The sequence below is a fragment of the Bombina bombina genome, unplaced genomic scaffold (genome assembly GCF_027579735.1).
Source record: "Bombina bombina isolate aBomBom1 unplaced genomic scaffold, aBomBom1.pri scaffold_434, whole genome shotgun sequence".
Taxonomy (NCBI): Eukaryota; Metazoa; Chordata; class Amphibia; order Anura; family Bombinatoridae; genus Bombina; species Bombina bombina.
The window spans coordinates 307860-379948 of record NW_026512761.1 but is presented as its reverse complement, the minus strand read 5'-3'; the positions used below and the strand labels follow the sequence as shown (position 1 = coordinate 379948).

General features: G+C 38.3%; 1 pseudogene; it reads right to left on the bottom strand.

Moving 5' to 3' along the window:
* Window positions 1–49331: 49331 nt before the first annotated feature.
* On the bottom strand, window positions 49332–51125 carry LOC128644529 (tigger transposable element-derived protein 1-like; annotated as a pseudogene).
* Window positions 51126–72089: the final 20964 nt, after the last annotated feature.

Genomic DNA, 72089 nt, shown 5'->3' with positions numbered 1-72089 from the left:
CGGCACCACCACTTGACATAGTGGAGGGAGCGGGAGCCTCAGCCTGGGAGCGCTGCGTCTGCGTGCTTCCCTTCGCGCCATCAGGAGTCAGGACTGTCAGCCAGCCAGGTCTGCACGTCGTGGGATCACGTGCGTGGTGCGGTGGTGGACAGTGACACTGGACAGAGGGAGAGCAGAGTCTGAAGGAAGGTGAAGAGAGAGAATAAGGTACCGTACTATACTAGTAAATTGTAATTTATTGGGGGCAGCAGGCAGGCAGAAGTGTGCAGCAGCAGGCCAGGCCACGTGGCACTGAGACGGCCATCACCAGCAATAAAGCAGAACAGCCAGCACTCACTGACTGCACTGTCTGTCTGAATGTCTGAGACAGGCATTAGGCAATAAGGTACTACTATGCATGTATGTGTATGTCGTGGTGTGCGTCTGTATGCAAGTGTATATAGTGTGTCTGCATATATGCATGTGTATGTTGTGGGTCTGCATGTATGTGTATGCTGTGTATGTAGTGTGTCTGCAAGTATGTGTAAGTATGTCTGCAAGTATTTCATTTGTGTATAAACTGCCTGCTTAACTCACAATATTTGTATTTTTTATTATATATATATATATATATATATATATATATAAATATATATATATATCTATATATATATATATATATATATATATATATATATATATATGTTGAAGGGAAAAAGTTGGCTGGCTTGGAGGGGGCGTGACTATGTTGGAGGGGGCATGGCTATGTTGGAGGGGGTGGGGTTGGGCCTGTCTATACAAATTTCCAGGGCTGGTCTGATTTCCCAGTCCGGCCCTGTCAGTATGGCCTCACAGACATGCTAACAAAATTACAGTATTTTATCCAATTAGATGTACAGTTAACATGTCCCATGGTGCATCTCATGTTTACTTCCCCATATAAAAGTCCATTACACGTAGCCATTTTTGTCAGTTCTCTGATACCTGTTGATAATATATATATATATATATATATATATATATATATATATATATATATATATACAGGGAGTGCAGAATTATTAGGCAAATGAGTATTTTGACCACATCATCCTCTTTATACATGTTGACTTCCTCCAAGCTGTATAGGCTCTAAAGCCTACTACCAATTAAGCATATTAGGTGATGTGCATCTCTGTAATGAGAAGGGGTGTGGTCTAATGACATCAACACACTATATCAGGTGTGCATAATTATTAGGCAACTTCCTTTCCTTTGGCAAAATGGGTCAAAAGAAGGACTTAAAAGGCTCAGAAAAGTCAAAAATAGTGAGATATCTTGCAGAGGGATGCAGCACTCTTAAAATTGCAAAGCTTCTGAAGCGTGATCATTGAACAATCAAGCGTTTCATTCAAAATAGTCAACAGGGTCGCAAGAAGCGTGTGGAAAAACCAAGGCGCAAAATAACTGCCCATGAACTAAGAATAGTCAAGCGTGCAGCTGCCAAGATGCCACTTGCCACCAGTTTGGCCATATTTCAGAGCTGCAACATCACTGGAGTGCCCAAAAGCACAAGGTGTGCAATACTCAGAGACATGGCCAAGGTAAGAAAGGCTGAAAGACGACCACCACTGAACAAGACACACAAGCTGAAACGTCAAGACTGGGCCAAGAAATATCTCAAGACTGATTTTTCTAAGGTTTTATGGACTGATGAAATGAGAGTGAGTCTTGATGGGCCAGATGGATGGGCTCGTGGCTGGATTGGTAAAGGGCAGAGAGCTCCAGTCCAACTCAGACGCCAGCAAGGTGGAGGTGGAGTACTGGTTTGGGCTGGTATCATCAAAGATGAGCTTGTGGGGCCTTTTCGGGTTGAGGATGGAGTCAAGCTCAACTCCCAGTCCTACTGCCAGTTTCTGGAAGACACTTTCTTCAAGCGGTGGTACAGGAAGAAGTCTGCATCCTTCAAGAAAAACATGATTTTCATGCAGGACAATGCTCCATCACACGCGTCCAAGTACTCCATAGCGTGGCTGGCAAGAAAGGGTATAAAAGAAGAAAATCTAATGACATGGCCTCCTTGTTCACCTGATCTGAATCCCATTGAGAACCTGTGGTCCATCATCAAATGTGAGATTTACAAGGAGGGAAAACAGTACACCTCTCTGAACAGTGTCTGGGAGGCTGTGGTTGCTGCTGCACGCAATGTTGATGGTGAACAGATCAAAACACTGACAGAATCCATGGATGGCAGGCTTTTGAGTGTCCTTGCAAAGAAAGGTGGCTATATTGGTCACTGATTTGTTTTTGTTTTGTTTTTGAATGTCAGAAATGTATATTTGTGAATGTTGAGATGTTATATTGGTTTCACTGGTAAAAATAAATAATTGAAATGGGTATATATTTGTTTTTTGTTAAGTTGCCTAATAATTATGCACAGTAATAGTCACCTTCACACACAGATATCCCCCTAAAATAGCTAAAACTAAAAACAAACTAAAAACTACTTCCAAAAATATTCAGCTTTGATATTAATGAGTTTTTTGGGTTCATTGAGAACATGGTTGTTGTTCAATAATAAAATTAATCCTCAAAAATACAACTTGCCTAATAATTCTGCACTCCCTGTATATATATATATATATATATATATATATATATATATATATATATATATACTGTATATATTGGTAACAAACCAACATGATGTCTCCCAGGTTCACACGGGTGGAAAGTAATGCACTGGTCAACGCAGTCGAGCAGTTTTTTCCACAGCTGTTTGGGACTCAGAAGGGGTCGACGAAGCCGGCGATTAAGAGGGCCCTCTGGGTGTCTATCACCGTTTCTGTGAATTCGGTGAAAGATGTCCACAGGACCACAGATCAAATTGTGTGGAGATTTGGGGATATGAGGTTGCGGCTTTGCAGTAAAGTCCATCTCATGAGGGATTGGGCAAAAGCCCATCGGATAGGTGGGAATCATGGTCCACCCCCACGGAAACTTTTCCTACAACCTTATGAGGAGACTTTATGCACCCTCCTCAATCTCCCTTTCCCCCGCAGATTTGCTTCCGCACACTCCTCGGCCCCTTCACAGTCCCTAGCTGCTGGCTCTGAATCTCCTAACCCGGAGGCCAGTGCAGCTCCAATCGGTGGCCTGGGAGAAGGCACTACAGAGGCTGATCCAGGTAAATATCAGACTTCATATAATATATTAATATTTGAGTATATATTTAAGCAATCTGTATATAGTCATATATTCAACCTATATAGATCTCCCAAGAGACGTTACATATGATGGTAGACATCTGAATTTAGATTTGTCACACATCAAATAGGAATAATGCTTTTTCTTGCTCTCTCCCGAATATGCGTCACAGAACTAAAATGGAATTGCGCATCAGTGAAATCCCTATCCTCCTCCATTTCATACCTTGAATATCAATTCATACAAAAGTTAGAAGTATTAATTTGTATTATTCAATCTTTACAATGATCTTATTGGAATATCACGATACACACAATTGTAAATGTATTCTAAAGCTTTACAAATTATTCTCATCACACTACTAGATCCAAATCAATTCATAATCACGGATGCACAATTACGCTTTTAATTATTGCGCGATGCTCATGGAAGTTATAATTGCACAGAGACGTGAACATGGGTTTGCTGTAACAGTGGCATTACTTTAGACATGTTTGTCAAATGTATACATTAATTAGTGTAAATGTGAAGAATACAGTATCCTGATTTTCAATCTTATAAATTACAAAAGCTATACTAGCAATATAAAAAGAAAAAATGACCACTCAATGTCTAACAATTGATGACAATGCAAGAAGACATAAAATGACTTAAAGGGACAGTCAACAACATAAAAACTTAAAAATAAATATACATGATCTCTTTATTTATAAATACATTTTTGAAAACCATGATCTCACGTGAAGAATTAAAATGTTTAAGTTTGTCAATTTGAAAAACAATGTATGATTGTTCGTGTCAAAGTTCTGATTTGTATTAAGATATCCAATCCTGATTGAATATTTTACAGAGATGGATGTTGGTGCTGGACCCTCTAGCTCCGGTTTGTCCCATTCTGGTATGTTTCATTATACAGTACTTTACTTTGGCTTACAAATTTGTACATGACATTGCCTAATCCATTCACATTGATGTATATTATCATGGGTCCTCTAATTCGATTTCAAGTGTATTTAAAAAGAAGAATCACGATTCAGAGATCAAATTCCATTGTAATCCAAATCTCAATTTATTAGTATTCGAAGATATTCCTCTGATTCTTGCTATCTTTATTTGAATGTAATATTAGGGTCTTGCCCATTTTGTATTCTGCACCTGGGTAGTGCTTGACAGTTGGTGGCTACATTTAGACAACACTAACACTTTTTTACTCATGTGCATAATATATAAATATACATCTCATATGCCTTGATATTTTTTTCTTATCATTAAGAGAGAAGGAGAATTAAAGTTTCATGATGATAGGAGGAAATTATATATTTGTTTGAAATTGCATGCTTTCTCCGATTCATTACATCAACATATAGAATAGACAATTCCTTTAGAGTGACATTCTCAAATATTGGTATTGAATTTATCTATAGATAAACAATATATTTATTAATCATTACACTGTTTTGATGGAACAATACTGTGATTTAAATCACATCTTTCACTCTCGGACTACCTTTATATATAAGCATATTCTAACAGCACCATGATGACATAGTTTAAAATATATATCTTATGTCTTGCATTGTGATCAATATGTGTTGTGTCAGAAACCATATTACTGTACATTGCACAAATGTATATATGTGCCACATGTATTATGCTCTAGTTGTCACCAGTTGTTATTCAAAGTGGTGTCTGTCTGGATTCTTTTACAAAGAGGGACCAATAGTTATTTATAGATATGCCATAGATTAATATGATAAGAATTGGCTGTCTAATATTTTAAGAAATTGGACATATGTGAAAGACATAATTTTCTTTCCACTCACCTTGATGAACTAATGCAATTATATATCATATTAGTGGTATAGTCTTCACATTTCAAAAGATATTATTTCAAATAGTTTAGAATAATGTTATTTTGGAATACCAAATTTGTATATTTAAAGTTGATGTACAAAATGTGTTACATAATATTTATTTATATCATTAATAGATCTAATTATTGTGACAGACTCAGAGGGATCCAGCACTGACACAGACCTGCCTTTGCAGGGTTCTGGTAAGTCCATTGACTCATTCATACGTCATTAAAGGTGTCTTTTTCAAAAAAATTCTGATCATGATTATGATGAAGCATTCTATTTAAATAAAACTTATAATGTACTTCTCTAATTATATATATATTTATTTTTTATTATTTTAATATTAAGATCTCAAAGCTTCTTAGTCTACACCTTTGTGCTTCAGAACATGGCTAGCACATGTTGATATTTTGTATAAATTTAGACAACAATCAAGTGATACACACATGATAACTATTAAATGTTCTATGTCCTATGCTTTTTCCAGATTTTAAAAATACAGGCAATCACATTTAATTATTAATCATAGATAATTATATATTTTATTTAATTTGCATGCTCCATCCAAATTATGAAATTCCTAACTTTGGTTCAGTATCTCTTTAATGCAACATTGATGTGTGTCCTTGAGCACCATTAACACGTTACTATTTTATTTTAATGTGTACACAACATATTATGTTTTACAGAGATTAATGTAACAACATGTGCAATGGAGGTGGAAGTGGCTCCCTCAGAGTTTGATAGTACGTCAAATATATATAACATGTATCTAACGTGTATTATTGTTTCCAAATCATACTACTGAAGAAAAATAAAGTCTACAGCTTTGTCCCTTATTATTCCATTATTTTTTCAATACACTACTGCCCCCCTTTCTATATCATGCAGCATGAACATATGTTTTTATTTCTTTTCCTATTTATGTATGAATTTTCATGATGGACATCATGATGTCACATGCATTTTACATTTAAACCCCCAATAATCATTTTATGATTGTACAGACAGTCATTGCTATTTATCTGAGTGCCTAGATGCAGACCATCTCATTATATCATCACTGTTCTGAACTTCTCAGCCACTTCTAAGTATACATAAAATATAATCATGTTGAAATTCATTGATTTAATTTCATGATGTATGATATGTAAAGGGATTTGCAAATGATTTATGTGTAGAGTGTCCATTTCACTCAAACAAAAAATGTAATTCTAAATGTGTCTATTAATATTGGGATGACATACATTTAATCCTGATGTAAAAGAGATATTCACAAAACATACTCTGTAAAAGTGATGTCAGATAGATACCATTCAATTCTTAATATTTAATATGAACGGTAGTATCTACCGTGTATAGATTCTGAATAGTAATTGATTGAATCATCAAGCTTAAAACAATTATATTTAAGATTACAAAGGCAATCATCTTAATCTATATGTTAATTAGTGATTACCTTGTTTCAAAGGCTATGTGGAGTGGTCATTTAGATTTGATCATATTACACACTCCCATATTATCCAATAGGAGGAGTCTCTAAAGTCAATCCATGGTCATGTGTCTAAAAGAACTCTATGGTGTTTCAATCTCAAATGCATACATGCGTACTGATATATTATCAAAAAGAGAAATATCATATTATAAAATCATAAAGATTAGCACATAATGTTGACTTTGAAAAATATACGCCTAGATTTGGAGTTTTGTCGGTAAAGACCCGCGGTGCTAACGAGCCTTTTTTTTTCCAGCGCACCCTTAAGACAACGCTGGTATTACGAGTTGTCTGAATGGCTGCGTTAGCCTCAGAAAAGGAAGCGTTGAGCCAAATTTAGCTTCACTTCAACCCTCAATACCAGCGCTGCTTACGGTAGCGGTAAGCTGGAAAAACGTGCTTGTGCACGATATCCCCATAGGAAACAATGAGGCTGAGCTGGCTGAAAAAAAAAACTAACACCTGCAAAAAAGCAGCGTTCAGCTCCTAACGCAGCCCCATTGTTTTCTATGGGGAAACACTCTCTAAGTCTACACCTAACACCCTAACATGCACCCCGAGTCTAAACACCCCTAACCTTACACTTATTAACCCCTAATCTGCCACACCCAACATCGCTGACACCTACATTATATTATTAACCCCTAATCTTCCGCTCCGGACACCGCCGCAACCTACATTATAGCTATGAACCCCTAATCTGCTGTTCCTAACATCGTCAACACCTACATTATATTTATTAACCCCTAATCTGCTCCCCCAATGTCGCCGCCACCTATCTACACTTATTAACCCCTAATCTGCCGACCGGACCTCGCCACCACTATAATAAATGTATTAACCCCTAAACCGCCGCACTCCCGCCTCGCAAACACTATAATAAATTTTATTAACCCCTAATCTGCCCTCCCTAACATCGCCGCCACTTACCTACAATTATTAACCCCTAATCTCCCGCCCCCAATGTCGCCGCTACTATAATAAAGTTATTAACCCCTAAACCTAAGTGTAACCCTAACCCCAACACCCCCTAACTTAAATATAATTTAAATTAAACTAAATAAATTTAGTTTCATTAAATAAATTATTCATATTTAAAACTAAATACTTACCTATAAAATAAACCCTAATATAGCTACAATATAACTAATAGTTACATTGTAGCTATTTTAGGATTTATATTTATTTTACAGTCAACTTTGTATTTATTTTAACTAGGTACAATAGCTATTAAATAGTTATTAACTATTTAATAGCTACCTAGTTAAAATAATTACAAAATTACCTGTAAAATAAATCCTAACCTAAGTTACAAATACACCTAACACTACACTATCATTAAACTAATTAAATAAATTACCTACAATTATCTAAACTAAAATACAATTAAATTAAATAAACTATAATACAAAAAACAAACAAACACTAAATTATAGAAAATAAAAAAATTACAAGAAGTTTAAACTAATTACACCTAATCTAATCCCCCTAATAAAATAAAAAAGCCCCCCAAAATAAAAAATGCCCTACCCTATCCTAAATTACAAAGTAATCAGCTCTTTTACCAGCCCTTAAAAGGGCTTTTTGCGGGGCATTGCCCCAAAGTAATCAGCTCTTTTACCTGTAAATAAAAATACAATACAACATTACAACCCACCACCCACATACCCCTACTCTAAAAACCCACCCAAACACCCCTTAAAAAAACCTAACACTAACCCCCTGAAGATCTCACTACCTTGAGTTGTCTTCACTCAGCCGAGCCAAATTCTTCATCCAAGCGGGGCAGAAGAGGTCCTCCATCCGATTGAAGTCTTCATCCAAGCGGGGGAAGAAGAGGTCTTCCATCCGATTGAAGTGTTCATCCAAGCTGCATTTTCTATCTTCATCCATCTGGAGTGGAGCGGCAGCATCCGTGAAGACCTCCGACGCGGAACATCCATCCTGGCCGACGACTTTCCGATGAATGACGGTTCCTTTAAATGATGTCATCCAAGATGGCGTCCCTCAAATTCCGATTGGCTGATAGGATTCTATCAGCCAATCGGAATTAAGGTAGGAAAATTCTGATTGGCTGATTCAATCAGCCAATCGGATTTACCTCGCATTCTATTGGCTGATCGGAACAGCTAATAGAATGCGAGGTCAATCCGATTGGCTGATTGGATCAGCCAATAATAACTATTTAATAGCTATTGTACCTAGTTAAAATAAATACAAAGTTGCCTGTAAAATAAATATAAATCCTAAAATAGCTACAATGTAACTATTAGTTATATTGTAGCTATATTAGGGTTTATTTTATAGGTAAGTATTTAGTTTTAAATAGGAATATTTTATTTAATGATAGTAAATTTATTTAGTTTAATTTAAATTATATTTAAGTTAGGGGGGTGTTAGGGTTAGACTTAGGTTTAGTGGTTAATAACTTTATTATAGTAGCGGCGACGTTGGGGGCGGGAGATTAGGGGTTAATAATTGTAGGTAGGTGGCGGCGATGTTAGGGAGGGCAGATTAGGGGATAATAAAATTTATTATAGTGTTTGCGAGGCGGGAGTGCAGCGGTTTAGGGGTTAATACATTTATTATAGTAGTGGCGAGGTCCGGTCGGCAGATTAGGGGTTAATAAGTGTAGGTAGGTGGCGGCGACGTGGGGGGGGGCAGATTAGGGGGTAATAAATATAATATAGGTGTCGGCGATGTTAGGGGCAGCAGATTAGGGGTTCATAGCTATAATGTAGGTGGCGGCGATGTCCGGTCGTGAGATTAGTGGTTAAAAAATTTGATTATATGGTTTGCGATGTGGGGGGACCTCGGTTTAGGGGTTCATAGGTAGTTTATGGGTGTTAGTGTACTTTATAGCACAATAGTTAAGAGCTTTATGTTCCCGCGTTAGCCCATAAAACTCTTAACTACTGACTTTTTTTTGCGGTTGGAGTCTTGTCGGTAGAGGGTCTACCGCTCACTTCTTTCAAGACTCGTAATACCAGCGTTAGGCAAATCCCATAGAAAAGATAGGATACGCAATTGACGTAAGGGGATTTGCGGTAACTCGAGTCGCGGAAAGAAAGTGAGCGGTAGACCCTTTCCTGCCTGACTCGTAATACCAGAGTGGGCGTTAAAAAGCAGCGTTAGGACCCCTTAACGCTGCTTTTTAACCCTAACGCAGAACTCCAAATGTAGGCGATAGTTTTTGATGTATTGATCAAATGTTCCATGAAAAATACCATTGAACAATCAGAGTTTCAAGGATCAATTAAATATTATTATTAATTAGACTTGATTCCAATCAATACCTTTAAACATAGTCATTATTGTGACATTTTATGAGAACAAGGATACAGATTTTAAATGATGGTGAATATTGAATTCTCTCAAGATAATAATATATTTTAATATAATATATGTATTTATAAAATTGTATTATATATTTCAGATGGAACTTCCACTTCTGAGCATCAGCATCCCGACCCTTCCCATCCTGACTCCTCTCCCGGCCCTTCCCCCAAAAAAATCCTTGCCCTCCCTCGCCGCTCTTCCTGTTTGGCCCATCCTGCTTCTACCCCACCTGCACAGCCACCAAATCTCCCAGCCTATCATTCCCCAGCTGTGCAGGCTCCACCGGAGCAGGAACCCAATCCCCCACATCGCCCCATCCCTCCCCCTCACCCCATTTCTCCGCCTCGACCCATCGCTACCCAACAACACCTTTACCCTAATCCCCACCTTCATTGTCCTGGGTGTTGGATTGTCCTTCCCAGCCACCGATGTAAGTATCATTACAAATCAACATTAGAACATACATTCTTAAAGGGACATTATACTGATCTAATTATACATAAATTGATTTTGAATAGAAAATGTTTTTTATAAACCTTTTCTTTATTTAATTAATGTAAATTTTCTAATATCTAAATGATATTGCCTAGATGTTGGATATATATTATGTATATATGCCAATATTTTGGATTTGTTATCACCGCCCTTTTCACAGTGTGTCATAAACCAAAGAAATATTTATTTCCAGATTGATAGGGTTTTGATTTTTCTTAATATCTTAATGGTTTATCTCTGAAGAACATATTTAATGTGTAATTCCTCTTTTCTATAGCATATTTTATTATAATAATGATTTGTATTTTAATTATTATTAATTTGTAATATTTTTTTTATTTAGGTTGTGACTCAGCATGGTTAACGCTAGAGGCTCTAGCAAGGATTGAGCAAACCATACTGAGTTCCAATCAGTTGCTGGGAAGGATGCATGACACGATGTGTATCCAGCTGCTGCTTCATCCCTTGACTCTAGCCCGAATAATGCGGTTAGAGGCAATGCATGAAGCCGCAGCTGGAGGGGCGTAGGACGATGAAGGTGATGCTGATGCCCCAGTAAGTTGAGAATCCGGAGATGGCCCAAGGGAGAACTAATAACTCCTCCATCCACATGTTGTTATTTATTTGTTACTATTTGTTGCCATTTGGCCTATTTTGTTTGTATTGTTGTGCCTGTTGCACTATTTCACCTTGTCAGATTTATACTAAGGGGCCATGTTGGCCTTTGTTTTCCTTGTCAACTCCCTGAAAGGACTGTGATGCACTGTGTCACCTTATCAGATGGCTCCCAAGGGACTGTGTTGGCCTTTGTTTGCCCTTGTCAACTCCCTGAAAAGACTGTGATGCACTATGTCACCTTGTCAGATGGCTCCAAAGGGGCTGTGTTGGCCTTTGCTTGTCCTTGACAACTCCCTCCAAGGATTGTGATGCACTATGTCACCTTGTCATGTGGCTCCAAAGGGACTGTGTTGGCCTTTGTTTGCCCTTGTCAACTCCCTCCAAGGACTGTGATGCACTATGTCACCTTGTCAGATGGCTCCAAAGAGGCTGTTTTCTCATTCTGACTTGTTTTTCAAATTATCTTATTTCTTTATGTTTTATGACATTCATAAATCATATTTATCATAATAAAAAAGAAAGTAATTAAACTGTTATGTTTCTTCTTTATTTATTTATGTAATTTCTAATCAAAGATCTTTTATGTTTATAATCCTTAAAAGATACTGACCACAATTCTTAATTTATGGATATGCAATCATAATGTAAATGTTATTATTATTTCTTTTGACACCAACATACACATATATCTTTAAAACAGACTTATCTGAATGTTGACAACACATATATTCCAATTTTCCTTATATCTTATTGTAGTAGTATATCCAAAGAAATCACTGAGTGTAATGCAAAGATTTTAGATGAATAATCGCTTTCTATTATTTGTAATTATATTTAATTATACAACAATATATTGCTATATAGGTAACATAATGTATAAACAATCTACATTTTGGTAATGCATATAGTAGCATTATTTTTGCTAAACCCTGCTGCTTCCAAAATATTTCCTAATCTTCCTATTGTAATGAAATATATAGTTATTACCAACAATGGATTATATTTCATATATCAGAATGTGAAGCTGTGCATTACATGAAACAAACACGCTTCATAGATAACAATATAGCACATACTCTATTTTTTTACATGCAAAGGTGTTAATTCTGTCCTTTAATTGGATGACATTTTTACACGATCACGGATGCACCATGTTGCATAAGATGTCTCATGCAAAGGTGTTAAATCCAACCTTTGATTAGATGACGTTGTCCCGCAATATTGGATTTGCCACGTTTGCAAATGAGAACACAAGTTTAAAACCATGATTTTCTTGGATTATGGATTGTGTCAATCATGTACATTGTTAAAACATAGATGATAAAGAGCAAATAAATATCTATTGCTGGCTGTCTCATGGAAGAAACGAATGAAGGCATTGTGTTTTTGATCCCGAATATATTTTGAGGCAAGTGCTAATTCATGAATGTTCAACAATGAAAATTCTCCATCTTGTTTAATATGTTTGTCAACAATATTTTAACTTTACCAAATAATTAATATGTTGTGTTTAATTTTCTACATATATAATTCCTAAACATGCGCTTTTGTATTTTAATTATTTAATATGCATTGACCTTTATCATCTGATAAATATATATGAGATGTCTACTTATTCTATATGTTATGTCCTGATATTTCTTCTTAATGTAAATGCTCAATATCGTGTCATGTATCGATTCCACATTGTTTTTTCTCCAAATATAGTACTGTGAGCATTTCTTTCAATTGTAACTCTTAAAGGGACATGAAACCCTAAATGTATCTTTCATTAGTTATGTTGAACATACAATTATAACCAGGTTTCCAATTCTCTTCTATTCTCAAAATGTGCTTCAGTCTCTTGGTATAATGTGTTGAAGGAGCATCAATACACTACTAGTTTTTAAGTGAACACATGGGTGATGCAATGACAATCGGTAGATATATGCAGCCATCAATCAGCAGATCAAAGCTATGTTCTTTACTGCTCCTAAGCTTTCCTAGATAAACCTTTCAGCAAAGGCAAACAAGATAACTTGTCTGAATATGAGTAAACGTGAATGTTGTTTAAAATGTTATGCTCTGTTAAAATCATGTAAGCAAATGTTCTGCTTTCATACACCTTTTAAATGAAATAGATTTCATAAATGAGTCAAACACTATAATATAGCTTGAAAAATATACACTTTATTTAACACATTGAGAGAAATATGGTATACAGGCTTATTATCAAATTGTAATGGTCAATATTTTGTATTAGGAGAACAGTTTGGACATCACAACGTAAAAACCAATCAATCTAATCAACAAGGACAGCATGTGATGATGTTGTCTACACACACTTGTAAACCACACTCTGCAAACAATATGCCTCCATGTACCCGGTCCTATAGAAGCCTATTAAATACAGAGTGTGTTCCACAAGTGTAAGAAAATAACATCATTACATATCTATCCTTTACACATTAAATCAAAAAATATATATCTATATACATAATTACTTCCTCCTCCTTCCCTTCTTCCCATGAGATGGAGGCTCTATGGAAGGCAATTTTCCCCTCCGACGAGTTCTCCTAGGAGATGGTTGGGGAAGAAGGGGAGCAGGAGTACTATGAGTGGTTAAGGGATCACCAGGCTGAGGAGGAGATTGAGGCAGAAGAGATGATGGAGGCTCAGGAGAAGATGGTCCAGGAGCAGACGCTCTTTCCTCCATTCCGCTTGGCACCTCCTGGAGGACCTGCAACATATTATTTAGAGTATTAAAGATATTATTTTGTCCTTTGAGCAGTTGGTTCATTACTCCTGTCATGGACACCCTGTATTCCTCCTGTCCTTCGAGCAGTTGGTTCATTACTCCTGTCATGAACACCCTGTATTCCGCCTGTTCCCTCTGAGAGGCATGCATCTCTTCGAGGAAGTTTCTAATGAGCTCCAGATCTGGCACCTCTGGGGGGATGTTCTCCTCAGGAGGAGCTGGTGCACGGCGGGCTGCTGGTGCACGGAGGGGGTGCTGTAGGGATCTCTTCTGCAGTGGAGGCTTCTTCAGGGTGTGCTTCTTCAGGGATGTCCTCTATTTCTCCCCGAGGTGGTGAGTCATCTGCACCACTCTCATGCCTGGGTGAAGGAGGAGCCTGTTGGTGCTGTGCTTCCTCCTCCCCTGCCTCAGACTCTGTATATTTTAGAAAGAAAGAAATCAAGATATTAGCACAGTTCCGAATAAAGATGTCAATGTTAATGAGGCTGCCTTCGTAATTCAATTGTAAGCCAAAGCAATCAATACAATTTCCGTATTTTCAAACCCGTCTTTCTGATATCTATATGGTCAATCTGAATGTCTTTTTGAGTTTGTCTTAAATCTGTTTAAATGCACACCTAATCTATAGACTAGCTACTAATGTGATGGATTTTCTTCAAATGCAACTTTCTCAAGGTAATTGTGAATGTGTTTACGTAATAATGTTTAAAAACTGTTTATTGCATTAGTCCTATCCGTATTTTTTTTTGCGTGTGAATGGTTTATAAGGAGGATGTAAAGAGATTAGTAAATAAGCTTACCGGCAGATGAGCGGCGCAGGTTCCTGGTATCAACTCGAAATGGATGGCGCTGGTCTTGATATGAAGTTAAGTTTTCTAATGATAGATAGAAATGGACTTGATGTGCAAGTTTAAATCCACAAAAATAATGTGCAATATACTCACTCCTTCAATAATGTGAGTTCAGCTTCTAAGGTATGCCTTTCTCCAGAAGATAGGAAACAAATCCCAAAGAGGATGTCAGCTGGGCTGGAAATGGATTGAAAACCCTATCAGCAGTAAAATAGTAACTTTTATTACAAATCAAATAGTAACTTACTTATCAAATATAGTAAGTCCGGCTCGTCACAGGTAAAAAAATGATTCCAAGTGTATAAAAGATATAAATATTTATTTTAGCTCTACGCGTTTCAACGCTCAAGCGTCTTTTTCAAGAGCAGTAAAAACAAATAAAAAGTTTATTTGTTTTTTACTGCTCTTGAAAAAGACGCTTGAGCGTTGAAACGCGTAGAGCTAAAATAAATATTTATATCTTTTATACACTTGGAATCATTTTCTTTCCTGTGACGAGCCGGACTTACCATATTTGATAAGTAAGTTACTATTTGATTTGTAATAAAAGTTACTATTTTACTGCTGATGGGGTTTTCAACCCATTTCCAGCCCAGCTGACATCCTCTTTGGGATTTGTTTCCTATCTTCTGGAGAAAGGCATACCTTAGAAGCTGAACTCACATTATTGAAGGAGTGAGTATATTGCACATTATTTTTGTGGATTTAAACTTGCACATCAAGTCCATTTCTATCTATCATTAGAAAACTTAACTTCATATCAAGACCAGCGCCATCCATTTCTATTTGCCTATTGTTTGTACAGTCCCTGGGGAGAGACTGAAGGAAGGCAGCGGTCATCTTTACATCACTTTGATAAGGAGAGTATTGTTTTTTAGCACATTGTGTTAAGCATATCTGTTTGTTAACATCTGACTTGTTTGCTATACACACATTATCTACACACTCCTGGTATCAACTCCTCTGATATCAACTATGCCCACTTTGGATATGTTAGGACGCAGCATGTCCTCCCGGTGGCAGTACACAAAGGTTTGTTCCGGACCGCCACCTGCCCCTGAATAATATTCTCTGTCCCTTGTGAGCTTCTTCTTAAGTTCAGCTCTGCAGTCCCGGTAATGATGCTGGATAGACTTGACATCCCTCTTATATTCCCCCACTGCATTAATGGCATCCCTGATCTCCATCCACAACTTCTTCTTATCCGAAGGGGTGGCCCTCTGTGTCTGCAGTCTTGTAGCCCTCTCCATATAAGATTCTATAAGGGCCTCCTTCTCCTCCATGGTATATCTCTCCTCCCTCTGCCTGGGCTTCCCCTGCGATGTGAGCCTCTGTTCCCTGGACCATGAAGCACCCTGTCTACGCTGCACACCACTGGGCCCACTTGTTCATCTTCCACAATGTGGCTGGGTCCACCCACCCATTCCTCTCCCTTCCTCTCCCCCTTCCTCTCTAGTTCCTCTCCCCCTTCCTCTGCCCCTCCCTCTCCCCTGCCTAAACTCCTGCATAACCTCCTCCCTAAGTTCATCCCTATACTCCTGCCTAAGGAGCTCTACTAGCTCCGGGCTAATCTGCCCCCTATCCCTCCCTCCCGCCATACTCAATCAAAATGTGAATGTGCCCAAATGAAAGGGGGTCAAAATAATGAACTAAAAGTAAAAATTGCTCAAAGTGTGAATGGGATAAAAAAAAAAAGAGGGTAAGGAGTATTAAACAGACACACGTATATGTTAAAAAAGTAACTAACAATAAGTTAGTGTAAATCAAACAAAATATAACTATGGGATGGGTATGGGATAAAAGGGAATGGGGTATAGGATGAAAGGGAATGGGGTATGGAGTGTAGGATGAAAGGGAATAGGGTATGGAATGTATCTAGTGTTAGTTTTAAGTGTATGTATGTATTGAATGTGTTTGCGTGTAAATGTGTTTATATAAGGAATGTACCAAAAAACAGCACTCGCTCACTAACGCTCTTTATCTCTCTCACTAACTCACTCTCTCGAAAACTAACTCTCAGACTAACTCTCACACTAATATCTCTCTAATCTCTCTCTCTCTCATCTCACCAAATCCTCCAACACCTAGAAGACCTGCACCTAACTCAAAAAAGCAATACAGGCAAAGAAGCCATGTTTCTAGCGTGCTTATATACCCTATGTAAATGTTTAACCTTTTAACGCCGTTATGCCGTTCTATTCCGTCATATTTACACTGGGCTTTAAAGCCGTTATGACGGAATAGAACGTCATATCAAACGGCTGTCCTGAAGCCTTCTGCGCTTCAAGGACTTGATCGCGGTCTGGAGGGCGTTCCTAGGGTTGTAGGGACGCCCCCCAGATGCGATCCAATAATTGAAATCTCGCGATCGTATGCACGATCGCGTAGTTTCAATTTGTCTACATCGGAACAGGTGTTCCGATGTAGACACTTTAACCCTGTCATGAAAGGGTTAATGATGTACCGGTTTGCAAAGTAAACGATGTCCAGGTGTGCTTTCTTTTTGATTTGTATGTGTGCAATGTGTAATAGTTGTTTTAATTTGCGCATGCTCATAATGAGTTTGTAAATGCACATACAGGTATGTATTTGTGGAATGTGTATAATGCAATGTCATAATGATCATTTTGCCTAACATTCTCCAAATGTATTAATTATCTCCAAATCTAAATGGTGATTTGTGATGGTGTCGTAGTTGTTAAGTGTTGTAAATGTTTTTTCGTTGTACTAATGTTTCGTAATCGGCAATGCAAATGTTTTGTTTGTATATCAGTGTGCAATTCTTTTTTCAAGTTGTTTCGTTCCGTGTTGCAGATCGCAACGTATTTTCCTATTCCTCGTTTAGTGTAAATATTATGTAGTATTAGTTTTTTCCGATTATGAATCTTGAATGCGTATGTGCTATGTTGCGTGAGCGATTGTTGTTTGTACATTTGAGCTGACTGTTTTTCTTGTCCATGTACGTAATATGACAGAGCAGTGTGTGTTTCTCGTGAGATTTAGTGTTAGAAGAAAAATCTGTGTATTCTTCATTTTGCATTGATCTCTATAGGAGAATTCATTACGCGCCCGTGATTACGCTTGGGAAATAAACGCGGTACTCGTGTTACTGGGACGCATTAAGAGATTCTTTTCAGACTCATAATACCTACGTTATGAAAGGTGCGCAATGTACACGAAATTAGCGAGCAGCCATAACGCCACAACTTGTAATCTAGCTGTTTGTTTCTTATGTATTAAATGTACATGAAACCCAAAATTTTCTGTCATAATTCAGATAGAGAATACAATTTTAAACAACTTTCTAATTTACTTCTATTATCTAATCTGTTTCATTCTCTTGGTATCATTTGATGAAGGAGAAGAAATGCACTACTAGTTTCTAACTGAACACATGGGAGAGCCAATCACATTCAATATATATTTGCAGCCACCAATCAACAGCTTGGACCTAGTTTATCTGCTGCTCATGAACTTGCCTAGATAAAACGTTCAGCAAATGATAACAAGAGAAGGAAGCAAATTAAATAATAGAAGTAAATTGGAAAGTTGTTTAAAATTGTATTCTCTATCTGAATCATGAAAGAAAATGTTTGGGTTTCATGTCCCTTTAAGTCTTAAAGGAGCATGAAAGCCAAATTATTTCTTTCATGATTGAGAAGATAGAGCATACAATCTTCAACAATATTTCAATTCACTTCTATTATGTAATTTGTTTTGTTCTCTTGGTATCCTTTGTTGAAAAGCCTACCTAGGTAGTCTTAGGAGCTGGGAGCTAGCTGGTGATTGGTGGCTGCACATACATGCCTCTTGTCATTGGCTTATTGATATGTTCAGCTAGCTCCCTGATGCATTTCTGCTCCTTCAACAAGAGAATGAAGCCAAAATGATAACAGAAGTAAATTAGAAAATTGTTTAACATTGTATGCTCTATCTGAATCATGAAAGAAACAATTTGGGCTTCATGTACCTTTAACCCCTTAATGACCGACGCTGTACGCCCTCACAAAAAATACTCTTAACGACCGAGGACTTATGGCATACGTTGTCGGCCTTGGAAAGCAGTGGAAGCGATCCTGATCGCTTCCAGCTGCTTTCCGGTTATTGCAGTGACGCCTCGATATCGAGGCATCCTGCAATAACATTTCTTACCCCTCCGATGCAGAGAGAGCCACTCTGTGGCCCTCTCTGCACCGGACATCGATGGCCGGTATCGTTGGTGGGTGGGAGGTGGGTGGGTGGCCATCGATGGCTTAGATCAGTAAGAGGGGGGCCGGGTCGCCCGGGGCACGCATGAGAGGCGGCAGGCAGGCACGTGCACAGGGAGGGAGCGGGTGGGAACCGCTACATTACAGAAAATATGTTTGGCAAAAGTGGGAGAGTTGGGGGAGGGAAGTGCAGTAAAACCATATAAAAACGGATCTGGGAGGGGGTGGGGGGTTAGGGTTGGGAGCTAAGGGGGATCCTTCACAGCAGCATATATAATGCTATAAAAAAAAGCTACCTTTTATTTTAGTACTGGCAGACTTTCTACCAGTACTTAAGATGGCGAGGACATTTGTGGGGTGGGGGAGGGAAGTGAGCTGTTTGGGAAGGATCAGGGGGTCTGATGTGTCAGGTGGGAGGCTGATCTCTACACTAAAGCTAAAATTAACACACAGTATATATATATATGCACATATACTTAATAGCCCTTTATAGTAAAATACATTGCCATATGCCATATCCCTTTTAACCCTTCTAAAAAAAATTATATCAAATTTTCTTCATTCTCTTGGTATCTTTATTTGAAATGCATGAATGTTTAGATGCCGGCCCATTTTTGGTGAATAACCTGGGTTGTTCTTGTTGATTGGTGGATAAATTTATCCACCAATAAAAAAGTGCTGTCCAAAGTTCTGAACCCCCCAAAAAAGCTTAGATGCCTTCTTTTTCAAATAAAGATAGCAAGAGAACGAATAATTGATAAAAGGAGTAAATTAGAAGTTCCTTAAAATTTCATGATCTAACTGAATCACAAAAGAAAAAAATTGGGTTCAGTATGCCTTTAATATTTTTTTATTTTTGTTATATATGAGTGTAACACTTTATCATAATGTTTTTTCCATGTGTTTTGTGGAGATTTTTTCGAGCACACCCATTTACTTTCAACTTATAATATGCGCCATAGTTAACGCTGTCACAATATTGCTTACACTAGCATGCCACTTCTAGACATTTTTTAACTTTATGGCTTACTCCTCAACATTAAAAAATCTGCCTTTGATATAATAGTCAGTTTAACAATAATTTTGGCTCCCGCTATAAAAGGAGCTTAGACACAGATAGATTGAACTCATCATACAACAATAGGTGACTCCCAATAGCAGGAGATTTAACACAATAGTTCATTTTGGCTCCCGTTAGAAGGAGCCCAGTCTCAGATAGATTGAATTTGTTGATGCTATGATTTGTGACTTCTAGTAGCAAGAGCCACAAGAAAGGCTGTGTTTTTTTTCCAAAGGCAGTATAAATATTATTTCAAAACAAAGGAGTTTAAGTATTTCTTAATCAAGCATGCGTGTGTTGTTCCTGTTTGTTTAATAACCATAATAAACTATTATGAATAAGAAGTATGTCAATTATCTATAATACTAAACTGCACTTAATGATATTAAAATAGAAGGTATCTGCCAAGTGCCAGTCTCCAGCTAATGCACCCAAGCTCTGCAGAGGGTGTCAAGTTCCTGTATCCAGTTCCTGTACCCTAGCTCAAGAGAGGGTATCTGCTAAGTGCCAGTCTCCAGTTCCTCCTTCCAAGTTATGCAAAGGGTATCTGCCACATACCAGTATCCAACTATTGTACACATACCAGTATTTAGCTATTGTACTCAAACTCTGCATTGGGTGTCCACCCAGCTAATTTATCCTGTTTCAGCCGTCTGCCTCAAGTGGGCATTCCAATATTTGGCCTCAAGTGGGCATTCCAATATTTAGCCTCAAGTGGGCATTCCAGTCTTTGGCCTCAAGTGGGCATCTAGTCTTTGGCCTCAAGTGGGCATTCTAGTCTTTGGCCTCAAGTGGGCATTCCAATCTCTGGCCTCAAGTGGGTATTCTAGTCTTCAGCCTCAAGTGGGCTTTCCAGTCTTCTGCTTCGACTAGGCATTCCTGTTCCTGGCCCTATCATGGGTATTCCTGACTCAGCCTTCGTGTGGGCACTCCAGTCTCGGCCTTCATGTGGGCATTCCTGTTCCTGACCCTATCATGGGCATTACCTCCTATTTCAGCTCTGGAGTGGACGCACCTGTTCACCTATCCTGCTTCTAGTAACGGATCCTTCCATGTCCTGTACAATAAACTTTCATTGACAGTCATGACATTTGTATTGTTTGTACCTTAATAAATGTAATGTATCTCTGTTTAATACTGTGTAAAATGTTGGCGATTTATAAATAAATGTTAATAATAATAAAAGCTAATTGGTTGTGTATAGAGAGGGCAGAGCACCTTTTCTTTCTAGGTATATTACCTAAATGTTAATTTATTCTGGACCTAACCTCTCAGGTGGTGAGGCTCATCTAAAAGTGCCAAAATGAGTCAACCAAGAGCTACCTGATTAATGAGAGGGCATACTAGGTGGAACCATATGTCCAATAGTCAAAATTTTAGTATACACCGATTAGCAACCACCTTTGATTATGTCTTTAAGTTCATCATCACCATACAATGGGGGGTAGTTATCAAGCCGTCTACTTTTCTGGCTTCGCCGGCCCAATACGTCCGCCTAAGCTCGCGTACCTTCGCCGCCGCAGACCTGAAAAAATACGCCTAAGTTATCAAATAAAGCTGTCAAAAAGCCGTGGGGCGATGAGCAGCGGACTGTGACAGTTATCACTCATCCGATCTCTCTGCCCTTCGGCTTTTTCCCAGCTTTATTGCTAGCCTGTCACTAAGCACTCACACTAAACTGCACTGTTCTACCCCCTATACCGGCGCCCCCGGAGCCCCCCGCAACTAAATAAAGTTACTAACCCCTAAACCGCCGCTCCTAGACCCTGCCGCAACTCTTATAAATGTATTAACCCCTAAACCGCCGCTCCTAGACACTGCCGCAAGTCTTATAAATGTATTAACCCCTAAACCGCCGCTCCCGGACACCGCTGCCACCTACATTATACCTAGTAACCCCTATCCTGCCCCCCCTATACCGTCGCCCTCTATTATAAAATTATTAACCCCTATCCTGCTGATCCCGCACCTCTCCGCAACTAAATAAATAGTTTAACCCCTAAACCGCCGCTCCATGAACCCGCCGCAACCTATATTAAACCTATTAACCCCTATCCTGCCCCCCCTACACCGTCGCCACCTATAATAAATTTATTAACCTTATTATTAGGGGGTAATAACTTTATTTAGTTGCGGCGGTGTAGGGGGGGTCAGATTAGCGGTGTTTAGACTCGGGGTACATGTTAGGGTGTTAGGTGTAGACAGCTCCCATAGGAATCAATGGGATGTCTGTCAGCAGCGAACTTGTACTTTCGCTATGGTCAGACTCCCATTGATTCCTATGGGATCCGCTGCCTCCAGGCTGGCGCTTTGAAAACCAGGTACGCTGGGCCGTAAAAGTGCCGAGCGTACCTGCTAGTTTTTTGATAACTAGCAAAAGTAGTGAGATTGTGCCGCACTTGTGTGCGGAACATCTGGAGTGACGTAAGAATCGATCTGTGTCGGACTGAGTCCGGCGGATCGAAGTTTACGTCACAAAATTCTACTTTTGCCGGTCTCGAGCCTTTGAAAACTAAGGCGAATCAGCCTCGCCACAAATACGCTGCGGAATTCCAGCGTATTTGAGGTTGACGGCTTGATAACTAGGCCCCAAAATCTGCAAATATTAGTGGGTAATGTTATTCCTATTACCTAAGCCTCTGAAAATTGCATCCATTTAATAGACATAATGAAACTTAAATATTATGCAAAAAATATATCAGTTCCAGGTTTGATTTTTGCTGTCAAGTTCCAACCCATAAAGAAGTGTTAATTTTGTAAAATAATTTAAACATAACCACTCATAGAGAGATGTCCTAACCCAAGAAAATATTCCCAGCTCAATACAATTACCTCACTGCAATTAACCCTATGACCCCCACCAAAAACATCCTAACCCCACTCTCTAGAAATCTACAGCATGTTTAACCCCCACCAACCTAAAATTAAGCTCTCCTCAACATAACTAACTGTGATATACTCTCCTCCAGTTACTATGTATAATAATGACTGATAATTAACCAATCAGATAGTTTCAACTTTTACAGCTAGCCAACTAATTTACAGGTCTAATTAATGGGGGTCACTTTGGCATTGTTAGTTTTAGTATATGGGGTCAAATGTAGGAAGGTCGCAGTTAAAGTAGAGGTTACAACAGGGGATTCAGATGAGTAACGCTTAGACTAACATTGCAGTTGGGGTGTTATGGCATAGGCTATGACACTAACGGTAACTAATATACTGATAACTAATATAGATACCATAGCTATCTGGCTGTTTATAGAAATGAGCTTTCAGCTACTGCTATTAGTTATAAAACTGCAAATAGAGATCTGTAAGTTTTTTTATAGCAGTTCTTTTATAGCAACTTCCATAGTTTCTAACAAACAGCTGGAGTAAAGAGCAATATGATATATATGATATATGAGGAAAAACGTCCAATAGTGTAGTTTTAAGGTCAGTTTGGGTCTAAGCATCACATAATGATGAATAAATAAATATATGTTTCAAAAAATTGTAATTATTCCTGAGTTGCTTATGATAGCAAAAAGCTTCAGTGACCATGGATAAATACATTTTACGTGTCCCTCCTCCATATTTAAATTACTTTTCCTGCTATTGCAGCTTCATTGGTTAAAAATCTATCTCACGTATGTGATGATCTGTAGAAATGTTAGCTATTTTTGAAAAAAAAAGAAGTTATTTTTAGCATAACTTGCTTCAAGGATTTCAGGATTCTCAAACATAAATCAACAGCTGTGTCAACACAGAAAATATCAGATATTAGATCCAGATGGAAATCTAGCATTACGTACTGTTCAAAGGATGGTGGATAACATTATACAGGAAGCTTCATATATACTTTATATGTTTTTGTATTTAACTATATAGTAAAAGTTAAGCAGTTCTTTATACTTTGATGTTAACTAGTAAAATGAACTTCCAGGTTCTCTTTCATCTAAATTATTTTGCAATTATACCATATATTTTAACTGTTCTAATAATCAAATGCAGTTTTGACATTCTTTAATAAATGTGAGTCTAGTTTTCTTTGACGGAGTTTTATATGTGTTTTGTATGTCTCTCAAGGAAACCACATGGTTTTTATTAGAGATTTGTTGATGTTCTATTTAAATATTGCCATTAATTATATTAAATTCATATTCTTTGTCATATATAAGTGAATTCAATTTACTATTTTAAACATTCTTCCATGTGCACCTTGTTTACTTTTACAACTACATTCTAATCTCTTGGGCATAGTATGAAGGTTGCAGTAATGTTCTTTTTGATCAGACTTTGTTTCTCATTTTTGATTTGTACTATATAGCTAATATGACTTAGTAACCTCCCACGTGTATATCCCTGAAAGAGTTGACTCACTGAGCTTTATACAGGTACAGGCGTACAATAAACAGAAGACATATACATAAATCATATGTATATAGTTATGGAGTACAATAAGTAACAGATAATTACATAATCGTAAGAGTAGAGGGCCCTGACATGGAGTCACTGTAAGCTGTAAAGCATCTTGGTCTACATGACAGGTGGATTTATGAGCTTACATTCTAAAGGAAATACATGGGGAAGTTGAGGAAGAAAGAAACATAAGTAGTGGAGATATATTAAAGTACGTTGTAGGCATACCTGAACTTATATGCTTTTAAGGAACTTTTTGAGACTAAAGGCAAGTCTGAATGAGCGAGGCAAGGAGTTCCATATGATATGATTATGAGTGTGAGGAAGTGATGTGAGAAGTAGGTTGTGAGCTTAGTGGAGGGGGCAGGTTGGGGAGTATTTGTATACAAGGGCAGAAATATAGGAGGGCGCAATGTTGGTGACGGCTTTAAAAGTTAGGGTCAAAATTTTTATTTTTATTTTTGAGGCTAAGGGAAGCCAGTGGAGATGTTGGCAAGAAGATGTAGCAGATGTGGAGTGAGGCTTAAAGGGACATTAAACACTAAATAAATGCTTTATAGAATGATGCATTCAAAGAAAGGATTAGTCTGAGAATAACATGTAGATGTATTTTTAAAGTCTCATTAGCTATTTAAAGATTGGCTAAATATTTCTAAAGTTTTAGTGTCTATAAAGCAATGGGTGTTGCCATATTGTTACTTAGGTTACCTTCTCTGCTGTGGCCAAAAAGGGACAGTTATAACTAGGTCATTAGAGTGGGCAGCCAATGGCTGTGTGGAATATAACAGTGTTCTGCACTTCCATTTCTACCAGGAACTGAAAAGCTCACAATTGCAGAATGGAATTACAGGAAAAGGGAACAAAATAAACAATGAAAGAGTATTGCAGAGTTTTTTTTATATATATATATATATATATATATATATATATATACACACAACTTATCATTTTATATTACCATCTCAAGTTAAAGTCCATTTAAGGAAGATGAGCCATGCAGAGGCATTCATGATGGATTGCAGTGGGGATAGGCGGTAGCTTGGGAGACCAGAGAAGACAGAATTGCAGTAGTCAAGGTGTTGAATAATAAGGGAATGGTCTTAGTTGTATGTTGAATGAGGAAGTGACATTTTTTAAGGTGGAAGTGGCAGGAGTTAAATAAGGACTTAATGTGGGGAGCAAAAAAAAGTTCTGAGTCAAGTGTGACACCAAGGCAGAGGGCCTGAGGGGTAGAGGCGATGACAGATTTGTCCACAGTGAGATTTGGGGAAATAGAGTTCAGTTTTACAGAGGTTCAGCTTTAGGTATTGAGAAGCCATCCGGGATGATATATTAGCTAGGCAGTTGGTGACATAAATCAGCAGGGAAGAGGAAATGTCTGGTGCAGAAAGGTAGATTTGGGTGCTGTCATGAGATGCAGGACACAGCATAGAAGGTACACCACTATTTTATTGCAGAGCATAGAAGTAAACAGTTTGTACAACACATCTAACTTGGTAACTGTGACATAGACAATAATAACCCTAAACCACGCCCCCATCCAGTGACATCACTTCCCACTCTCATCACATCTTCCCCCTTTTCAAAGGACAAAGCATACATTTTTTTTCTTTGAATACATCAAATAACAGGTTAAATAGAATATATATAAACAACATGAAATACAATCCTGACTTGAACATCGGGATAGACTACCCTAGTCCACAGTGACCATGGGATTATTCTGCCCATACTTCCGGTCACTGCTCTAACTAGTGCTAATCCCGATATCGGGCTGGAAGTTTCACCACTCTTCCACTTGATGCCATTTTACATGAACTGTCCTCTGATACAGAATCAGGTGATTGAGAGTCTGCTGGAAGCAAAGAAGTATCCCCGCTGTGATCTTGCTGAGGGGAAGGCACCCCTCTTAAAACAGGGGATCCTACCGGCGGTGGTACTGAGGCATCCAGTCCCAAACTCTCAGGTACAGGCTGAAGATGTTTTTGGTTTTGACGTGTGACTGTCCCTCCATCAGTAAGGACTACATAAGACCTTGGTTCTGGAGAGCATCCAATTACCGTAGCAGGCGTCTTCCATTTCTTCTCATCATCCAGTTTAACTCTGACACTTTGCCCCACATTCAGCTCCTGCAAGGGCCTCACAGAGTGTCTCCTGTCGTAGAAGAATCGATAGTCCCTTTTAGCCTCTTCATCCCTCCTAAGGACCTTGTCCCGAGGAACAGAGCTAGTTGGCTGGAAGACACCCACAGAGGGTAAAGTGGTGCGAATCTGGCGTTCTAGCATCAGCTGTGCTGGGCTAAACCCGTGGCTTGAATGCGAGTTGCCCTATAGGACAAGAGGGCTAGGTACGACTCAGATTGCTTAAAAATGAACTTTGTTGTTTTAACTGCCCTTTCAGCCATTCGATTGGCCTGCGGGTAATGTGGACTCTATGTAGAATGGACAAAATCATATTCACTGCTGAAAGAACTGAACTCTGTGAAAGCAATCTGCATTCCGTTATCACTCACTAACTCCACTGGTATGCCCCACAAGGCGAACAAGCTCTTGAGACAAGTGATAACGGCATTACTTGTGTTCTCATTCAAGGGTGCAATCTCCAAATACCTGGAATAGTAGTCAATCACGATTACGTACTTTTTCCTGTGCAGTTCACACAAATCAGCAGCTATTTTCTGCCACGGGCCTGCAGGCAATGGAGTAGAAATCAAGGGCTCCCTTCTCTGAGTAGGCCGGCATTCCCAGCAAAAGGCACATTTTGACACATGGCTTGCGATGTCGGAACTGATCCCAGGCCACTATACTGCCGTAGCTGCCCTTTCTCTGCACTTTGTAATGCCCAAGTTGCCATCATGAATCCTGTTTAACATCTCCTGCCGCATGCTCACAGGAATAACAATGCGGTCCTGGAACAGCACCAACCCATCCAGTTCTGTGAGCTGCGACCTTTCTGACTGGTAAGAACTTAAAGACATCCAGGCTTCCGGTCTCTCGGGCCAACCTTCTTTTATGTACTTAATAACTTCTTGAAGGTCAGTATCTAAATATGTCTCCTTTCTTATTTGCTCTAGCTTCCCAGACAAAATGGATTTGGATGCCAGAACTGAATCTACATACACTTTCACATCTGATTCCATTGAAGACTCTTCAGCAACAGCCAGCGGGAGCCTGGAAAGTGTATCTGCCACTACCAGTTGTTTCCCTGGCACATGCACTGCCTTAACATTGAACCTGAGCAGCCTCATCAGAAGTCTCTGGCATCTTAGGGGTGTTTTGTCAATATCATAGGAGTTGATTAGAGGGACTAGCGGTTTATGGCCAGTTTCCAGACTAAATTTCTCTAAACCCACTAGGTAACGTTGGAAGCGCTCACAGGCCAAAACTGCAGCCAGGCACTCTTTCTCAACTCAGCAGCCATCAGTGTATGGGAACAGTAGGCGATGGGCTGTAGTTTGTTCTCATTCAACTGCAGGAGGGCAGCCCCTAACCCATAACTGCTCGCATCAGCACTAACCACAGTCTTTTTAGAAGGGTCATAGAACCCCAACACTGCAGCAAACCCCAGCAGGGACTTGACCTGCACAAAGAATTCTTCCTGTGAAGGTCCCCAGACCCAGGCAACATCTTTCTTTAGCAACTCTGTGATAGGGTGTAGTATTGTGGATAAATCTGAAAGGAACCTGCCCACATAATTTACAAGGCCCAATATTTGTCTCAGCTCATGTACATCAGAAGGACTTTTCATCTGTTCAATAGCACAGATTTTATCAGGGTCCGACTTGATGCCATCCCCATTGATGATATGCCCAAAGTAACATAACTCAGCTTTCCTAAAATGGCATTTCTCCTTTTTTAATTTCAGCCCGGACTCTCTAATGGTCTGCAGCACACAGCTCAATCGCTGATCATGTTCTTCCAATGTAGACACATACACCAAAATGTCATCCATGACAACTGCCGTGCCCTCGTGGTCCCTTAGGAGAGAACTCATCTCTCTTTGAAAGATTTCAGGAGCAGAGGATATCCGAAGGGGAGTCTGCAGAAGCAAAACCGACCTACTGGTGTAATGAAGGTAGTCAGTTTGCAGCACTTTGGATCTAGAGGTATTTGCCAGAAGCCGCTGGAAGCATCCAGTGTAGAGAAGAACTTCGCCACAGTCAATTTCGGAGCTATGTCTTCAAGTGTCGGCAACACATATCTCTCTCTTCACTGCCTCATTCAGCATTTTCAAGTCTATGCAGATGCGTACCTTCCCTTTTTTCTTCGCAACAGGCACAATGGGAGCACACCAGTCAGTTGCTTCAACAACCTCTTCGATGACTCCCATATTCTTCATTCGCAGAAGTTCCTTATCCACTTGAGGCATGAGCGGGAACGGAATTCTACGAGGAGTGGTAATGGTGTATGGGACTGCACCACCTTTAAGTGATATTCAGACTGGGTTGCAATTCAGTAGGCCCAATTCACCAAACATGTCTTCTGAAATCTCATTCACTCTGGCGACCAGGCAAAAACCACAGGCTGCTTTTCTGCTCAATAGGTTGTTAACACACTGACCTCTAATCACATGTACCCACATGGTGAATTTCCTCTGCTTGTACTCACAGCTGGCAAGACATTTCCCCGCACAATCCATGCGGCCACCAGGACTATGAACTTTTGTTGTAACTTTCGCCAGCTGAGGCTGTTGAGGCAGTTTTATAAATGCTGCAAGGGACATAACAGTGATGTCTGCTATTGTGTCAATCTTAAAGGCAACTTTGGCTCCCATTACAGTAAGAGTAACCCGCCAGTCTTCATCTAAACCAGACCGTTCAACAACAGAACCAACAAAGGACACTTCTTGGCCCTCCTGGTCACTATCCACATGCATCTCTTTAATGTATTCAGTTTTACACACCACTTCAAAATGGCCCATTTGGTTACATTTTCTACATATTTTGTCTTTAGCAGGGCATACGACACTCTGATCATGGGTACGGTTACACTGCATGCAGCGAGCATGCTGCCCCCATCCGCTTCTGGGACTATCTGTTTCCCTTGGTCTACCGCTCTTCTACTTCACTAGAAGCTCTCCTGAACTGCTGCACTTCATCCACAATACTCTCAGACCTCAGATCTGCATTTTTCTTTTTCACCAGTTCACTCTGGCAGGCCATCCTAATAGCCCCATACAATGTTAAATCAGCCTCCAACTGTAGCTTCAGTGAGACTTCAGCAACTGCAATTCCTATGACTATTCTGTCTCTGATTTGCATTTGCTCCTCTTTAGCAACACCAAACTCACAGAATTCAGCTACTTCATAATGGCTGCGCACAAATGACTCCACAGATTCTCCCACACGCTGGGCACGTTTCTGACAACAAGTCCTCTTATGAATCACATTTTAGGTACAAAGTAGGCACTGAGTTTATTCTTAACTATTTAAAAGTCAAAATTTTCCCCTTCTTGGAAAGTAAAGACATTGAACACTGGCTCCACATCTTTCCCCATAGAGGATAAAAGAGAATTAACTTGTACTTCACCACTCTCCTTGTCCAGCTTGGAAGCAACCCTGAAGCGTTGAAACCACTGACGCCATGTGGGATAAGCTGCAGGCTGAGAGAAATCAAAAGGCTCGGGTGGGGTAAACTTCAACATCGTCCTTAATCAGGAAACAGAAGCGCAGTCAAGTACTTCTGACACCATGTCATGAGATGCAGGACACAGCATAGAAGGTACAATGCTATTTATTGCAGAGCATAGAAGTAAACAGCTTGTACAACACATCTAACTTGGTAACTGCAACAAAGACAATAATAACCCTAAACCACGCCCCCATCCAGTGACGTCACTTCCCACTCTCATCACATCTTCCCCCTTTTCAAAGGACAAAGCATACCTAGGGGACCTAGAACTGAGCCTTGAAGTACCCTAACAGAGAGGGGTAGAGGGGAGGAGGAAGAGTCAGAGAAAGATACACTGTATGGTTAGAAAGGTAGGAAGAGAGCCACAGTAGAGCTGTGTCACAAATACCCAAGGATTTGAATGGTCTGGATCAGCAGTGGATGGTATACAGTGTCAAAGGCTGCAGAGAGGTCTAAAAGGATTAGCATGAAATACTGACCATTAGAATTTGCAGTAAGCAAGTCATTTGTCACCTTGGTGATGGCTGCTACGGTAGAGTGTTGGGGGCAAAAGTGTGATAAGAATTCATAAAAAATCTGCTCAAGAAGTTTAGAGACAAGGGGAAGAAGATATATTGGGCAATAGATGCAAGAGGATACTGGATCATGTGACGTTTATTAAGAATGGGTGTAATTAGAGCATATTTAAGGGATGATGGAAATATACCAGATTTAAGGGAAAGGTGTAAGAGAAGCGGAAAGGAAAGGTTTTAGTTGTGAGGAAATAGAGTCAAGGTGACAGGTTGTAATATGGGAAGATGAAAGGAGATTCTCAGTTAGAGTAGACATTTCTATTATCAATTTTCTTAATTCTCTTGGTGTCCTTTTTTGAAGGAGCAGCAATGGTAGTTAGCTGAACACATCTGTTGAGCCAATGACAAGAGGCATATATATTCAGCCACTAATCAGCTACCAGTAGTGCATTCCTGCTCCCGAGTCTGCCTAGATATGATTTTTAACAAAGGATACCAAGAGAAAGAAGTAAATTATTTAAAATAAGTAAATTGGAAAGTTGATTAAAATTGCATCCTCTATCTGAATAATGAAAGTTTAATTTTAACTTTACTGTCACTTTAATATAAGCCCATCCCTGTTCTTAGAGATGTACTTTATAGGTTTCAAGGACAACCACATTTTCGGTGCACAGAATAATGTGTAGGCCCTAAAGCCTATTGGTTTTTCCTGGATTCCTGCAGGTAAGTTTACATACTTTGGCCAGAGAATGGTACAAAATGTCAAATTTCCCATATCATTTTGGGGATAGTGATCAGTTAAATATTTTTTCCTGTTAGTAAATTGTGCGGAATTCTGTCCTTGCAGCAGTTATTGATATTGGGATTTGTACTGTAATGGAAGTGCTATACAAAATCTAATCAGCAGATTTTATGCAATGGCTTTCAATCCTATTATTTAGGGGCAAATTTATAATTATCCATGTGAACAAGGTTTGCATGCAGGAAACCTGTCTGCTATCTGTACCTCTCCCATTCCATTTAACCCTATCCTCCACTTTCCAACTTCCCAAACCACTATTAGCCTTAACTACATCTGTCTTGATCCCCAAAGCACAATTAACTTTTTAACGTTGACCCTATCCCAGTGCAACCACAAACCTGTCCCTGTGCAATTAACCCTAATTACTGCTGACCAGATTCTTTCAGCACTGTTAACCAACCCCTAACTGTATCTACACATGACACACATGACTATGGCAATAATTATACCTTCCCATAACAATAGCCCACATTATTCTAAACACCCCTCAGCGCTATCCCACTGTCAGTTAAACACTTTACAATATCTATTTCCACCACTAAAGTTAACTAACATATGATCCCCCATCTTTGATTCCTTGACTGCATGACTCCCTTGCCATCACAAACAACTCCCAAAACAAAATACCCTAAATTAACCCTTTCCTGACGGGACTTATTTGTCTACATTGGAACAAAATTCTGATGTAAACAAATAAGTTAAAATTATATCAAAGAGTGGATCGGGTCCAGGGGGAGAGCTTATGACGCTAGGCATGCCCCTCATCCCGCGATGCCATTTAACAAGCGGCTATTGCTTCAGGAAATAAGTTTATACTGCACAAATAATATGGGAAGACTTGGTGGGTCGTTTGGTTCTTAAAGGGACACTGAACCCAATTTTTTTCTTTCATGATTTAGATAGAGCATGCAATTTTTTTTTTTCAAAATAATTTTTATTGATATCACACTTAGAGGTACAACAAAAAACAAAAACAAAGGTAATTACCTTAATATAACATGCAAATAACAAATATGAATAAAGTTTACACATATTCCATAGACTGCAACTTTCAGTCCAGTGTACCTAAAAAAATACTTTATAAATTAGGTCTTGAAATTGGCCTATCTTCAGTTTGAATCTTTGTGCTGATATATTTTAAAAATCGCCTCTATTTATATTCACCTCTAGTCATAACATCATTTATATTAACCATCCCCCCTCCCCCCGCAGCCCCCCGCCTCCAACCTGAGAAAAAGAAAAAAGAAAAGAAAGGGAGAAAAAAAAAAAACACCCCATAAAAAAAAGGGGATCAGAAAGTTGAAAGGGTAGGATTGAACTCTCCTCTCTCTCCCTCCCCCATCCCCACTCCAATGATGAGAACATATTGATTGGGATAGATTTTTACCATACTCCCAGTTATACCAAGTCCGAATTTCTAAATGGAAAGATCATATAATCAATCTCAGTTATAGAAAGGATCTTAATAAATAGCGACCATTTTAGGAAAAACTTTCTAATATCTCCTTCGTTGTTCATGTCCGTGTCCCTCTGTTCTAGTATACACTGTTTTTTTAAGCAATTTTTCACTTCCATCACAGTGGGAGTTACATTCGTTTTCCATCTTTTAAATATTAAATATCTAGCTGCAATAATAGTCATATCGATTAGTTTATGTTGTGGGTGTAACTTCCCCTTATCTTTCCTTAGGAACACATTATAAGTCAAAGAAAATTCTAATGGGAGAATCTTAAGGGAGTTCTTCAACCAATATTCTAGTTTCATCCAGATTTGACCTATTCTCGGACAGTTCCATATCATGTGAACAAGGTCAGCTGCGGGTTTCGAACATTTTGGGCATTTATTAAAGTCTAAATTTCCGCACCTGAGACCTTTTTCTGGGGTAAAGTATGCCCTATAAAGGAGTTTGACATGTGACTCCCTCCAGGTAGAAGATAATGTGATTTGTGCTATTCTAGTAAACGAACCCTGCACAAGCTGTGGATTAATGTTTCCATCATGTGCTAAAGTGTTCCACTCTGTTGAAAGTTTCTCCAAGTTTAGTCGGCCCTTAAGGGAAATAAGTAACTGATAACATGGAGTGATAGACATGCGTCCCTTTTCCACCATGTTTAACCACCCCTCAAGATTCCCCCAGGACCAGGGTCTATTTACTTCCTTCCGTAACTCTTCTACAAAGTGTCTAGCCTGTAGATACGCAAATAATTCTTTGTTTAGCAGGTTGAATTCTTGTTTTAATGACTCAAAAGTTTTCACGCATTGGTTCTCATTATCAATGAATTTGATAACCCTACCCAGCCCTAAACTGTGCCATCTTTGGAACACTGCTGACTGTATACCTGCTAAAAATTGAGGGTTACCTACCAATGAAAGGAACTTTGACACTCTGCAGTCCAAGTCCATGAGTTTACCTATTTTCCACCAGCTCTGTATAGGATTGTATATAGTTTTAAACCCTTTCAGTTCTTGAGGTATTGATTTTAATTTGCAATGTATCAAAGCCGTTGGTGAAAACGGGTAGCAAATATTATTTTCTAGTTCATTATTTGTAACATAGTCCTTAGACAAGATCCAATCTGCTAATATGCGTGCTAAGAAAACATAATTATAAAGACGCAGATCTGGGAGTGCAAAGCCCCCATAACTTCGAGGTAGTTGTATCTTTGAGAGAGCAATTCTTGGGACCCTGCCTTGCCATATAAGGTTTCTCAACAGAGTATTCAGTGTCCGAATATCCTTCCCCTTGAGTATAATCGGAACATTTTGTAAAATGTACAGCAATTTTGGCAGTAAAACCATTTTAAATAAGGCTATCCGACCTGAAATAGATAGCGGGAGGTTTTGCCAATTTTTCAATTTCTGCTTGATATCTGCAAGTATTGGGAGAATATTAAGATCATAGAGATTTTCTATGTTCGAGGGTACTAAGACGCCCAGGTATTTGAATGAGTCAGAGACTGTTTTAAAAGGTATGTTTAAAGGTGAGTCTCTTTTCTTCCTTAACCAAAGAAATTCCGATTTTGAGTTGTTTATTTTATACCCTGAAAAGGATCCAAATTGACTAATAATGGATAATAATATTGGGAGTTTTTTTTTAATATTAGATAAATATAAGAGAATATCATCGGCATATAAGGCAATTTTAAGCTCCTTTCTTCGAATTTTTATGCCTTCTAACTGGTGTCTAACTGCAATTGCCAAAGGTTCTATCGAGAGATCAAAAAGCAGGGGAGAAAGAGGACATCCCTGGCGTGTTCCCCTCTCCAGCGTGATTTCTGGGGAAAGTATACTATTAACTAACAACCTCGTATGAGGTTTATTATAAAGATTCCTTATAAATTGAGGAAATTTACCTTCAAAACCAAATTTAGACAGCGAGTGAATTATATGATCATAATGTATTGAATCAAATGCTTTTTCAGCATCTATTGAAATAACTGCCATGTCGGGGGTGTCCTCTTCCTCCTCTCGCTCCTGTGAAAAATAATCCACAAGTAACAAAATCTCTCTTATCTTTGCAGATGAATTGCGCTTAGAGAGAAATCCTGCTTGATCGACATGAATAATAGAAGTTAATATGGGTTGTAGCCTATCTGCTAACACAGAGGTTAGGATTTTATAATCTGTGTTCAGGAGAGCTATAGGTCTGTAAGAACCTTTCAAACTGGGATCTTTCCCCTGCTTGGGTATTAAGGTTGTATTTGAAGCCGAAAAATCACTATAAATGGCATTGTACACTTTGCAGAGACTCGGTACTATCACTGGGGAGAGAATTTTGTAAAATTCGTTGGGTAACGCATCTGGACCCGGTGCCTTGTCCAGTGCAAGTTTGGAGATAGCTCTCTCAATTTCAGACTCACGAATAGGGGTATTTAAATTTTCCCTGTCTTCTATTGTAATAGTTGGAAAAATCTAATTACTCCAGAATTGATCAGATTGACTCTTATCTGATTTTCTTAATGAATATACGTCTTGATAATATTTTGTGAAATTCATCAGAATCTCTTGGGTCCTGGTTAGTGTTCCCCCCTCACTCTGAATTGATTCAATCGTCGTCGAGCCTTTCGCTCCTTTTACTAATTTAGTCAAAAGTTTCCCTGATTTATTGCCAAATCTATAAAATTTAGCTTGAGTTTTTATATCTTTTTGAGTTGCTTGGTAAATAAGGTAAGTATCTCTCTCTTTCTTAGCTCTTGTATATCTTAACCAGTTTACCTGTGTTTTTGCTGACAAATATTGATTGTAGGAATTTGACAGTGACCTAAGCATTTCTTTCTCTCTAGCTTTGAGTTTTTTAGCTATATTGGAACTAAATGATATTATTTCCCCTCTTAAGACTGCCTTCGCCGCCTCCCAAAATACCACCGGGCGGTCTAGATACTCACAATTATGTTCTGCGTATTCTTCAAATTTAAGTTTGAGCCAATTTTTAAATTTTAAATCTTTTGATAAGTAAGTTGGGAAGTAAAAACGAGACTGTCTAGACCTCACCTCGACCTGTTGGATTTGGAGAGAAATAGGACCATGTTCCGAAAGAGATATAGGTAGAATTTCTGCCTTAACTTTCAATTTAAGCAGCCTATCATCTATAAGAAATAAGTCAATTCAGGAGAGTGACTTATGTGCCTTAGAGAGGCACGTAAAGTCTCTAACATCAGGGTTTTGTAATCTCCATATATCTTTTACAGCCAGATTCTGGGTGATCTTTTTAATAATTTTAGTTTCCAATTTATCTTTTTTATTTTTCCTCTGTTTCGAATCAGCTCTTAGCCTATCTAATATATATTGTGGGGTCATATTAAAATCTCCCCCACAAATCAGGTATCCCTCCTGAAAAAACATTATTTTGGTTTGTAGGGAATCCCAGAATATTGAATCTATCACATTAGGAGCGTAAACATTACATAGGGTATATGTTATTTTTGCCACTCTAATTTTCAGCATGATAAATCGTCCTTCGGGGTCTATTTTGACATTTAGAACTTGCAGACCATTAACCATAATCTTTTTTCCAAGTAAAATAGCAACCCCTCTTTTTCTATCTACACTTGGGGATGCATATACCTCCCTCACCCATGATGATTTTAATTTCAAAACTTCATCAATTTTCAAGTGTGTTTCCTGAAGGAATGCGATATCGGTGTTTATCTTTCTTAGCTGATTTAATATTGCTTTTCTTTTAATGGGGGATGTCAGGCCTCCAATATTCCACGAAGCAAGTTTAATACTATCTACCCCTTGCATATTCGAAATTTAAACATACCAATATCAGTGGAGGGAGAGGGGGGACGGAGAGAGAGAGAGAGAAAAAAAAAAAAAAAGGGGGGGGGGAAGAAGGGAAGGAGGGAAGGGACACAAGGTTGCCCCATAACCCATACTCTACCATGTTTGGGAGCCATTCAACTAAGCAGGGAGGTTGAGTTTAGCTAATAGTTCCCTTGCATCTTTAGCGGATTCAGCAAAATAAATTTCATCCTTGATCCAGACTTTAAGTCTCGCAGGATAGATTAAGGTGGCTCGAATACCTAAATTGATGAGTTTAGTGCAAATTGGCGAGAGCTCCCTTCTCTTTATTGCTGTTTCCGTCGAAAAATAATGAAACAGGAGAATATTTGAACTCCCCATGGCAACAGGCTGATTTTTACGATAATATTCAAAAATAGTAGTTTTGTCTTGAAAATTCAGAACTTTAACTATAACTGGTCTGGGTCTAGCATTCCCTGTACTGTCTAGGGGGAGTCTGCCTAGTCTATGTATTCTTTCAATAACAATTTTAGGGTATGTTTGTGGAATTTTAAGTAACTGTACTAATGTTTCAGAGACGAATTTATTCAGATCTTCATATTGCTTCCCTTCTGGGACCCCTATGATTCTAAAGTTGTTCCTTCTGGAACGGTTTTCTAACTCCTCTAGTTTAGACTGAATTTTCCCCAACATAGAGTCAGTAGTTTCCAATTTGGAGCTATGTATTGTGGTAAGATCTTCCAGATCCGAGACTCTCTGTTCGATTTCTTTCACCCTGTTTGAGAATTGTTTGAGTTCTTGGGTGAGAGACATGATGTCTTGTTTGATCTCCAATCTCAGGGTATCAAATTTTGGAGCTAGGGCCTCGGAGATACTGTCTACTAAGGCTTGGGTATTTAGTGGCTCAGCTGTATGTGCATCTATAGGGGTATCAGTTGTGTTTTTAGTTTTCCTATCTCTCTGTTTATTTGCCATACTTGGAGACAGGGATTTACCGTGACTATTAAGAAATTTATCCATGTGCTGTGTACTAAAGTGATGAGGAATAGTGATTAAGTTAATAACTCACGTGAGGAAGGAAGAGGGAGAGAGAAAGGGGAGAGAAAAAAAAAAAAGGGGAGGGGGAAGGGGGGAAGAATAAGAGAAAGCGTGGGTATTCAGTGAATTGATTGAGTGATTAGTGAAAAAAAAAAAAAAAGGGGGAGGGGAGGGGGGAGAAGAAGTGAACGTGCTAAGTGAAGTGTTCAGTGATTAAGGTGAGAAAAAAAAGGGGGGGTGAAGGGGAAACAAAGTGTTAATTAACCCTTTAAGGACACAGCTTTCTGTTTGCTCAATTGTTTTATGACGGAAAAATTCCGTCATATGTCCTTAAGAGGTTAAGTGAATTTAATTAAGAATCCCTGTCTCCTAAGCTTAGCTTAGTATTACCCTTAAGGCTGTTTAGGTTAATTAAGAGGTGGTATTCAGAGAGAAAAGAAAAAAAAAAAAAAAAAAGGAGAAAAAGAAAAAAAAAAAAAAGAAATAAGAAGAGCCCGCTTTATCCTAGGTGGTTCGCGCTGACCCTTAACTGGGATAAACCTCAGTAATCCAGGTGCCTAACCTGAGGGTACCCTAAACCTCTTAATTGATTTAAACAATACTACTCTTTCAGCGGAGTTTAATTTTGAGTACTATTTTTAGGGGTTTCCCAACTCTCAAGGAGTTACAGTATAGTCAGTTACACAGTTATATTCACAGTCTTCTATAGTACAGAGACTCTAAAATAACATTTCTTGTGATTAACCTGAAGAAACGTACCTTGGTGAAAAATGGGATATAGTTAACAGAGTTACAAAGTCAGCTAGTTATTTTTGTACATCCTAGCCCTTCCTCCCTTACTTAATTATCCATGATATGTCTCAGTACTTTGAACAATCTCCTCTTTAATTTAAACCATATAGATAAATTAGTGCAGATATTCAATGGTTCAGCAATTGTATACAGTAGGATTATTCAGAATAAATCTATAACCAAATGGGTTTGATCTAAGAAACTCTGTATATTATGGTGTGTGTAGAGAAAGCTCCTTACAAAAACCTTTTACCTAAACACTCACATATCATAATCATTATCCAAAGCCTCTAGCAGAAAAAAGAAACAAAGCTAGTCCTACTGTACTACCAATCTTAAATTATAATATAGAAAGTAATGTGATTGCCTGGAATGTCTAATAGTACTAGAGCTTAAACCAAACAATTACAAACATATTTTTATAAACCTTCCTGGACCCTATCAACAGAAATCTCTATAGTTGTTAGACAGGAACCTGATTACTTTTTATGCCACTAAGGCTGAAAACACAAAAAAGTCAAAGAGTCAAAAGAATCAAAGTTGAACACTTGCACATAAAACTTTCTAATATAATACTTCAGCCTGACACTTTTTCAGCTGGCTGATTAAAGTCCAGGTATCCTGTTCTTCGTCTCTTTCCTTTTCCCCCAGTTACAAGCTTTATTTGACTACCCTTACACAGGGAGAATTGACCGGGGAAGGGGTCATATATCGTCCCAATTTAGGGATCACTGTTCAGGTAAATGTAGACGGGAAGAAAGTTATTACTCCACCACAGAGCAAGAAAAAATATTTAAGGCAAAGATGGGAGGGAGAAATATCAGTATAGCCAGCGGTACTTTACCAGTCCTTATTGACAGATGCGAAGTGGAAATCCAGACAGCGTCTCACCGTGACTACCCCTCTCTCGCAGCATCGGTGGGAGGGGGGAATCCGGAGAAGCTAGCCCCGTTGTTAGTTGTCACTGAAGCATGTGCGCTTGGTAAAGAGAACTCCACACCGAGAATGCAGGAGCAGCCCAGCAAACACTCACATACCTCACCCCCTCGCGCAGCACCGGTGGGAGGGGGGTAGAGTTGTAAAATACTGTAGCTGTGTGGAGTGCTGTGACTCCGAAGATCTCGGCCGTGCACACAGGACCAGCTTTGCAGCAAAGAGCTCTGACTCCAACCTCCACACCACGGGTATAGGGATTCTTAACAAGCAGCGTATCGCATCAAGCTCCGCACAAATTCAGCGGCAGGGAACACCTCCTGAAGCGGGCGGCAATTCTGAACAGCGGGGCAACACGTCCCTCCACACTGACAGACCTTCCCCGCCGGTTGGGTGAGATGTCCAAGCGAGAACCCCCCTAGGGTAAGGAAATCCTCCCCGGTGTTTGCCCAGCAGGGAAAGAGTGTACGGTGTACTTTATCTCAGGTACAGAGTCCCCATTTCAGGTTTAAGCAGTCTTTAATTACACCATTAAAGGAATGGATCCTTCCCAAGGTAGTAGCATACAACTCAGGTGCGGTGTTATAGCACCATAGAAGTCCCAGTAGCAATATATTCAGCTTTCCAAGCAAACCGTGGTCTGGGGTTTTAGGCACAGGTATCTCGCCAAACAAGCTTGGAAGGGAGGTAATGCAGAGCAGGTGCAACTCGTGACCACACACCTGAACTCCTCCTCCGGAACCCCTCAGCTAGAGCATGCAATTTTAAGCAACTTTCTAATTGACTCCTATTATCACATTTTCTTCATTCTCTTGGTATCTTTATTTGAAAAGCAAGAATGTGAGTTTAGATGCTGGCCCATTTTTGGTGAACAACCTGGGTTGTTCTTGCTGATTGGTGGATAAATTCACCCACCAATAAACAAGTGAAATCCAGGGTTCTGATGCAAAAATTGGCTGTCTCCTTAGCTTAGATGCCTTCTTTTTCAAATAAAGATAGCAAGAGTACGAAGAAAAAATGATGATAGAAGTAAACTAGAAAGTTGCTTAAAATTGCATGCTCTATCTGAATCATGAAAGAAAATATTTGGGTTCAGTGTCCCTTTAACTACCATCAAATTCTAGGTTTCTATGTTGCTGCTGGCTAGAAAAGTTTGATAAATGGAGCGACTCAATTAACTTTTTTATTATTATCTGCAAACGAAATATAGGTTTTTATGTTTAATTAAAAGATAATATTTAAACTCTTTTAGATAAAGACTTTTTTTGTAATTTGGAAGAGGTTAAAGGGACATGAAATCCAAACATTTTCTTTCATGATCGAGATAGGGGATACAATTTTTCAATGTACTTCTTTTATCTAATTTGCTTTGTTCTCATGCTATCTATTGTTGAAATGCATACCTAGGTAGACACAGGAGCTGGGAGCTAGATGCTTATTGGTGGCTACACATATATACCTCTTGTGATTGGCTTACTGATGTGTTTAGCTTGCTCCCAGCAGTGCATTGCTGCTCTTTCAACAAAGGATACCAAGAAAAAAAAGCTACATTGATAATAGAAGTAAATTAGATGTAAATAATTTAGACAGAGCATATCATTTTTAAAAGTTTCCAATTTACTTCTATTTTTAAATTTGCTCAGTTCCCATAGTATTCTTTGTTAAAGAGATACCTAGGTAGTTGTCTGGAGCACTACATAGCAGGAAATTGCACTGTTATCTAGTGCTCTTGCAAATGGATAAAATTCTTGCAAAACTGGGGGCGGAGCCGACCATGGATTGAAATGGCCGCATTAGTGTGAAGCTCTGCAGTATCATCGGCACAGTTAGGGTATAAAATAACATATAGCAGTGCTTTGTACCCATCGATGCAAGAGAACAACAAGCAGGAACAATCCAGCTGAAAACGCTTTATCAAATGATACAGCGGAATACTCACAGTGGATATAGCAGAGGAACGCTAGCAACGCCATTACGGTAGGCCTCACGGAACGTAAACTACCTAAGGGACAGATAACTCAGCGGAAGAGCGAAACCCAACCCTGAAAAAGAGCTCAGGAAACCCGTTGCTGCTCTACAGGTCCCAGAGAGTTGAAGAAGGCTGCAAGAGCTTTTTACATGAAGGAAGAAAAACGGAGCTGTGGCGGGAAGCTATAACGGGGCACACATACCTAAAAGGTGAGCGATCTGCGCAAGTAGCACCCTGGGCGCGGGTACATCATTACATAAACAATCACATCTAACTATAACCCTATAGACATTGGGACTGTGGGGAGCAAATGTGAAAGGAAGGAGTTAGATGAACTTCAGAGGGCTCCGGTAAAAAGAAGAAGCACATAAGAGATACAGCTTGTTACGGAGGAGCATAATTAAAAAGTCTGAACAGATATCAGAGAGCCACATAATCACTTTGAGGGCTGAAACACAAAGAGATTAACTGATATAGCATATAAGGGCGCACATTTTGTATTATAAAATATAGTTGCGCTGAAAGGCCTGCACGCAAAACTTGAAATTGCAGGCTAGAAAGGAAAAATATACAAGGCCTAGAAGAAAGCACTGTCTTAATAACTGCAATCAGAAGAGCCTGTGCCCAAATAAATTATATCTCAACAACTTACATCAACCAAATGCCCTAACCCTGCCATATAGAAGGTGGGATAGAAACACCAACAAGAAATAAATACAAGGAAATATATAGGGTGGAATACCATCCTATATCTAAGAGACTGTTGCTAATATTTCATATAACTATATTAGAAGACCAGCAACACTGAACTGGGTATAACCCGATACACCCTGTTTATATAAAGGATCAGACACAGATGGAGGGGAAAGACAGGATTTAATTACACACTGTGAGGCTCCAATATGGTGTCCAGAAGAGCACTTGTCGAGAGTAACCCTAATAAGATGAACATGTTTTTTAGAACAGCAAATACAACGGCACCTGAGGATGAGAACTCTTCTCAGGCTCCAGATGAGGACACTCAACAAGATATGAACTTGGATACCCCAATCCCACGAGCAGATCTAAAGGATCTTCCTAGAAAGGAGGATTTCACTTCATTTATACAGCAAGTGGGTCGCATGATTAAAGACGGGCTAGCGGAAGTGAGGAAAGAAGTTAATGAATTAGGTAACAGAATTGAGTTCTTGGAAGAACAATCAGAACAACAGACCACAGATATGGATCTGATAACTAAAAAACTGCAAGCTCAAGAATCTCAAATCTCGTTTTTACAGGAAAAACTCGAAGACTTGGACAATAGAGGGAGGAGGCAAACATAAGGATCAGAGGTATTCCGGAAAGAATTGTCCCAGAAGAATTGCACTCCTTCCTCCAAACTTTTTCAGATCTATAATAAAAGACCCTGATTGCACAGAAATCCCATTAGATTGGGCCCATATTGCATTGCGCCCGCAGCCCAAAGATACAGAACCGCCAAGGGATGTGATTATAAAATTTCACAAATTTGTGGATAAGGAAAAAATTATGAAGGCAGCGAGACAACAACAATCAGTAGCCTACCAAGGAAATCAACTACAACTTTATTCTGACCTCAGTCCACTCACATTGCAACAGAAAAGAAGCATGATTCCTAACCAAACACCCTCAAGAAAAAGGAATCACCTATAGGTGGGGTTTCCCGTTCTGTATTAAGGTACTGAAAAACAACAGAATACATATCTATAGGTCCCTAGAAGATTTGGAGGCCTTCTGCACCCAGTTGGAGATATCACAGCCAGCACTGCCATTACTACATGAAGAACAGATTTCCGATATCTCCAGACCATAGCAGCAAAGACTACGCTAGATGAAAGTACAGAGAAAGAGAACAAAAAAAAATTGCACTGAATGGACTAACATCCTCTCAAGGTTTGGAGAACCGCTGACTATCTGTCCTTTATTTTATCTTTTAACTCACTAAAATGTTGAGAGAGGAGGGGGACTGTTGCTAGCTTGATTTGGAGGGCTTATACCCCTCAGAGAGAGAGCCATCACTTAGGTAATAGGTTTTTTTTTTTTAAACACTGGGATTGGCAATTTAAAGGGAAAGGAGGTTCAAGGGAGGGAATTTGATTTATTTCATAGTATGTCTAGCTTTAAGAATCCCCATGCAAATACCAATCTTGTACCTGTTGTAATGGCAGCCCACTCTCCCTTCTTCTCCTCCTGCTCGGAGTAGTTCTCAAAAAAAACCCATATATTCAAGTTATCATGTCTTAAAATGCTGTGTACCCCTAACTGTGCCCAGACCTATTCAGGTCTTTCGACACCCCTATGTCATCATTCCCAACCATTGGTTGGAGAATGGAGAAAATGTTACTGGTTATATTACCTTTTATGTTATTGAGTTACCAGGTTAAATGGTTTTTATTGTTTTTTTTGTTACGGTGGTCACCTTTGTTTTTGATAGGACAACTTACTGCTCATATCTCAGAAGGAAATAGAGCCCAGTTGTATGGGGAGAATAATGCTCCCGATAAGGTAAAAGGTAAGAATGGGCTTAGGCACATCGGGAATATATAACAATGAATTCTAAACTAAAATTAATATCACAAAATTGTAAGGGCTTGAATTCCCCAAATAAAAGATTGATTGCTATATCATGGTTTAAAAAGCTGCAGGGTGCAATTGTGTTCCTGCAAGAAACACATTTCCCCAAAAATAAAGAGCCAAAACTATACTCTAAGGCCTAGATTTAGAGTTTGGCGGTAGCCGTCAAAACCAGCGTTAGAGGCTCCTAACGCTGGTTTTTACCGCCCGCTGGTATTTGGAGTCAGTCAGGAAAGGATCTAACGCTCACTTCCAAGCCGCAACTTTTCCATACCGCAGATCCCCCTACGCCATTTGCGTATCCTATCTTTTCAATGGGATCTTTCTAACGCCGGTATTTAGAGTCTTGGCTGAAGTGAGCGTTAGAAATCTAACGACAAAACTCCAGCCGCAGAAAAAGTCAGTAGTTAAGAGCTTTCTGGGCTAACGCCGGTTTATAAAGCTCTTAACTACTGTGCTCTAAAGTACACTAACACCCATAAACTACCTATGTACCCCTAAACCGAGGTCCCCCCACATCGCCGCCAACCCCTAATCTGCCGCTCCATACACCGCCGCCACCTACGTTATCCCTATGTACCCCTAATCTGCTGCCCCTAATACCGCCGACACCTACATAATATTTATTAACCCCTAATCTGCCGCCCCCAACGTCGCCGCCACCTACCTACACTTATTAACCCCTAATCTGCCGACCGGACCGCACCGCTACTATAATAAATGTATAAACCCCTAATCCGCCTCACTCCCGCCTCAATAACCCTATAATAAATAGTATTAACCCCTAATCTGCCCTCCCTAACATCGCCGACACCTAACTTCAAGCATTAACCCCTAATCTGCCGACTGGAGCTCACCGCTACTCTAATAAATTTTTTAACCCTTTTTATCTAACGAAATAAATTAACTCTTATTAAATAAATTATTCCTATTTAAAGCTAAATACTTACCTGTAAAATAAACCCTAATATAGCTACAATATAAATTATAATTATATTGTAGCTATTTTAGGATTTATATTTATTTTACAGGCAACTTTGTATTTATTTTAACCAGGTACAATAGCTATTAAATAGTTATTAACTATTTAATAGTTACCTAGTTAAAATAATTACAAATCTACCTGTAAAATAAATCCTAACCTAAGTTACAATTAAACCTATCACTACACTATCAATAAATTAATTAAATAAAATACCTATAATTATCTACAATTAAACCTAACACTACACTATCAATAAATTAATTAAATACAATACCTACAAATAAATACAATTAAATAAACTAACTAAAGTACAAAAAATAAAAAAGAACTAAGTTACAAAAAATAAAAAAATATTTACAAACATTAGAAAAATATTACAACAATATTAAACTAATTACACCTACTCTAAGCCCCCTAATAAAATAACAAAGACCCCCAAAATAAAAAAATCGGAACAGCCAATAGAATGCGAGCTCAATCTGATTGGCTGATCGGATCAGCCAATCGGATTGAACTTGATTCTGATTGGCTGATTCCATCAGCCAATCAGAATTTTCCTACCTTAATTCCGATTGGCTGATAGAATCCTATCAGCCAATCGGAATTCGAGGGACGCCATCTTGGATGACGTCCCTTAACGGAACCGTCATTCGTCGGGAAGTCGTCGGTGAAGATGGATGTTCCGCGTCGGCGGGATGAACATGGATCCGGAAGAAAGAAGATTGAAGATGCCGCTTGATAGAAGACTTCTGCCGGATCATGGACCTCTTCAGCTCCTGCTTGGATGAAGACTTCAGCCCGATCATGGACATCTTCAGCCCCCGCTTGGGCTTGGATCAAGACATTGGAGGAGCTCTTCTGGATCGATCGGTGAACCCGGCGTGGTGAAGATAAGGTAGGAAGATCTTCAGGGGCTTAGTGTTAGGTTTATTTAAGGGGGGTTTGGGTTAGATTAGGGGTATGTGGGTGGTGGGTTGTTGGGGGGGTATTGTATGTTTTTTTTTACAGGCAAAAGAGCTGAATTCTTTGGGGCATGCCACGCAAAGGGCCCTTTTCAGGACTGGTAAGGTAAAAGAGCTTTTCTATTTTAATTTTAGAATAGGGTAGGGCATTTTTTTATTTTGGGGTCTTTGTTATTTTATTAGGGGGCTTAGAGTAGGTGTAATTAGTTTAACATTGTTGTAATATTTTTCTAATGTTTGTAAATATTTTTTTATTTTTTGTAACTTAGTTTTTTTTTATTTTTTGTACTTTAGTTAGTTTATTTCATTGTATTTATTTGTAGGTATTGTATTTAATTAATTTATTGATAGTGTAGTGTTAGGTTTAATTGTAACTTAGGTTAGGATTTATTTTACAGGTAATTTTGTAATTATTTTAACTAGGTAACTATTAAATAGTTATTAACTATTTAATAGCTATTGTACCTGGTTAAAATAAATACAAAGTTGCCTGTAAAATAAATATAAACCCTAAAATAGCTACAATATAATTATTATTTATATTGTAGCTATATTAGGGTTTATTTTACAGGTAAGTATTTAGCTTTAAATAGGAATAATTTATTTAATAAGAGTTAATTTATTTCGTTAGATTTAAATTATATTTAACTTAGGGGGTGTTAGTGTTAGTGTATTAATAAATACATTTATTAGAGTAGCGGTGAGATCCGGTCGGCAGATTAGGGGTTAATTATTGTAGGTAGGTGGAGGCGACGTTGGGGGCGGCAGATTAGGGGTTAATAAATATAATATAGGGGTCGGCGGTGTTAGGGGCAGCAGATTAGGGGTACATAGGGATAACGTAGGTTGCGGCGGTGTACGGAGCGGCAGATTAGGGGTTAATAATAATATGCAGGGGTCAGCAATAGCGGGGGAGGCAGATTAGGGGTTAATAAATATAACATAGGGGTCGGCGGTGTTAGGGGCAGCAGATTAGAGGTACATAGGGATAACGTAGGTTGCGGCGGTGTACGGAGCGGCAGATTAGGGGTTAATAATAATATGCAGGGGTCAGCGATAGCGGGGGCGGCAGATTAGGGGTTATTAAGCGTAAGGTTAGGGGTGTTTAGACTCGGGGTACATGTTAGGGTGTTAGGTTCAGACTTAGGATGTGTTTCCCCATAGGAAACAATGGGGCTGCGTTAGGAGCTTAACGCTGCTTTTTTGCAGGTGTTAGGTTTTTTTCAGCTCAAACAGCCCCATTGTTTTCTATGGGGGAATCGTGCACGAGCACGTTTTTGAAGCTGGCCGCGTCCATAAGCAACGCTGGTATTTAGAGTTGCAGTGGCGGTAAATATGCTCTACGCTCCCTTTTTGGAGCCTAACGCAGCCATTCTGTGATCTCTAAATACCAGCGGTATTTAAAAGGTGCGGGGGGGGGGGAAAGCATGCGTAGCTAACGCACCCCTTTGGCCGCAGAACTCTAAATCTAGCCGTAAGATTTATACCCAATAATATTTCAATTAGAATTGTAAAAAAAAAAAAAATGGGGTGGGAATTCTGATTAGCAAGGAGATACCATTTCAAGTTATGGATCAGTATTCTGATGGGGAAGGCAGATTTCTGATACTTGTAGGCACCTTATATAACAGTTACCTAACATTAATGAATATATATGCGCCCAACATAGGACAACAAACCTTTTTAAACAAAGCCCTCAATAGATTAGGTGAAGTCCAGAAAGGCATGGTGATAATAGGAGGAGATTTAAATATTACTTTAAACCCCAACCTAGATTGTTACCCAGGTAGGAGTCAGGTTACCAATAGAAATAGAACATGAATCGCTCAAAAATTAGATACATTATTGCTGATGGATGTGGGGAGAGTTCATCACCCAAAAACACGTAGCTACACTTTTTACTCAAACCCAGGGCGTTTATATTTCAGGATAGATTACTGGTTGGTAGATCATAACAATATAGCTTAAGCTACTGATACGGAAATCCTGCCAATTTCTTGGTCGGATCATGCTTCCATCACGTTGGAACTCACATGGCCCTCAATGCCACAACGCCCTTTTTTGTGGCGTTTGGACTCCACCATATTACATGACCCGATAATTAAGACCCAAATAGACACGAATATAAAGGAATTGTTTCAACATAATATCTCAGCAGACACAAATGGCATTAATAACTGGTTAGCGCATAAAGCGACTATTAGAGGAGAATGAATTAAACAAAAATCACTACTACGCAAAAAATATAATGTAGAATACAAAGCACTATTATCCAGTTTGAAGACAGCTGAACAACCGCACAAACTTAACCCGCAGAGAGATGATCTTGCGCAAGCTGTGAATAAAGCTAGAGAAGCTTTTAGGAAGCTTCTACAGAAGGATACAATCAAAAAGGCGTTTTACCTTAAAACATTTTATTTCCATAATAGTAATAAAGCGGGCACAATGCTAGCAAAAGCCTTAAACAAAAAGGCTTTCCAATCCCACATCTTCAAAACTGATAATGAGGAGGGAGCAGCAGTAACAGAACCTAAAGAAATAGCGAATACTTTTAAAGAATACTATGCTAAATTGTATAATCTCACAACACAAGTTGGCCCACAACGGACAGGTGCCATAACCCAATACTTACACTCAGTAGAGATTCCAAAAGATTTAATCTCAAGGAGCAGAGACGCTAGACTCCCCACTAACCTTTGAAAGAAATTACAGATGCAATTGATACCCTACAAAATAACAAAAGCCCGGGCCCTGATGGGTTCTCGAATGATTATTACAAGATATATAAAAACACATTAGCCCCACAATTACTGGCAGCATTCCAACACATTGATAACGCAGGACAATTCCCCGCGGAATGTTTAGAAGCATAAATCTCTGTACTCCCTAAACCAAATAAACCCGTCAATAACCCTAGTAACTACAGACCTATCTCACTGCTTAATACGGATTTGAAATTATACGCAAAAATTCTGGCAGGCCGCATTAGTAAGTTAGTGCTGCCATCTAGTGCTATTGCGAATGTATAACATTGTTGCAAAACTGCTGCCATAAAGTGCTGCAGACACGTGCACACGCCGGAGCTTACCTTCCTGATTTTTCAACAAAGGATAACAAGAAAATTTGATAATAAAAGTAAATTGGAAAATTGTTTAAAATTGTATTTTCTACATGAATCATGAAAGAAATTTTTTGGGTTTTATGTCTCTTTAACATGACCAAACTTTTTTAGCACACCCTATACGTTTAGGGCAAAATTACGAGTGGCGCACTAACAGTTATGTGCAAGGGAAAAAGGATTAAACGCGGGTGTTTGCATGCGTTGGCTTTAGCACTTGTAATACAAGTTGAAAGTACAGGTATACCCCGCTCATACAGCGGGTTAGGGACCGGAGCCCCGCTGTAAAGTGAAAACCGACTTAAAGTGAGTCAAGGCATTTTTTACTTGTTTTTCACTTGCCAGTGTGTTTACAAGCTTAAAAACATGTTTGAAATAACATATATAGGTGTGCAATAGTGCTAAGTTTAGTTTAACACTAGCAAAAGACAGTACACTACTGTATTCAGTTATGCAGACAGTAGAAAGGGATACATATACTGTATACAGGTACTGTACAGTACAACATGTAGTACAATACAGTGGTATGTGCTTTATTGCTTACCTTTGCTTATGATTCATCATCTGAGTCTTCAATGCAAATCAGTTTTGAAGGTGGAGAACTTGACAAAGATTCATCAGGTCTTGATGTTGAAGGTGATGATGATGGCTGTGGGACTTTATTAAAATATGATAGCAAAGAAGTTTGCTTCATGGACTGACGCTTCCTTTCTCGAAGTATTTCTTTATAACATGCAATTCCATTTGACACAATTTTATTAACTGAAGAACTTCTTTCAAAATTGCCATCAATCTGCTCCAAACCTGCCAAACCCTTTTCAATTAAATTGACATATTCCTCTAATTCTTTTGTTGGCATTTCCCTAATGCAAACTGGGTCTTCATCAGTAGAACCATCAGTTTCAAGAAACAGTCTTCTTTGCTCTTCAATCATAATCAAATCTTCATCTGTCAATGGCTGCTCATGAGATGCAAGTAATTCTGTAACATCTTCAGGCTCCACTTCTAGTTCCAGTTGTCTAGCCATGTCCACAACGCTAGCATTGACTTCCTCTACCGAAGTCTCAAGGCCGGGAACATCATCCATAAAGGTGGGGATTAGCTTTTTCCACACACGTCTCAATGCTGATTCTGAAACTTCATTCCAGGAATCTCTAATTGCTTTAATAGCATCTAGAATTGTAAATCCTTTCCAGAAGGCTTTTAATTTGTTCTGTGTAGCACCATCAGATGCATCGCTATCTAAGGCAGTTATAGCAGCAGTAAATGTCTTCTTCAAATAATATGCTTTGAAGGTTGCAATCACTCTCTGATCCATAGGCTGAATAATAGATGTGGTGTTTGCAGGCAAGAAAACAACTTGAATCTCATTGTACATTTCCATTAATGCTCGTGGGTGAGAAGGTGCATTGTCAGTAAGCATTAAAATTTTAAAAGGAATTTTTTTTTCCTTGCAGTAGGCTTCAACTGTGGGTTTAAAATAATCTGTAAACCATGTTGTAAATAGACTTGCAGTCATCCAGGCTTTAGTGTTTGATTTGTAGTAAACAGGCAGGCTAGATTTAGCATAGTTTTTCAGAGCCCTGGGATTCTCAGAATGGTAGATCATCATAGGCTTCAGCTTCAAATCACCAGCTGCATTAGCACCTAAAAGCAGTGTTAGTCGATCCTTTGCAGCTTTGAATCCTGGCATTAACTTTTCCTCCTTTGCAATGAATGTCCTAGATGGCATTTTTTTCCAGAAAAGGCCGGTTTAATCAACATTAAATATTTGCTGTGTGGTGTAACCACCATCTTCTATAATTTTAGCCAGCTCTTCTGGAAAAGCCTCTGCAGATTCAACATCTGCACTAGCTGCTTCCCCTTGCACTTTAATGTTGTGCAGATGACTTCTTTCCTTAAACCTGTTAAACCAACCTCTGCTAGCTTCAAAAGTTTCATCTTTAGCACTCTCACCTCTATCAGTCTTCATTGCATTAAACAAGGATAGTGCCTTGCTTTGAATAATGGCTTGGCTTAAAGGAACATTGTGGCTTGTTTGATCTTCTATCCAAACCACTAGCAGCTTCTCCATTTCAGCAATAAGGTTGTCTCTCTTGCGAATCACTTTTGTGTGCACTGGAGTAGCACTTTTTACTTCTTTTAAGTATTTTTCTTTAGCGTTCACCACTGTGCTAACTGTTGTGCGAGCCAAACCTAACTTGCGGCCTATATCTGAGATGGACATGCCTTGCTCACTCATCTTTATCATTTCCAACTTTTGATTCAATGTAAGAGGCTTACGGATCCTCTTTTTTTCATCACCTGGAGCCAGGGCCATTGTAGAAATGTAGAAATAAAATAAAGACTAAAATACAAAACAGAGATGATACTGGGAGTGAATTTTTAAATTACTGTATGAAAAAAAAAACATGAAAAAAAAAGATTGTCTGCTCCTATTGCAATGATTGGTTTTACCTTTGTGCTTACCTTGAATAGTACAGGTAATAATCTCATATGCCTCCTTCATCTCATACAGTCTATACCCGTGATTCTCAACAGCCGGGCCGCGGCCCACTGCCAGGCCGCGACGGCCCTACTGCCGGGCCGCGACCCGACGCTCACTCTGACAGGCCCACCACTCAACATAGCTCTGAAATTCTGGACGGGCTGTTTGTGCGTTGTTATCGTGTAGCGGCAGGGAGCGTGACACAGCGTGAGAAGAACCAGATCGGCTCACAGGTTAGTAAGCCCACTAACACCAATGATGTAACATAATTAGGGTGGCCACTGACACCAATGAACGTCTTTTATTATAATTAACCCACTGACACCAATGTGCATATATATATATATATATATATATATATATATATGGATTCCACTGACACCAATGAATTGTTATGTAAAAACCCACTGTACACCAATGTATTTATATATATTTATATCCCACTGACACCAATGAATTATTATATAATTAACCCACTGTACTCCAATGTGTGTGTGTGTGTGTATATATATATATATATACACTGTATATATATATATATATATATATATATATATATATATATATATATATATATATATTTATTTAAAAAATACATTGGTGTACAGTGGGTTAATTAAATAATAGTTCATTGGTGTCAGTGGGATATTGGGATATATATATGTGTGTGTGTGTATAAAATGAACCCACTGTCACACATATACAGGGAGTGCAGAATTATTAGGCAAGTTGTATTTTTGAGGATTAATTTTATTATTTTTATTATTGAACAACAACCATGTTCTCAATGAACCCAAAAAACTCATTAATATCAAAGCTGAATAGTTTTGGAAGTAGTTTTTAGTTTGTTTTTAGTTATAGCTATTTTAGGGGGATATCTGTGTGTGCAGGTGACTATTACTGTGCATAATTATTAGGCAACTTAACAAAAAACAAATATATACCCATTTCAATTATTTATTTTTACCAGTGAAATCAATATAACATCTCAACATTCACAAATATACATTTCTGACATTCAAAAACAAAACAAAAAGAAATCAGTGACCAATATAGCCACCTTTCTTTGCAAGGACAGTCAAAAGCCTGCCATCCATGGATTCTGTCAGTGTTTTGATCTGTTCACCATCAACATTGTGTGCAGCAGCAACCACAGCCTCCCAGACACTGTTCAGAGAGGTGTACTGTTTTCCCTCCTTGTAAATCTCACATTTGATGATGGACCACAGGTTCTCAATGGGGTTCAGATCAGGTGAACAAGGAGGCCATGTCATTAGATTTTCTTCTTTTATACCCTTTCTTGCCAGCGACGCTGTGGAGTACTTGGACGCGTGTGATGGAGCATTGTCCTGCATGAAAATCATGTTTTTCTTGAAGGATGCAGACTTCTTCCTGTACCACTGCTTGAAGAAGGTGTCTTCCAGAAACTGGCAGTAGGACTGGGAGTTGAGCTTGACTCCATCCTCAACCCAAAAAGGCCCCACAAGCTCATCTTTGATGATACCAGCCCAAACCAGTACTCCACCTCCACCTTGCTGGCGTCTGAGTCGGACTGGAGCTCTCTGCCCTTTACCAATCCAGCCACGGGCCCATCCATCTGGCCCATCAAGACTCACTCTCATTTCATCAGTCCATAAAACCTTAGAAAAATCAGTCTTGAGATATTTCTTGGCCCAGTCTTGACGCTTCAGCTTGTGTGTCTTGTTCAGTGGTGGTCGTCTTTCAGCCTTTATTACCTTGGCCATGTCTCTGAGTATTGCACACCTTGTGCTTTTGGGCACTCCAGTGATGTTGCAGTTCTGAAATATGGCCAAACTGGTGGCAAGTGGCATCTTGGCAGCTGCACGCTTGACTTTTCTCAGTTCATGGGCAGTTATTTTGCGCCTTGGTTTTTCCACACGCTTCTTGCGACCCTGTTGACTATTTTGAATGAAACGCTTGATTGTTCGATGATCACGCTTCAGAAGCTTTGCAATTTTAAGAGTGCTGCATCCCTCTGCAAGATATCTCACTATTTTTGACTTTTCTGAGCCTGTCAAGTCCTACTTTTGACCCATTTTGCCAAAGGAAAGGAAGTTGCCTAATAATTATGCACACCTGATATAGGGTGTTGATGTCATTAGACCACACCCCTTCTCATTACAGAGATGCACATCACCTAATATGCTTAATTGGTAGTAGGCTTTCGAGCCTATATTCTCCACACTTTACAACCCACTCCCAATGATTACCGGGCCCTGGACAGCTCCGGCTAAAATTTACCGGGCCTTGAGTTCACTTGGCTTGAGAACCCCTGGTCTATACAGTACCATACCATAACCTAATGTACAGTACTCTACTGTACCTGTACTGTATGCCAGATCCTTATTTTATGTGGAGATCTCAAACCATGCCAAACAATACTGTACAGTACTAAAGTAGGTTATGTTTTATGGTATGGTACTGTATATGAGATGGAGGCATATGAAATGCTTACCTGTACTATTCAAGGTAAGCACAAAGGTATTATGACAATAATACTGTATACAGTACAGTACATACAGTAACACTGCATATACTGGTACTTGTACTGTACCTTTATTGGCCAAAAAATACTGCTTATGAAGAACTATACTTGTGTGTACGGTACAATTACTGTATGGATTTAACAAATAATCCTGTACAGTACTGTACCTTTAATTGTACAAAAAATAATGTAATGCTTATGAAGACCGGTATACTGGACTTACCAAATTATCTGGTACAGTACAATACTGTACTGCACAGTTTTAGCAACCCTAAAGTCTTTCCAACGTACTCTGTAAAACCGCATGCAATTTTTCTCCTTACTACTTGTCTAAGTCCTGAGCTGTGCCGCGCTGAGAAACTACTTCCGGGTTTGCGGCAGCGACGTATTAGCGAAACAACGTAAAGCGAATCGACGTAAAGCGGGGTATACCTGTAGATGCGAACACGTTAGTGCAATCGTAATTTACGCTAGAATGACTACCGAGTCCTCAGAGCTCTGGGTAACTGTTTCGCAAAACAAAAAAGTTGCACAAAACACATAAAAATTACATTACACAGTACAGTTACACTCACAATAACACCATCTAATAAAATAATATCAAAGATATGAGGTCTCAGGTGTTAAAAACAAAAAGGCAGACAAAGGGCTTTAACATAGAGATACATACATATACATCTCTAGATGTATATGTATATATATTTTTTTTTATATAAATATGTCTATATATGTGTACATATGTATTTACGTATTTATATGTGTATATATGTATTTACAGACATATACACATATAAACATGTAAAAGCATATTTATGCAATATTCATATTTAATAAAGGTTTTAACTATTGAATTACTGCAAATATGTGGCATTACAATGTTCTGCACATAGCAGAATATTTTCTAAGTATTTATAAATAGATATTCCTCTATATATATATATATATATATATATATATATCTGTATAAAGCTTTACCTATATATAATCATCATATCATATATATATATATATATATATATATATATAATATATATATATATATATATATATATATATATAAAAACAGTATGTATGTATATATATATATATTTATATATATCACCAAATATCATCAGATATATATAGAAATATGTATTTATGAATAAATAGAGCATATTCTGCTATGTGAAGAACATTGGAATGTGAAATATTTGTATTTTCATGTTGGGTTAGCGTACATGAGAATGTGCGATCGGGTTTGCGTGCGAGTAGGTTTTTCCACTCTTTTTGCCCCATTGACTTCTTTGAGGGAATATGTTAACGCTTACACAATATCCTTACTTCGTTTTTTTATGCACGTTGGGTTAACACACGAGCGAAAACTTTTTACTTTCAACTTGTATTACGAGCACTATTATTACAAATGGTGAGTTAAATGTTGTGTTGGAGCACAATCCAAAATACCGCTGTAACATTAAGTACTTTTTAAGACCTGGAGTAAACCATTATTAATAATAGTATAGCACAGAACTACATGAGGAACTCCAACACTTGCAAACTTAGTGCACCCACAGTTTAGTACTCGAGGAATATCTGACATGAATTTTACTGTGCTCCCCCATAGAAATCTATTATGTGAGGGACTTAACCCACCTGCACTATACTACATGCAGATATTAGTGCGCGATCAAGCAACAAAAAAATAACTTTGGACTTATTATATGAGCACTGTTTGATTGCGCTCTAGTAATGTTAATCCACAATAGCGCTATTTTTACGCTCCACTTATTATCTAGGCTCAGTGTGTCTTTAGGCAGTTGCCTTCTTTTTGGTACAATTGAGTGGCCCTTTAAGGTATTCTTCTGCCCAGATTATATCTAGTCATATTAATAACTTATTTCTCCCTTATTACATTACATAGTTACAGGTAATCAGTTGAAATACAACATATTATTTTGTTTATTTATACAAAAAAATGATCAGATTATTTTCTGTTTTTCTTTTGCTGAGAGTCTAAATTATCTGTTAGTAAAAAAGGGAATCATTTAGCAAGATTTCTATCTGATTAATTCTGTCTAGTTTCAAGTATGATAAAACAGTGTATGCAGACATATGACTTAAGGCTAAACATATGGAACTCGTTTCATTACATTAGGGTAAAATTATAGTAAAATGAACCATATGCTCTTCTAAATACGTATGTTTTATATTTATCCCTTTAATATTTTTTTAATGTTAAACAAACTGCATTTTATTCATTAATTTTGTTATGGAAAGACTAAGCTCATATTTTATTAACATGTTAATGCTACTAGCGCTGCTGATTGTGGCTAGACTACAAGAGGAGCACTATTTTGCGCTGCCACTTGCACATTATGGCCTAGATTTAGAGTTCGGCGGTAGCCGTCAAAACCAGCGTTAGAGGCTCCTAACGCTGGTTTTGGGCGCCCGCTGGTATTTGGAGTCAGTGATTAAAGGGTCTAACGCTCACTTTTCAGCCGCGACTTTTCCATACCGCAGATCCCCCTACGCCATTTGCGTAGCCTATCTTTTCAATGGGATCTTTCTAACGCCGGTATTTAGAGTCGTTTCTGCAGTGAGCGTTAGAGCTCTAACGACAAGATTCCAGCCGCCTGAAAAAAGCAGGAGTTAAGAGCTTTCTGGCTAACGCCGGTTTATAAAGCTCTTAACTACTGTACCCTAAAGTACACTAACACCCATAAACTACCTATGTACCCCTAAACCGAGGTCCCCCCACATCGCCGCCACTCGATTAAAATTTTTAACCCCTAATCTGCCGACCGCCACCTACTTTATACTTATGTACCCCTAATCTGCTGCCCCTAACCCCGCCGACCCCTATATTATATTTATTAACCCCTAACTTGCCCCCCACAACGTCGCCGCAAGCTACTTAAAATAATTAACCCCTAATCTTCCGACCGCAAATCGCCGCCACCTACGTTATCCCTATGTACCCCTAATCTGCTGCCCCTAACACCGCCGACCCCTATATTATATTTATTAACCCCTAATCTGCCCCCCACAACGTCGCCGACACCTGCCTACACTTATTAACCCCTAATCTGCCGAGCGGACCTGAGCGCTACTATAATAAAGTTATTAACCCCTAACCCGCCTCACTAACCCTATCATAAATAGTATTAACCCCTAATCTGCCCTCCCTAACATCGCCGACACCTACCTTCAATTATTAACCCCTAATCTGACGACCGGAACTCACCGCTATTCTAATAAATGTATTAACCCCTAAAGCTAAGTCTAACCCTAACACTAACACCCCCCTAAGTTAAATTTAATTTACATCTAACGAAATAAATTAACTCTTATTAAATAACTTATTCCTATTTAAAGCTAAATACTTACCTGTAAAATAAATCCTAATATAGCTACAAAATAAATTACATTTATATTATAGCTATTTTAGGATTAATATTTATTTTACAGGCAACTTTGTAATTATTTTAACCAGGTACAATAGCTATTAAATAGTTAATAACTATTTAATAGTTACCTAGTTAAAATAATTACAAATTTACCTGTAAAATAAATCCTAACCTAAGATATAATTAAACCTAACACTACCCTATCAATAAAATAATTAAATAAACTACCTACAATTACCTACAATTAACCTAACACTACACTATCAATAAATTAATTAAACACAATTGCTACAAATAAATACAATTAAATAAACTATCTAAAGTACAAAAAATAAAAAAGAACTAAGTTACAGAAAATAAAAAAATATTTACAAACATAAGAAAAATATTACAACAATTTTAAACTAATTACACCTACTCTAAGCCCCCTAATAAAATAACAAAGACCCCCAAAATAAAAAATTCTCTACCCTATTCTAAAATACAAAAATTACAAGCTCTTTTACCTTACCAGCCCTGAACAGGGCCCTTTGCGGGGCATGCCCCAAGAATTTCAGCTCTTTTGCCTGTAAAAAAAAACATACAATACCCCCCCCCAACATTACAACCCACCACCCACATACCCCTAATCTAACCCAAACCCCCTTAAATAAACCTAACACTAATCCCCTGAAGATCTTCCTACCTTGTCTTCACCATCCAGGTATCACCGATCCGTCCTGGCTCCAAGATCTTCATCCAACCCAAGCGGGGGTTGGCGATCCATAATCCGGTGCTCCAAAGTCTTCCTCCTATCCGGCAAGAAGAGGACATCCGGACCGGCAAACATCTTCTCCAAGCGGCATCTTCTATGTTCTTCCATCCGATGACGACCGGCTCCATCTTGAAGACCTCCAGCGCGGATCCATCCTCTTCTTCCGACGACTAGACGACGAATGACGGTTCCTTTAAGGGACGTCATCCAAGATGGCGTCCCTCGAATTCCGATTGGCTGATAGGATTCTATCAGCCAATCGGAATTAAGGTAGGAATTTTCTGATTGGCTGATGGAATCAGCCAATCAGAATCAAGTTCAATCCGATTGGCTGATCCAATCAGCCAATCAGATTGAGCTCGCATTCTATTGGCTGTTCCGATCAGCCAATAGAATGCGAGCTCAATCTGATTGGCTGATTGGATCCGCCAATCGGATTGAACTTGATTCTGATTCAATGGAGAAGATGTTTGCCGGTCCGGATGTCCTCTTCTTGCCGGATAGGAGGAAGACTTTGGAGCACCGGATTATGGATCGCCAACCCCCGCTTGGGTTGGATGAAGATCTTGGAGCCAGGACGGATCGGTGATACCTGGATGGTGAAGATAAGGTAGGAAGATCTTCAGGGGATTAGTGTTAGGTTTATTTAAGGGGGTTTGGGTTAGATTAGGGGTATGTGGGTGGTGGGTTGTAATGTTGGGGGGGGGTATTGTATGTTTTTTTTTACAGGCAAAAGAGCTGAAATTCTTGGGGCATGCCCCGCAAAGGGCCCTGTTCAGGGCTGGTAAGGTAAAAGAGCTTGTAATTTTTGTATTTTAGAATAGGGTAGGGAATTTTTTATTTTGGGGGTCTTTGTTATTTTATTAGGGGGCTTAGAGTAGGTGTAATTAGTTTAAAATTGTTGTAATATTTTTCTTATGTTTGTAAATATTTTTTTATTTTCTGTAACTTAGTTCTTTTTTATTTTTTGTACTTTAGATAGTTTATTTAATTGTATTTATTTGTAGCAATTGTGTTTAATTAATTTATTGATAGTGTAGTGTTAGGTTAATTGTAGGTAATTGTAGGTAGTTTATTTAATTATTTTATTGATAGGGTAGTGTTAGGTTTAATTATATCTTAGGTTAGGATTTATTTTACAGGTAAATTTGTAATTATTTTAACTAGGTAACTATTAAATAGTTATTAACTATTTAATAGCTATTGTACCTGGTTAAAATAATTACAAAGTTGCCTGTAAAATAAATATTAATCCTAAAATAGCTATAATATAAATGTAATTTATATTGTAGCTATATTAGGATTTATTTTACAGGTAAGTATTTAGCTTTAAATAGGAATAAGTTATTTAATAAGAGTTAATTTATTTCGTTAGATGTAAATTAAATTTAACTTAGGGGGGTGTTAGTGTTAGGGTTAGACTTAGCTTTAGGGGTTAATACATTTATTAGAATAGCGGTGAGTTCCGGTCGTCAGATTAGGGGTTAATAATTGAAGGTAGGTGTCGGCGATGTTAGGGAGGGCAGATTAGGGGTTAATACTATTTATGATAGGGTTAGTGAGGCGGATTAGGGGTTAATACATTTATTATAGTAGCGCTCAGGTCCGCTCGGCAGATTAGGGGTTAATAAGTGTAGGTAGGTGTCGGCGACGTTGTGGGGGGCAGATTAGGGGTTAATAAATATAACATAGGGGTCGGCGATGTTAGGGCAGCAGATTAGGGGTACATAGGGATAACGTAGGTGGCGGCGGTTTACGGAGCGGCAGATTAGGGGTTAAAAGTGTAATGCAGGGGTCAGCGATAGCGGGGGCGGCAGATTAGGGGTTAATAAGTGTAAGGTTAGGGGTGTTTAGACTCGGGGTACATGTTAGAGTGTTAGGTGCAGACGTAGGAAGTGTTTCCCCATAGGAAACAATGGGGCTGCGTTAGGAGCTGAACGCTGCTTTTTTGCAGGTGTTAGGTTTTTTTTCAGCTCAAACAGCCCCATTGTTTCCTATGGGAGAATCGTGCACGAGCACGTTTTTGAGGCCGGCCGCGTCCGTAAGCAACTCTGGTATCGAGAGTTGCATTTGCGGTAAATATGCTCTACGCTCCTTTTTTGGAGCCTAACGCAGCATTTGTTTGAACTCTCGATACCAGAGTTAAATTTATGGTGCGGCCAGAAAAAAACCCGTGGAGCGTTAACAGCCCTTTTACCGCCAAACTCCAAATCTAGCCGTAACTTTGCTAGACCAAGGATTTTTGCGCGCATCTTGTTGCCCTTGTATTACAAGTTATGTGTTAACGTCTTCTCCTCATAGAAGTCAATGGAGAGCGCAAACTGAAAAACACCTATAGTCGCGCACTAGCCCGACAGGAGTTATTACTTCACATTCCAATGTTCTTCACATCCAGAGCAATGTACTTTTTACTGTAAATACATATTTATATATATATATATACCTATACCTGGAACAGAGAAGCAATATATTTTAAAGCGCTGACCCTTGGCATTAAAATACACTTAAAAGAGCTGCTGATTCTCCTAGGGTGTCAAGTACCACTAACAAGACAAAGATTGGACAAAGTGTGAGAGAAGGAATAGATAATAGCGCTAGATAAATGCTGAAAATTGTGATGTGTTAGTCATCACATATAAAACAAAACATGAGATGGTTACAGTCTGAGTTACAGAGTAATTAGTTGAAAAAATCACAACCAGAATGATGTGGATAAAAAGAATATTAGTTCTAATTTAAATAATGGTTCTATTTATAATTATATTGATTTTATTATGTAATTGTATAATAGGATATGAAACCAAAGATATATAATCCTATACCATAGGTTTGTTAATAATAGGAAATGATATGAACTAATATGAGCAATATGAGTTGCTAAGAGGATAAATGTAGGACCAAGAACATCAATCATTCAGTTCACTATTTAAAATGAATAAGACTGTTCCAAAGTTCTAAGGACAGATAAAATACTTTAATATGCCATATACAAAAATAAGTGATATTTAAAACCAATTGTATAATTTATAGATAATTTATTATATAATATAATTTAAAAAATATTTTATTGGTTAAATAAAAAATGAGATTAACACAAGTATATGTAATTGATATAAATGATATATGAATAATGTGTGAACCGATATAAAACAATGCAAAAAATTGATACAGAAAATAGATACAAAAAAATATATAAAAGATATATACGATATATTCAAAATATATATATACATATATATATATATATATATGATCACACCTGGATATTATATGGTACACTCAATAAGCTCACTGAATATAGAAACAAATGAAGTATTGATATAGGTCTGTCCCTCTAACACCATCTAACTCGTAGAAAGTATGAAGGTGAGGGGGGTGACCAAATACTACAAAAAGTACTGCCAATATTAAACGTGGAGAGTAAAATGATAATGTAGTTATCAATGCTAAGGTGGAGAGATTGGTGTGATTATACCAAATAGAAATAAGGATTAGAAAAAAATGCTACAGCATATACAAATTCTAAAAAATCTAGACGTCACAAGGGATCGCAACACTTTGTGACATCACTTCCAGTTTCGGTATCTCTCGCTCCTCACATAGCGTTGCTCAATGCTCACACGCTATCCGGCTCTCAGACACTTGTCCCCTTTATGAGTTACTTCTCATTTATTGCTTAACGTTCTTTCTTCTTTTTTCTTAGCCTCACACACTAATAGCCATTTTGTGTGTATAACAGCTAATTTAAAATTCCCAATTGTGATATCCTGGCCTCAGTGTCTAGCCCCCTTTTTTACCAGTTAGACTCTTTTTTTTTTATCTTTTATTATTTTTATTAGATTCTTGATTTGTTAGATTTTTTAGAATTTTTATATACTGTAGCATTTTTTTCTAATCCTTCACCTAGATTACGAGTTTTGCGTTAGAGGCTATGCAGTGCTAACGAGCAGTTTATGCTCACCGCTCACCTACAGAAAGCGCTGGTATTTTACAAACCTGGCGTTAACCGCAAAAAAGTGATCATAGAGCAAAATTTTGCTCCACATCTCACCTCAATACCAGCGCTGCTTACGTTAGTGGTGAGCTGGCTGAACGTGCTCGTGCACGATTTCCCCATAGGGATCAATGGGGGAGAGCCGGCTGAAAAAAACCTAACACCTGCAAAAAAGCAGCGTAAAGCTCCTAACGCAGCCCCATTTATTCCTATGGGGAAAATAAATTTATGTCTACATCTAACACCCTACCATGAACCCCTGAGTTTAAACACCCCTAATCTTACACTTATTAACCCCTAATCTACTGCCCCCGACATCGCCGACACATACATTATATTATTAACCCCTAATCTGCCGCTCCGGATACCGCCGCCACCTACATTATACTTATGAACCCCTAATCTACTGCCTCCAACATCGCCGACACCTACATTATATTTATTAACCCCTAATCTGCCACCCCCAATGTTGCCGCAACCTATCTTTACTTATTAACCCCTAATCTGCCACCCCCAACGTCGCCGCCACTATATTAAAGTTATTAACCCCTAAACCTATGTCTAACCCTAACACCCCCTAACAAATATAATTTAAATAAATCTAAATAAAATTCCTATCATTAACTAAATTATTCCTATTTAAAACTAAATACTTACCTGTAAAATAAACCCTAAGCTAGCTATAATATAACTAATAGTTACATTGTATCCAGCTTAGGGTTTATTTTTATTTTACAGGCAAGTTTGTACTTATTTTAACTAGGTAGAATAGTTATTAAATAGTTATTAACTATTTAATAAACTACCTAGCTAAAATAAAGTCAAAAGTACCTGTAAAATAAAACCTAACCTAAAGTTACAATTACACCTAACACTACCACTATAATTAAATTAATTCCCTAAATTAAATACAATTATCTAAAGTACAAAAAACAAACAAACACTAAATTACAGAAAATAATAAACAAATTACAAGATTTTTAAACTAATTACACCTAATCTAATCCCCCTAACAAAATAAAAAAGCCCCTCGAAAATAAAAAAAGCTCTACCCTACACTAAATTACAAATAGCCCTTAAAAGAGCCTTTTGCTGTGCATTGCCCCAAAGTAATCAGCTCTTTTACCTGTAAAAAAAAGTACATATCCCCCCCCCAAAATTAAAACCCACCACCCACACAACCAACCCTACTCTAAAATCCACCCAATCCCCCCTTAAAAAAACATAACACTAACCCCCTGAAGATCACCCTACCGGGAGACGTCTTCACCCAACCGGGCAGAAGTGGTCCTCCAGACGGGCAGAAGTCTTCATCCAAGCCGGGCAGAAGTAGTCCTCCAGACGGGCAGAAGTCTTCATCCAGACGGCATCTTCTATCTTCATCCATCCGGCGCGGAGCGGGTCCATCTTCAAGACATCTGACGCGGAGCATCCTCTTCTTTCCACGGCTACGACTGGATGAAGGTTCCTTTAAATGATGTCATCCAAGATGGTGTCCCTTCAAGAATTCATAGAATTCTATCAGCCATTCGGAATTAAGGTAGGAAAAATCCAATTGGCTGATGCAATTATTAAAACGTAACTTTTCTATTCCCCATAGACATCAATGGGGTTGTGTTACGAAGCTTTTCATTCCGCTCTCTCATTGATGTCTATGGGGAAAGCATGCACGAGCACGTCAAAACAGCGCTTGTATTTAGTGCGGTATGGAGATTAAAAGCACCATATCGCACGCACAAACCGGCTGTTTGAAAACTTGTAATGGCAGCGATATAGGGGGTTTAATTACGCAACTTTTGTTGCATTCGTTAATTTCTCTATAGTGCGCATAACTGGTGATCTAGCTGTATGTGAAGAAAATAGGAATGTAAAATATGCATAAGGCGCATTGGGGTTTGCGATTAAGGACTAACGCAGTTGGGTTAGCACACATGAAGAATTGTTAACTTTAATGTGCGTTATCGAAATATTACATATAAAATATTAATAAATATGAATAAAAGTGATTCAATTTACTATACATACTGTAAAATAAAAAATAAAATAAATAATGTTTATATATATATATATATATAAATAAATAAATATATTTTATATATATTCTATGGATTATTTAGAATATTTTACATTATGTTCAATAATGTTTTATCATTTTAATTAATATTTTTTAATATTTAAATAGCGCATTGAAATAAAAAATAAAAAACAGCCCACAGGCTATTAGCAGGTACACCATCCGTGAGGTACATCATAGCCAGGGGACACAGTGACATACAGGCATTACCACCTTACACTCTAGAATTTATTCATACAGTCTAGTAGTTTATGAGAGAAGTTCTATTTGGGGTTTAAAATCCTCTTAGTGAAATGCTTTTCATATTTTTTTTAAAAAAAAACACATTTATTTTTAAGCATTTCTGTGCTGCTATCCCTATGATTTTCCTTACAAAGAAATGCTTTATACCTTGGCACATTTTATTATGAAAAATGTATTTCTTCTCAGCGCTCCACTTAGACAATAGACCGCACCAGCCCTCTGGCGTAGTTTATATTGGCCCCTTCACGCATATGACTCGTGCGCGCCATTGTTTCTTAGTATACTCAGCTCAGCAAATACTGGATAATAGCTGCACACAAAAAAGGCTTGAAAATAAAAAATCTTTGTTAAGTAAACATTAAAAAAGTATACACCGATGAGTAGGGATGGGCGAATGTGTTTATATCCGAATTCGAATGTTATTGTAGAAATTCGATTTGCATAATAGAATTTTGATAAGAACGAATATTCTTAAAAATTTGATTTTCAAATGTTATTTACAGTTTTAGAATGTCACATTCGAATTCGAATGTCACATTCGAATTCGAATGTTACATTCGAATATCACATTCGAATATTACATTTATAAAACACAATTGTAGACTAGAAACACTATTTTGAATGTCACATTTGAATCGAATATCACATTCGAATTCGAATATTACATTTATAAAACACAGTACTGTATTAGACTAGAAATACTATTTCGAATTTGAATGTCACATTCGAATCGAATATCACATTTAAAACACAGTATTAGACTAGAAATACTATTTCAAATTTGAATGTGACATTTGAATTCGAATGTAGCATTCAAATTCGAATATTACATTTATTAAACACCGTTGTAGACTAGAAATACTATTTCAAATTTGAATGTCATTCATTACATTTCGAAATTGAATGAATACATAGCTAAACATTCTATTATTTGAACAAATATTTTCGAATATTATTGAAAAATTTGAAAACGAAAATTCGAAAATAGAATGTTAGAATGTTATATAAACATTCAAAATTCGATTCGAACAAATGAATGTATCAAAATTCGTTTTAAATTTTGAATTTTTAGAAACATTCGCCCATCCCTACCGATGAGTTCTACAAGACATGTGTCCAGTGTTCAGATTTGATTTGTGGTTTCAGTCCACTGCTACTGCTTGCACCCCGCTATGTGAGATCCTCTGCCTGAATACTGCTATCCCTTCCTGCAAATCTGTAGCAATTGATTTCTGTTTTATTCAGCTCAGCAGCTTGTCTTTTCTGGCAGTGCGGCAGTTAATCTTTTTTCTGCTACTCTAATATCCGTTCTGCTTTTTCTAAACAATATCAACTGTCCGTACTGACAGACTTTTTAGCTTTTAACTTTATAATAACTGAATAACAGAAGGCAAACATTTTTATTTGTTTATTGGAAAGTATGTTTTTCATAAATCATATATTTCACTGTGCCAGTTAATATATTTATTTTTATATCTTCAATAAGGGGTATTTTAAGTTAGGCCTTTCTAAGAAGGTCTGGTCACAGTCTGTCCAGTATCTCTGGACTTTAAACATTTAAGAATAGGTTTCAAATCATGGCCTATTTAAGGAAGGTGTCTTGGGTTTAATTTTCTGAAAGACCTTGTGAAAGCAAAAGCTTGAGTTTAATAGTTTCAGTTCAAGTTTTGCAACAAGGACAGGTTTTTTTTTTTTTTTTACATCCTTTCTATTGTTCCCAATAAAGACTTTAACCCCTTTGCCCAGTATACCCTGTTAACATAGTAGCTATGCCCTACCTTCTGCCTCATGCTGCAGTCCCAGCTGTCAGTTCTGACAGCTAAGACCGCAGCCAGAAGTAGAAGGCATCTGTCTTCACATGATTACTGTTTGCATCGGCTTTCAGTGGTGTGGGTGGTGTGAGAGGGTCAGGAGGGAGGCGGGTGGGAGGCTTATCCCTGGAGGGGGGCAGGAGGAGGAGGGAGAGGGCGGGATCACTGCACTAATTAAAATGTTTTACTAGGAGGGAGGGATCTTTTACACTATGGATTGAGAGAGGGCCCACTACAGAAAGATGCTTTTTTATTCATTAATAACAAAAAATGATAAATAAATATATATAAACTGGGTACTGGCTGCCAGTACATAAGATGGCAGACACTAGTTAGAGGAATGATGATTAGAGAGCTATATTGCAAAAAAATAAATGGGTAAATAAATATAAAAAACTAAATCTGCATACTGGCAGACTGTCTGCCAGCACCTAAGATGGTGGTGAATAGTGGGGGTGAGGAAGGAAAGAGAGCTGTTTTGGAGGAATCAGGTAGGGATCAGAGGTTGGGAGGTGTCAGGCGGGAGGGTAATATCTACACTACATCTAAAATTAACCTTACAAGCTCCCTTATTAACTCCTTCACTATCAGGATTTTCTTAAGTGTGGTGCGCAGCTGCAATTAGCTGCCTTTTTATTACTTTGGGTGGTCTAGTAAAATAAATATGTAGGTTTGATAGTTAAATAAAAATAAGAAAATATATATTTCTGTTTAAATGGAGTGATAGCCAAAATGATAAAAATTCTTTGGTCTTTTGGGCATTATTTTCTTTGAAATTCCCGGGCCTTTAGGGATTAAACAATTTTATCAAAATTCTTATTTTCAAAATAGACACATATGGACTATTTTCCCCACATTCAATAAGGTCAATTTATATCCATGTTTAATTTGAAGGATGCCTTCTGTCAGGTATCTGCTCTGCATCATTCCAGGAGAAGCCGAAACAGATCTGACAGCCACCAAAGCCTGCTTTCCCGGCCTTAGTGTCCCACATGGAGGAATGACAGGGCCAAGCTCCTGCTGCCGCTGACTTCCCCAAGTGCGCCCGGCCACACGCTGCCTAGATTTAAAGGGGCCATGTCCTAATTACCAGAACTCCCACCTGGAGGCCTCAGGTGTGGGAGTTTGTATAAAAGCTCAATCAGACCATCACTCTGGGCTGAGTTATTGTGTAACCTACCTTGTTCCTGAAGTCAAGCATACTTACCTGTCCCTGTGTATGCTCACCTTGTTCCAGAGACCAAGCATATTTACCTGATACCTGTGTCTGTTTACCTGATTCCTGAAAGCCAAGCATACTTACCTGATAACTGTGTATGCTCACCTTGTTCCAGCATACTTAACTTGTACCTGCATATGCTCACCTGATTCCTGAAAGCCAAGCATATTTAACTGATACCTGTGTATGCTTATCTTGTCCCAGAGACCAAGCATACTTACCTGATACCTGTGTGTGCTCACCTTGTTTCAGAGACCAAGCATACTTACCTTCTACCTGTGTATGCTCACCTAGTTCCTGAAAGCCAAGCATACTTACCCGATACCTATAAATGCTCACCTTGTTTCTGAAGCTGTACCTACCTGTTTTCCCGTGACAGACTCACCAACTGTACCCGCTGCTTATTTTGTGCCTATTGAGTATCCTGTGTCTGCAATACCATTGACAGCTTCCTTCAAACCAGCTGTGCCTGCTGTACCTACCTGGTATTCAGAGACAGTCTCATCAACAGTACCCGCTGGGTATGCTGTGCTTGCTAAATATCATGTGTCTGCTATACCAGTGCCAGCTGGTGCATGTTTTCCTGTGACTGTCTCACCCTCTATACCATTGGGTGTATTGGACAATTCAAGCATCAGTGTCTACACACACACATACAGTACATATACATCTTTAGACATGTATATATATGTATCTCAATGTTAAAGCCCTTTGCCTTTTTTTAACACCTGAGACGTCATCTTTGAGCCCTTATAATTTGTTTGTGCAATATTTTTTTATTATATGGTGTTATTATGAGTGTAACTGTTCTTTGTAATGTATTTTTGATTTGTTTTGTAACACTTTTTTATTTTGCAAAACAGTTAACAAGAGCTCTGAGGTCACGCTAACCCGACACGCGTTAACTTCAATTGCACTCAAGCGATAATGTTTACTTTCAACTTGTAATGCGAGCGAAAAAACGACACGCTCAAACACCCTCGATAAACTCCTTATCACTATTAGTGCTCCACTCCTAATCTTGCCCACTATTTGCTCTTTATATGAGCAGGACTATAACAACATGAGTAGAATTCTTTGGGTCAGAATAATTGTTACAGCTGCAAGAGAAAGAATGTTGTAGCTTTCTATATACATCTATTGTTCAGTAAATGCCAATGTATGATTAAACTTGAATTTGCAAATTATACATTTACTTGGACTGGTGGCTAATAGATGACAAGAGCAATAGTTTAATGAATCGATTTATCTACTCCCCATACATATTTGTGTAGACTCCATTAGTATTTGGAGTTAATATATACCAGTATATTTTAATTCCATGACTACTTTGAGTTAATAATTTCCCTTGCTGGATTTTTATTCATGTTTGGTTAAAAAAATTATTATTACCTCTTGTCAGTAGGAGATTATGTATATGATTTAATAATTATCACTTGGATCAAAATAACAGGCAGCTATTGATACACAATACAGTCCTGATGTGATTTTTGTTTTTAACGCACATACCCATTTTTATAAAATAATGTTTTGAATAAATTCTTGTGTTTTAAATCAGTGAACAAATGACACAAATACAACAAAATAATAAGGAAGCATAAGACTGCTAATAAGGTGTATTCTTTCCAGTCAAAACTCGACAGATATGTAAAATTGTTGTTAGCAATACACAGCACTTTACTGCCTTAACAATCATTTCTACAATATAATTGATAAATAGATAGGCATTTTTCCTTAAAGGGAAAATCTACACCAAATGTGTTATTGTTTAAAAAGATAGATAATCCTTTTTATATCCATTCCCCAGTTTTGCATAACCAACACTGTTATATTAATATACTTTTTACCTCTGTAATAACCTTTTATCTAAGCCTCTGCAGGTTGCCCCCTTATCTTAGTTCTTTTGACAGACATGCATTTTAGTCATTTAGAGCTGATTAAAAAATAACTCCATTGGAGTGAGCGCAATGTTATCTATATGACACACATGACCTAGCACTGTCTAACTGTGAAAAATGTAAAAATGCACTGAGATAAGATGAGCCTACCTAGGTTGAGCTTTCAAAGAATACCAAGAGAACAAAGCAAATTTGACTATAAAAATATATTGAAAAGTTGTTTAAAATTGCATGCCCTATCTGAATCATGAAAGTTTAATTTTGTCTAGACTGTCCCTTTAAGCTTATAGAACTGTGGTGCCATTGGTAAATTGCAATTAAGATATTAGCAGTATATGTGGTCAGCTCCACTCCAGCTTTACCAGTGTTTTTAGGATTTTGTTCCTGCAAATAATTTTACACAGAATTTGTCTAGGGTTGTAAAAATACGTACTGGTTATTTTCTTGCCCTCCTCAGACTTTACTTTTCCTGTGCACAGAGCTGTCAGTTACAATAAAAGACAGCATAGCGTGCCTGGGTCATAGCAGACAGGACTGACATCAGATGGCACTTGGAGAGTCTCAGTTCTGGCATGCAGCATTAGTGCTTTCCCTCCCTAAATTGTTGTCACTGAGATCCATCCCATCTCTCCTTTAGTTTTGAGCTGGCATCTTTCCCCTCCTCATTTCTGACTCCTCGTTATTCTGCCTCTCTAGAAAATGGCAGACTAGAGCCTACAGCTTGATGAAGAGCTTGAGGAGTACAGCCTGGTAAGGAAAACTTTAATGTGTAAGGGGGTAGGGATAGTTATTGCATTTTGTTCCCTCTTTTTTCCCCACAATCCTATTTTGCATCATATGGCCATGTACAGTATCACCTGCTATTTGTTGTGCATTGCCTATCTTTATTATTTCTGCTTTTGTGTGAGGTGGGGCAGCTGAACACTCCCAGATCCGTATGCAACATATTAATGAGCTTCCCATGCAGAGAAGTATGGTGTGTCCTAGTCCTACAGATATTGTAAGTAAAGGGTGCTAGAGGTGCTGTAATTAAAAGGTTGTCATAGTGAGTTATCCTTGTGAAGCTGTGTAAAAAAGGGAGGTCCTTAAGGTGCGATAATGAAAGGATGTCTTTCAGATGTTATCTAAAAAAGGGGTATCCTAGATTTTCTTTAAAACTAGAAGGGTATCCTAGAGTAGCAATGATAAAAATATGTCCTAGAAATGCCATAAAGCTCTTCATATTTTTATTTTTATTTTGTATCATTGTAGCTTTTTCTGTCTGGCAACACCTGATGGGGCAACATTTTTCCACTAGTATCATATCTAGATGTTTTGGGCTAGAACAGAGTGGGTGGAGATATAAAAACCATCATAATTAGTTAAAATGTATAGTTATTGAATTTATTATTTAATTGGTTGTTTAGTATAAAATGGATACAAGGAAAGCAAGAAAGAACCTGAAAGACATAATTCCTCTAGTTATGAAGCCGTCTACTTACCTGCATTCGCCAGCCCAATACGCTCGCCTAAGCTCACCTAACATCGCTGCCGCGGACCTGAATACGTTCGCCAAAGTTATCAAAAAAGCTGTCAAGAAGCCGCGCACCAAGTACGGAGCGATGAGCAGCGGACTGTTGTTAACTGACAGTCATCGATCTCGCTGCTCATCGGCTTCTTCCCAGCTTTCTTGATAGCCTGTCACTAAGCACCCACACTAAACTATATTGTTTTACCCCCTAAATCGCCGCTCCCAGAGCTCCCCGCAATTAAATAAACTTATTAACCCCTAAACCGCCGCTCCTGGACCCCGCCGCAACTCTAATAAATGTATTAACCCCTAAACCGCCACTCCCGGACCCCGCCACAACCTACTTTATACCTATTAACCCCTATCCTGCCTCCTCACTACACCGCCGCCACCTACATTAAACTCATTAACCCCTAAACCGCCACTCCCGGACCCCGCTGCCACCTATATTAAACTTATTAACCCCTATCTATGCCCCCCACTACACCACCGCCACCTATATTAAAATTATTAACCCCTATCCTGCCCCCCCCTATACCGCCGCCACCTATATTAAAATTATTAACCCCTAAACCTAAGTCTAACACTAACCCTAACCCCCCTAACTTAAGTATTATTTTAATAAATCTAAATAATATTACTCGTATTAACTAAATTATTCCTATTTAAAACTAAATACTTACCTGTAAAATAAACCCTAAGATAGCTACACTATAACTAATAATTATATTGTAGCTATTTTAGGATTTATTTTTATTTTACAGGCAACTTTGTATTTATTTTAACTAGGTACAATAGTTATTAAATAGTGAACTATTTAATAACTACATAGCTAAAATACTTACAAAATTACCTGTAAAATAAATCCTAACCTAAGTTACAATTAAACCTAACACTACACTATCATTAAATGAATTAAATAAATTAATTACAATTACCTAAAATTAAATTAAATTAAATAAACTAAACTATAGTACAAAAAAACAAACACTAAATTACAGAAAATAAAAAAGAATTACAAGAAGTTTAAACTAATTACACCTAATCTAAGCCCCCTAATAAAATAATAAAGCCCCCCAAAATAAAAAAAAAATGCCCTATCCTATGATAAATTACAAAGTAACCAGCTCTTTTACCAGCCCTTAAAAGGGCTTTTTGTGGGGCATTGCCCCAAAGTAATCAGCTCTTTTACCTGTAGAAAAAAATACAACCCCCCCAACATTAAAACCCACCACCCACATACCCCTACTCTAACCCACCCAAGTCCACCTTAAAAAAAAACTAACACTAACCCCCTGAAGATCACCCTACCTTGAGCCGTCTTCACCCAACCGGGCCGAAATCTTCATCCAAGTGGCGCAGAAGAGGTCCTCCATCCAGCAGAAGTCTTCATCCAGGCGG